Source organism: Talpa occidentalis, unplaced genomic scaffold (genome assembly GCF_014898055.3).
Source record: "Talpa occidentalis isolate TD23 unplaced genomic scaffold, MPIMG_talOcc4v2.1 talOcc4.17, whole genome shotgun sequence".
In the NCBI taxonomy this organism is placed as follows: domain Eukaryota; kingdom Metazoa; phylum Chordata; class Mammalia; order Eulipotyphla; family Talpidae; genus Talpa; species Talpa occidentalis.
Window position 1 is genome coordinate 47,893,504 of NW_023601754.1, and position 60,948 is coordinate 47,954,451.

The 60,948-nt window shown below is 61.1% G+C and overlaps 5 protein-coding genes across 6 annotated transcripts in view; all 5 read right to left on the minus strand.

Moving 5' to 3' along the window:
• Nucleotides 1-1,737, minus strand: part of LOC129146099 (sialic acid-binding Ig-like lectin 13) — a 7,175-nt gene extending 5,438 nt beyond the window's left edge. The window contains exons 1-4 of the mRNA XM_054697360.1: nucleotides 1,550-1,737; nucleotides 1,093-1,482; nucleotides 625-894; nucleotides 392-439 (exon numbers count right to left, since the gene is read on the minus strand). Of these exons, the coding sequence (XP_054553335.1) occupies nucleotides 392-439; nucleotides 625-894; nucleotides 1,093-1,482; nucleotides 1,550-1,613 (772 nt within the window). The 5' untranslated portion in view covers nucleotides 1,614-1,737. The remainder of the gene's footprint in view (nucleotides 1-391; nucleotides 440-624; nucleotides 895-1,092; nucleotides 1,483-1,549) is intronic.
• A 25,233-nt stretch (nucleotides 1,738-26,970) lies between these two features.
• Nucleotides 26,971-32,810, minus strand: LOC119249661 (sialic acid-binding Ig-like lectin 12). The gene is made up of 8 exons (XM_037517117.2): nucleotides 32,745-32,810; nucleotides 32,302-32,487; nucleotides 31,831-32,100; nucleotides 31,588-31,635; nucleotides 31,011-31,160; nucleotides 30,386-30,476; nucleotides 30,059-30,137; nucleotides 26,971-28,226 (listed from the first exon to the last, which is right to left on the minus strand). The coding sequence occupies exons 1-8, from the start codon at nucleotides 32,806-32,808 to the stop codon at nucleotides 28,044-28,046; spliced, it is 1,071 nt and encodes a 356-aa protein (XP_037373014.2). The 5' UTR covers nucleotides 32,809-32,810; the 3' UTR covers nucleotides 26,971-28,043.
• Nucleotides 32,811-35,048: 2,238 nt separating this feature from the next.
• On the minus strand, nucleotides 35,049-39,716 carry LOC119248692 (sialic acid-binding Ig-like lectin 13). The gene is made up of 8 exons (XM_054697358.1): nucleotides 39,670-39,716; nucleotides 39,220-39,609; nucleotides 38,757-39,026; nucleotides 38,513-38,560; nucleotides 37,765-38,058; nucleotides 37,014-37,104; nucleotides 36,756-36,838; nucleotides 35,049-35,621 (listed from the first exon to the last, which is right to left on the minus strand). Exons 1-8 carry the CDS (start codon nucleotides 39,710-39,712, stop codon nucleotides 35,596-35,598), a joined length of 1,245 nt encoding a protein of 414 aa, XP_054553333.1. The 5' UTR covers nucleotides 39,713-39,716; the 3' UTR covers nucleotides 35,049-35,595.
• A 4,945-nt stretch (nucleotides 39,717-44,661) lies between these two features.
• LOC119248693 (sialic acid-binding Ig-like lectin 13) lies at nucleotides 44,662-50,382 on the minus strand. Its single transcript, XM_054697525.1, has 9 exons — nucleotides 50,328-50,382; nucleotides 49,882-50,268; nucleotides 49,412-49,681; nucleotides 49,169-49,216; nucleotides 48,433-48,726; nucleotides 48,130-48,177; nucleotides 47,395-47,688; nucleotides 46,671-46,723; nucleotides 44,662-44,844 (listed from the first exon to the last, which is right to left on the minus strand). Exons 1-9 carry the CDS (start codon nucleotides 50,371-50,373, stop codon nucleotides 44,662-44,664), a joined length of 1,623 nt encoding a protein of 540 aa, XP_054553500.1. The 5' UTR covers nucleotides 50,374-50,382.
• A 1,947-nt stretch (nucleotides 50,383-52,329) lies between these two features.
• Nucleotides 52,330-58,936, minus strand: LOC119249694 (sialic acid-binding Ig-like lectin 13). Of its 2 annotated transcripts, none has more exons than XM_054697353.1 (8): nucleotides 58,826-58,936; nucleotides 58,398-58,766; nucleotides 57,928-58,197; nucleotides 57,684-57,731; nucleotides 56,952-57,242; nucleotides 56,469-56,559; nucleotides 56,142-56,220; nucleotides 52,330-54,338 (listed from the first exon to the last, which is right to left on the minus strand). In XM_054697353.1, exons 1-8 carry the CDS (start codon nucleotides 58,887-58,889, stop codon nucleotides 54,153-54,155), a joined length of 1,398 nt encoding a protein of 465 aa, XP_054553328.1. In that variant the 5' UTR covers nucleotides 58,890-58,936; the 3' UTR covers nucleotides 52,330-54,152. The 2 variants fall into 2 exon arrangements, with proteins under 2 accessions (XP_054553328.1, XP_054553327.1); XM_054697352.1 differs by having other exon boundaries at nucleotides 52,330-54,383.
• Between the last annotated feature and the right edge of the window lie 2,012 nt (nucleotides 58,937-60,948).

Sequence of the window (60,948 nt, forward strand, 5' to 3'; positions counted from 1 at the left end):
CCACGAGGGGACGGGTAACTCTGGATGCTTCATTTAGAAACTAGACTCTTTGCCTTACCTGTGTTGTGTCCTAGTTTTATTAAAGTTCCGTCCCATTAAAGTCTCCTATGTTTTGTGTTGATGCGGCGGATGGCAGAACCCATGTAGAATAGGCAGGTTTGCGGGGTTTGGGCTGCCCCTCTCCCTGTCCTATAACAATAGGACACACAGGGAGCTGGTCTTTGGCAGGGGAGTCTGGGTATGAACTGAAGAGCCCATGGGGGTTCCCATCTCTGCTGCCCCCAACTTAGCAAAGGCCTTCTCCCATGTGTGTTCTCAGATCCCAGCTGTTTTGAAGGGTCAGGACAGACCCCACTTCCCCGACACCTTTAGAGGTCAGCTTGCTCCCTACCTGAGCCTTCTTCCCTGGTCACCTGGATGGTCAGGTTCTGGGGCGCATCTGGACAGACAGAATTGTTCTCCGTCAGCTGGCCTTCCCCCAGGAACATGAGACGGGGAGGATATAGCCAGGGGCCTCTATTCCTCCTCTCGGCAGGATCTTTGGGGCCCAGACCCCGCGTCTCCCCTTCCTACATCAGCCGCCCTGGGGACCCCTCAGGATGGGCGTCCAAGCCCCACACTCACAGCCCACGCTGAGCCGGACGGTGGTCTCTGTGCTCACGTCCGCTTCGGGGAAGGTCACCCGGCAGGTGAGGTTGGAGCCGTGGTGCTGGGGCCCCGGGCTGAGGATGAGCACCGGGGAGTCGGTGCCCATGGTGCTGAGGCCGACCCCCGTCCAGGAGAAGGTGGGGGGCACACCCCTGCCACAGGCCCAGGGCACCGCACAGGTGATGTTCCTGGGCTGGCCGGACTGGAGGGGCCGCTGGAGGTGGATGTCCGGCCTGTGGGTCAGCGCTGGGGGCACAGACACGGCCTGGAGCAGGACCTGAGTGTCCCCAGGGGCAGCCTGTGTCAGGCCGCCCGCCCCGCCCACCAGGGTCCTTTCCCCGCGGATCTTAGGGTCCCTCATGAGGTGAAGACATGGGGACCCTCCTAGCCTTGCCCGAGGTTCTCAGGACCCTCTGGTGTGTCCCTCCTGCACCCAGCCCTTACCTGTCACCTGTACAGAGAGCTGCTGATTCATAAAATCATATAACACAGAACTCTGTGTCTCCACCCTGAAGTAGTAGGTCCCCGTGTCCTCTCTGCGCGCGTCTCTGATGTCCAGGGAGCAGCTGTAGTTCTGGGGGTCCCACAGCAGGTAGAATCGCCCCCGGGTCTCCTTCTCCACCTTGAGACCTGGGTGGTTTGTGGCCACCATAGCAAAACCTACACCTGAAGACGTTTCCCTTTTCTTGAACCAGGAGCCATAAACTGTGCGTCCCGCAGTGTAACGTGGCCCAGGGTAGGCGGCTTGGCAGGGCACGAGGACGCACTGGCCCTCCTGCACCGTCACCCGCTCCTGCAGGCGCAACCAGAATCTCCCATCCTGAGCCAGGGCCCCTGCGGGGAGACGAGGGTCAGTGCAGCCCCGGGCCCGGGCGTGGGTGTGGGCCCCCCTCTCACTCACCTGCCCACAGCAGGGGCAGCAGCAGCGGTGGCAGCATCGCAGGGAGAGTCAAGGATCTGGGCATCACAGACTGAGGAAGCCTCGACAGAAGCCTGATGGCGCGATCACAAGCTGGCTGAACACAGGGAGGAGCTTCGCCCCAGAGTCGGGAGGGGGGCAGGGCAGGACGGCTCCATGTCAGACGTTGGCCTCAGAGTGTTCGGAGGCCTCCTGGGCCGGAAAGGCCTTGGGGCTCACCTTGGGGAATGTGAGGGAGGCGTAATGCAGCTCCTGCTCCTCCTCTGAGAGGGACGTGCGGGGCCCTGGGGGTGCGGGGAGCTGTCAGCCCAGGGTCCACCCTGGTGCCCCGGAGAGGGACGAGATAAGGCTCAGGGTCAGCCTCAGGGTCCGGAGAAGGGACCTGGGCTCAGGGGTGTCTGTTCCCTTGTCCAGTCACACCCACGCCTGAGAGTCCTTCACTCACTCACTCACTCACAGTCTCACACACACACTCACACACTCACACCTTAACATATCTCCATGATCTCCTGTCCCTGGTCTGAACCCCCACCTCCCTTCTGGGGGACACTGATGGCGGCTCCTGGTGACACCCCGGGGAGGGTCCCAGGGGCAGGAGCACAGGCGGGAACGAGCTGCAGAGGGACGTGTGCGGAGGCGCAGCCCCGGGGGGACCCGGAGCCTGGGGTCACCGGACAGTCCCGGGCCCCTCAGATCTACCCAGGGAGCCCCAACATAGAAACCACCCCGAGGCCCGGCCCAGGGAGCACGGGAGGAGCAGGAGCTCATGCTGCTCACGGAGGAGCCCGAGGCCGAGGCCCTGGAGAGGCAGCGCCCGCCCGTCTCTGCGCCGCCGCCTCCGCCCTGGCCCTGTGATCTGATGCCCTGCCCTGTGGGGGTGCCCAGCCTCTCTGCCTGGGGGAACTCCCCGCAGCTGCTGAAAGGGGCGCTCTGGGGAGACTCTCCTCACAGGACCCGAGGACCCGGCTCTCTGACCCCACATCCGTGCGTCTGTCTGTCTGTCCTCCTGGGCAGTGTGCCCGCGGGACAGTGATAGCCCTGCAGGAGGCTCCGGGGATTTCTGCCCCACCCGGATGTGGGGGCGGCAGGGCTGGGGCTGAGTGACAGCTATCGGGGAGCTTCTTGCCAGAGCTTGTTTGGGGGAGGGGAGCTGGGGCGGCTGGGAGAGGCCAGGGACCCTGTGAGAGCCCGGGGCTCAGAGGGCTCAGAGGGCTGGGGGGGGGGGGGGAGGGGTGGGGACAAAAGCTTTGCCCTGAGGGGGCCTGACCTGGACTTGGTCAGTCCCGGGAGGGGATGAGGGGGGCTCAGTCTCTGGGTCAAGAGCTCAGGGAGGCCAGGGGAGGAACGGGGTGTGACCAGGGAACCCTTTTTGCCCTGGAGCAGAGCCCCAGGCACAGCCCCAGAGGTCAGGCTGACCTGAGCCTGCAGAAGACCCTGAGTCACTTAACCCGGGGGTCTCCCTGCGGCCTGGGGGCCTGGCCTGCTCCCTGCTGCCTCCTTCTGTGCTTTTCTTCCTGTTTCTCTTCACTCTGTGGAGGGAGACCAGGCCCTTCAGCCAGCTGCTCGCCCGGGCCTGGAGGGCTGTGGGAGGCGCGTGGGGACTGCTCTGGGCAGAGACTCCAGGGGTCAGACTTGCCCTGATCCCTGGGCTGGCAGCTTAGGAGTGTCCCCCCCCTTGCCCCCACCCCAGGCCCCTCACTGCCTTGAAGGGTTCAGGTGGACCCCGACTCACATGAGGAAGACGAGGCCCAGCAAGATGAAGGCTTTGGCGCCCAGTCCCACCAAGGGCCCCAGAAGCCCCCCTGTCCTCGCTCCCGCTGCGCCTGCAGACAGAGGCCTGGGTGACTCCTGCCCTGAGCAGACACCAGGGCTCCAGGCTGCTGCACTCCCAGGCCCGGGAGCACCCGCTTCTCTCCAGGGTCTGGGGGAGAATCGGGTCAGGCCAGAGGGACCTGGGTGAGGGAATTCACCAGAGACCAGGTGAGAGCAGAAAAGCTGGGCTCATGGAAATGCACTCGCTGAGAGAGGGGAGGAGAGACGGGGGTCCGGTCGGGATGCGGGGAGAGTCTTTGGGCAGAGAGAGAGGCCCCGAGGCTCTGTTGTGCTCCAGGCATCATGGCCAGTTGGGGTGACTGGTCCTGGGGTCCCCTTTGGGATGATGGGTCTAGAGGATCAGCCGCTCATTGTCCGGTTCCCAGGGCAGCCCCATCCACCCCCCTTTTCCATTCAGCTCCCAAACTTGCTGGGCAAGGAAGGGGGTTTGGGTTTTAAACTTAGCGATTGATACAGGACATCCAGGACTCCTCACTGTCCCCCAGCCCCTAAGTTGGCAGCCTCTGCCCTGCTGCACCCCCATAAGAATCCACGGAGGCCCTGAAGGGGCCATGAGGGCAGCCTCTCCCTCTCAGGGCAGCAGACCAGGGGTGATGACTCCCTCTCCACGGAGAGACTCAGGGAGGCCTCCTGGGATCCCAGGGGGTTCTGAGTACGGCAGGTACACCGTGGTCCTCCAGGTACACCCTGGCCAGCTCCAGCTCCAGGGTCTGGGGGTGCTTCCACGCTGCTTCCGCACCCACGGGGTTTAGGCTTGAAGAGGACTTCTCGGTCCGTCTTCCCTGGACCCAGCTCAGCCTGGCGGGAGGGCTGCCGTGGACCACACAGGCCAGGCGCAGGGTCTGGCTCTCCTGCAGAGGAGAGAGGAGCCATTGCCCAGGGCTTCAGGTCCTGGAGGGAGTCGATTTCAGGCCTTTAGTAGGGGTTCACCCTGTGAGGTTTGACCACCACATTTTTGGCATTGCGTTCTGCAGCCCTTGCTCACTAACGCCAATTTTATGGTCTTTATTTTATTTTTAAAGATTTATTTATTATTTATACAAGCGCTGGGTACAGTCACAAGTGTGGGAGGGTGAGAGAATTCACCAGAGCCAGAGTGGGGAGCAGAGCAGACAGACGGACGAAACACACTGCTGAGGGGAGCAGCAGGCACAGCAGGAGAGGTCTGTCGCACCATGTGGGACCCTCACTGGCGGCCGGGGAACGAACTGGTGCTGCAGAGGCTGCGGGCAGCTTCACAGACCAGCGCTCAACCACTGCGCCACCAGGGGAGGCCCTGGTTATTATTTTAAAGAGTAAGTTGTAGCAGGTGGGACATCCTAAGGAGTTGGATAGATCATAAGAAGCATGAGGGCAGAATTCGGGAGGAGGAGGTGAAACTGACATGGGAGACAAGCACATCATAAGAAAAGGGAGAGACCTTAGGACATCCCAGGGAGCAGGGTCAGTGGTGGGGTAGCTCGGGTGTGAGCTGAAGAGCCCGTGGGGCTTCCCAACTCTGCTGCCCCCCATCTGGCAAAGGCCTTTCTCCCATGTGTGTTCTCACCGTGGCCCTGCTTTGAAGGGCCGAGGCGGCCCCACTTCGCTCACACCTTTGGAGGCGACCTTGCTCCCTACCTGAACCTTCTTTCCTGATCAGCTGGATGTCCAGGTTTTGGGGCGCATCTGGGAAAACAGACATAATTGTTCTCCTTCAGTGGCCTTTCCCCCAGGAACGTGAGACACGGGAGGATATGGCCACAGGCCTCTTTCCCTCCTAACAGCACAATCAATGTTCCCAGACCCCAGACCCCACATCTCCCCTTCCTACATCTGCTGCCCCGGGGACCCCTTAGGGCGGACGTCCAGGCCCCACACTCACAGGCCACATTGAGCCGGACGATGGTCTGTGTGCTCACACCAGTAGCGGGGAAGGTCACCCGGCAGGTGAGGTTGGAGCCGTGGTGCTGGTGCCCCGGGCTGAGGGTGAGCACCGGGGAGTGGGTGCTCGTGGCGCTGAGGCCGACCCCCCTGTCCAGGAGAAGGTGGGGGGTGCGCCTCTGTCACAGGTCCAAGGCGCTGCACAGGTGATGTTCCTGGGCCAGCCAGACTGGGGGGGGGCCCTGGAGGTGGATGTCTGGCCTGTGGGTCAGCGCTGGGGGGACAGATATGGCCTAGAACGGGACCTGAGTGTCCCCAGGGGCAGCCTATGTCAGACTGGCTGCCCCTGCCCAGTTTTCCCTGCGGATCTCAGGGTCCCTCACAAGATGAAGACATGTGTCCCCTCCCAGCCTCGCCCAGGGTGCTCAGGGCCCTCAAATGTGGCCCTCCTGCGCCTGGCCCTCACCGGTCACATTTACAGAGAACTCGTGATTCAGGTAATTATGTTTCACATGACCTCTGCCCACCTTTAAGTAGTAGGTCCCCGTGTCCTCTCTGTGTGTCTCTGATGTCCAGGGAGCAGTTGTAGGTCCGGGGATCCCCCAGCAGGTAGAATAGGCCTTGTGTTTCCTTCTGCTCCTCATGACCTGGGCGGTTTGCGGTCACCAGAGGAAAGTCTGCACCCCAAGACCCTCCCCTGTTTCTGATCCAGGAGCCGTAGGCTGGGTTGCGCTCAGTGTAACCTTCCTTGGGTAGGAGATGTCACAGGACACGAGGACGCACTGGCCCTCCTGCACCGTCACCTGCTCCTGCAGGCGCAACCAGAATCTCTCCTCCTGAGCCAGGGCCCCTGTGGGGAGACGAGGGTCAGTGCTGCCCCCACCTGGGGTCCTCCCCTCCCCCACTCACTTGCCCACAGCAGGGGCAGCAGCAGAAGCGGTGGCAGCATCCCGGGGAGAGTCCCAAGTCTGAGAGGAAGCCCTTAAGAACCCATGTGGGCGGCTGCAGTTCTGACCACAGGAAAGAGCTTCCCGCACTGTGTGCCAGGCCAAGGCTGTGTAGACGCTTTTCCTCCCAGGTCACTGAGGGCATGTGGGGCAGGAGGACCCGCCTGCAGCTCTCAGCCCCCTGCACAGTGGGATGCAGGCTCTGCAGGGGTCCCTAGGGGTGACCCCCTGGTGTGGACTCAGGAAGGGGCACCTGCAGGCGTTAGAGATAGTTTTGTCTGAGAGAGGGAGGAGGTGGTGATGAATGATCCCGGCCTCGTGGGGCATCTGCTCCTTTCAGGAGAGGGGATAGCTTTGGGGCGGCTTCGCCTCTGTGCTTCAGAAGGTCCCTGATGCCCAAGGTGCATGGAGGCTGTTGCAGCTGCTGCGGCTTCAGGTGGTGGATGTTGTCCAGGCAGGGCCTGTAGGGACCCCACTGCTCTGTGAGCTCCAAGGTGGGGTTCCAGTAGGGACGGGCCAGTAAGGATGGGGCCTGAACTGTGAGGTGGACATGGTGGTCCCCGGGCCTCCTGACCTGGGTGCTCTGCCCAAGGTCCCACTGTGATGGTCAGTCTGGCATGGTTTGGAGCTGATGACGTCACAGCGTGACATTGGGGACACGGCTCTGAATCGGGTGGGCCAGGCCCTTGTCCCCGCCAGGTCTCAGCTTCCTCGGCCGTTAAGGGAGGATCCCAGTTCTCTCCAGCCTGGGGACAGTCCAAATTGAAGGTGGCATGTGTGCAGACTTGAGGTGTCCTCCTGGGTTCAGGTTCAGCCCTGCCTGTCTCTTTGGGCATCTGTGGGCTTTGACTGGTTGTGTGTCTGAGTTCAGGATGCTGGGCAACACCTGACAGGTCCTGTACAACTTGAGCCAGAGTTGCGGGGGTGAGAGTATTCACAGAGACAGAGTGGGGAGCAGAATAGGAGGATCCACTGAAATACACTGCTGAGGGGAGCAGCAGGGAGACAGGAGAGGTCCGCTGTGTCATATGGGTCAGCTCCCTGGCTAGGAATCGAAGTCAACCCTAGGGGTGGCAATAGCTTCACAGTGCTGAGACATAACCTGGCGCCACCAGGGAGGCTCTGCCATCTTTGGATTGTTCCCTATCTGGAAGACAGTTGACATGTCCCACGTTCAGGCCATAAATACTAAGTTCTAATGTTTGACAAACATATTTTAGGACATTTTTCTTTTCTTTTCTTTTTTTAAAAGATTTATTTATTTATTTATTTATTTATTTATTTATTTATACAAGAGCTGGGGTACAGACCAGATGTGCAGGAGGGTGAGAGGACTCACCAAAGACAGAGCGGGGAACAGAACAGGCAGACTGACGAAACACACTGCTGAGGGGAGCAGCGGGCACAGCAGGAGAAGCCTGCCGTGCCATGTGGGACCCTCTCCGCCTGGCCGGGATCGAAACAGCGCTGCAGAGGCTGCGGACAGCTTCACAGCGCTGCGCTCAACTGCCTGCGCCACCGGGGGAGGCCCTAGGGGATTTTTCTTTGTGTTAAAATAACATGTTTTAAAGAATCCGGAGGAGAAGGCACCGGCTGACTTGACGAGTGGAAACTTAGCCCTGGGGTCAGACAATAAACATGTCCTCCGTGTAAGGAGGGGGGACCCCGGGGCCTTCGCTTCTTGGTGAGGTCCAGTCCTGGTCACCTGTCTCCACGGGACTGCCCTGGTGACCACGGGTAAGGGTGGGGGTGTTAGTCCCCGGTCAGTGCCTGGTTCTCGGAGGAGCGATTGCCAAGTTGTAGAAATGCTCAGACTTCCCCACCCGCCCTCAGGGGGCCTGGACCCCCTGTGTCCACGTCCCTCCACCTTGTGTGTTTTAACAGGAGCTATCCCGGGGGGGCTGAGGTTGCATAAAAAGTGAGAATCACTCTCTCGAAATTTGCGGTAGATAAAAATATTATTTCAATATTTAGATTAAAACTACAGACTGATAACTACAGCTAAATTTTAAGTGAGTAGGAATATGTTAATACTTAAATAAAATATATAAATTAATGTTGTATATGTAATATATTGTAATTATGTAATTGTAGTTTAAATGTTAAAATAATATTTTTAGTTACTTTAAATTTACATACAGTAATATTCATTATTATCAGGTTCCAGAATCTTCCCAGCATCTCAGGAAAAGGCTTAAGCAGCTCAGGCTGGCTTTGGGCCCTGAGCATCCTGGTCATCAGCCTTGGGGTGTTGCACCTTGGCCAGGGGAGCTCCCAGCCCTGGGGGGTGGGAGGAGGAGCTGACTCCCTGATTCAGGAAGGGACCCCTCAGTCTTTGTGGAGGAGCAGCCAGAGACACGGGGCGGAGGGCTGAGACTGGGGTCCAGGCCAGGTCGGGGCCGTGTCCATGGCCGGGGTGTGAGGACACAGGCCAGACAGAGTGTGCGGCGGGGCCCGGGGCTGAGAGTCTGCAGGAAATGGATCTGATGGTCTGTGACAGACACACAAGTCACGTCGCGTGGGGAGTCTGAGCCTGAGCCTTGGGGTGCTCGTGGGGCCAGAAGACGTTCACCCCAACACCTCGTCCCTTCCCTCTTGTTGTCGTGCTCGAGGGCCGGGGAGCGTGACCGCTGGGCCTGGGGTAACTGTCTCCGCGTCCCCGCAGCCCCCACATGTTTCCACGCGGTTTGGCAGCTCCGCGAGCCGGTCCCCATCCGCACCCACACTTGCTCTTTTGCAGGAAACATTTTGGGGTGCTGAGGTGCATGCAGCCAGCACTGACATGTACCTGAGGCCCAGCACGTCTGGTCCCGCCGTCACACCTCCGCCGTCTCGAGACCTTCTCACCGTCCTCCCCTGGGTCTCTGCCCGGGACCTGTGACTCCCGCCCGGCGCCCGGCCCAGGCCTGGTCACCCCCAGCTGTTGCTTTGCTTAATTAGGGGGAAAATCTAACAACCTTTACCACCTTGGCATTTTCCATGTGTGGTTTGGGGGTATCTAGATGCCCACAGTTGCCCACCAGATTCCGGAAGGTTTTCATTTTGCAAAACTGAAAGGCTGAACCTCCCCAAGCAGCTTCCTGTCCCCTCCCGGGTCCTCTCTGGCCCCGGCTCTAAGGGCTGGTTCCTTCAGGGTCTCTTGTGGTGACTCATGGGGTTCTGGCCTGTCGGGGGGGACTCATCTCATTTAGCGACGTCCTCAACACTGACGCTTTTATGCCTACTTCTGTTCTTTTTTTTTTTAAATTAATTAATTGACTTATTTATTCATACAAGCACGGGGTACAGTCAGAAGCACGGGAGGGTGAGAGAATACACCAGAGCCAGAGCGGGGAGCAGAGCAGGCAGAAGGACCGAAGGACACTGCTGAGGGGAGCAGCGGGCGGCAGGAGAGGTCTGCGCGCCATGTGGGACCCTCCTCCGGTGGCCGGGGAGCAGCCGGGGATCGAACCGGCACTGCAGAGGCCGCGGGCAGCTTCGCAACCCAGCGCTCAACCGCTGCGCCACCGGGGAGGCCCTACTTCTGTTCTTTTAGACCCTGAGGTGGTCTCAGAGCCCAGCCTGGGGATTTATGTGCATGTTTAGCTGGATGAGAAAACTGATCTCCCCCAGAGAGTGACCCTGAGAAGTAGATTCACGGGGTCCTCCCCAGAGGCCTAAGGGTTAAAAGCCCAGTGCTACCACCAGGAAGGCCCACTACGTCGGCCTGGGCCTGAGTTCCATCCCCTGTCATGGTGGTGACCCACAGGGCGCAGCAGACCTCGCCTGTCTCCCCGCTGCTCCCCTCAGCAGTGTTATTTCAGTGGATCTGCCTGTTCAGCTCCCTGCTCTGTCTCTGGTGGAGAAGCAGCTGGAGAGGAGCCTGGAGGCAGGAGGAAGATGGGGAGCAGGAGGGACATGTGGAGCAGAGACAGTGAAGACAGTGCACTCGTCTTGGTCCTGGGCGGGGTGACACAGACGCGGGGGGGGGCCTGTGGGGAGGGGACACGGCAGCGCTGATCTCGATTTTGATGTTGCTCTTTTTCTCCCCGATCATGGGCCCTTCTGCCTCTTTCCTATGGGTCCCCCAGGAGGGGCCCTAGATGCGTGGCAGCCTCGGGCCTCAGTGCCCTGCTCTGGGCAGCGCCGTGTGTCTGGGCTTTTACCCCGCAGGGGACGGTGACTTTGGTGCTTGACTTTGAATCTTTTATTCTTTGTCTCGTCTGTGTCGGGTACTGACTTTGTTAGACTTCCTGTCCCTAACGGTCTGCCCTGCTAGAGTATGTTTTGCCTTCATATGGCGATGGCCGATCCGATGCAAGGCGGGCAGGGTTGGGGGAATCTGGCGCCCCCTCCCTGCCCGGTAATACAGCCATGTTTGCGAGTGAAGACAGGAAATGAGGCGGGTCAGACACGAGCTGCTGTGTCTGTGGCATCCACATGTTTTCACAGACTCACCACAGCAAAGGCTTACGATCGCGGGCAGAGTTGGGCTGTGAGCGGGTGGGGTGTGCGTGGGTGTGGGCGCTGCGGGGGGTGTGGGTGACTCAGACACACCAGGGGGGATGGTGGTGAGGGAGGCTGAGAGGGGACATGAGGCGGGGGCGGCGTAGACCAGAACCCGCAGGCGGGGACGCAGGACAGAGTGTTGAGGAAGGAGAAGCCCAGGGGCGCCGAGGCCCAGCAGGGGTCAGGCTGCTGTGAGGGGGTCTGGGGGCGCAGGATGAGGACCCCACTGCTCTGTGAGCTCCAAGGTGGAGTTTCACTAGGGACGGGCCGCAAAGGACAGGGCCTGGACTACGAGGGGGACATGGTGGTTCTGGGGCCTCCTGACTCGTCCCTACTCTGCCCCAGGCCCCGGTGTGACTGTCTGAAGTAGCTCATGGTGGACTTGGGCCCTGAGCATCCTGGTCATCGTCCTTGGGGTATGGTACTTTGGCCAGGGGAACTCCTAGCCGTGGGGGTAGAGTGGTGAAGGTGACTCCCCGATTCAGGAATGGCCTCCTCAGGGGAGTCTGTGGGAGAAGCAGCCAGAGAGACGGGGCTGAGGGCTGAGACTGGGGTCCAGGCCAGGTCGGGGCCGTGTCCATGGCCGGGGTGTGAGGACACAGGCCAGACAGAGTGTGCGGCGGGGCCCGGGGCTGAGAGTCTGCAGGAAATGGATCTGATGGTCTGTGACAGACACACAAGTCACGTCGCGTGGGGAGTCTGAGCCTGAGCCTTGGGGTGCTCGGGCCAGAAGACGTTCACCCCAACACCTCGTCCCTTCCCTCTTGTTGTCGTGCTCGAGGGCCGGCGAGCGTGACCGCTCGGCCTGGGGTAACTGTCTCCGCGTCCCCGCAGCCCCCACATGTTTCCACGCGGTTTGGCAGCTCCGCGAGCCGGTCCCCATCCGCACCCACACTGGCTCTCTCCCAGCAAACATTTTGGGGTGCGGAGGGGCGCGCAGCCAGCACTGACCTCGGTGACGTGTCCCTGCAGACCCAGCACGTCTGTCCCGCCGTCACACCTCCGCTGTCTCGGGACCTTCTCACCGTCCTGCCCTGGGTCTCTGCCCGGGAACTGTGACTCCCGCCCGGCGCCCGGCCCAGGCCTGGTCACCCCCAGCTCTTGCTTTGCTTAATTAGGGGGAAAATCTAACAACCGTTACCACCTCGGCATTTTGTGTTGTGTGGTTCTGTGGTAACCAGAGGCCCACAGTTGCCTGCAGATTCCGGATGGTTTTCATTTTGCAAAACTGAAAGGCTGAACCTCCCCGAGCAGCTTCCTGTCCCCTCCCGGGTCCTCTCTGGCCCCGGCTCCAAGAGCTGGTTCCTTCAGGGCCTCCTGTGGGGACTCACAGGGCGCTGGCCTGTCAGGGGGACTCATCTCACCTAGCGCCGTCCTCAGCACTGAGGCTCTCACCCCTACTTCTGTGCTTTACACACTGGGGAGGTCTCAGGGCCCAGCCCGGGGTTTATGTGCATGTTTAGCTGATGAGGAAACTGGTCTCCCCCAGAGAGTGACCCTGAGAAATAGATTCACGGGGTCCTCCCTGGGGGTCTAGGGCTTAAAGGCTCAGTGCTGCCACCGTGAAGGCCCACTGTGACAACCGGGGCCAGAGTTTCATCCCTGGACAGGCCACTGACCCACATGGCGCTGCAGACCTCTCCTGTCTCCCCGCTCAGCCCCTCAGCAATGGATTTCAGTCAGTCCACCTCTTCTGCTCCCCACTCTGTCTCTGGTGAATCCTCTCACCACCCCCAACTCTGACAATCACCCCACTTCTTCTAAATACCAATAGAAATACTTTTATACTGTGAAATAGTGCGTTCGTAAAACAGCCAAGCAGAAGGGACGTGGGGGGCGGGGAGCTGCCCAGTCAGCAACACGGGGTGCATTTCCCGCCTTGTGCACATGCGCCCACTTTACAGCGGAGGGAGCTGAGGCCGGAGAGTGACGGGGACGCGTGTCTAAGCGGCTGGGCTGGGCGTGACCCGGGAGCTCCGGCTCCATCTGTCCCAGGAGCCCCGAGCTCGCCTTTCTGACCTCGCTGAGGCGGCAGCTCTGCAGGGAGCGCAGGACCCGCTGTCCTCAGAGAGGCCTTTTTGGGGCTCCAGCATCGGGAGGGGGGCAGGGGACGGCGGCTCCATGTCAGACGTTGACCTCCGCGTACTCAGAGGCCTCCTGGACCAGAAAGGCCCTGGGGGTCGCCTTGGGCAGCCTGAGGTTGGCGTAGTGCAGCTCCTGCTCCTCCTCTGAGGGGGTCGCCGCCGGGCCCTGGGGGTGCAGGGGGCTGTCAGCCCAGGATCCGCCCTGGTGACCCTGAGAGGGACGAGATAAGGCTCAGGGTCAGCCTCGGGGTCTGGAGAAGGGATGTGGGCTCAGGGGTTTCTGTTCCCTTGTCCAGTCACACCCACGCCTGAGGGTCTTTCACACTCACACACACTCACACACTCACACACTCACACACTCACCTATTCTCACCTCTGCCAGGTTTGCATCATAACGGCTTGTTCTTATCACTAGTCTCCTGAACCCCTCACACCTGCCTGGGTGATGTCACCATTGCCCCATTTTACAGACATGCAGACACAGGGATGTCCCATGACCCCGGCACACAGACCCGACCTGGGGTGCCTGCAGGCCAAAGGGGGCATCCCCTGATCCCCACACCCCGCACAAGCTACTCTACTTGCAAGTTGGGGTGTGAGGGCAGCACAGGGGCCAAGGGTGGGCCTGGGGTGTGCAGTGGACGTGGCCTGTCTCAGGGCGGGCAGTGGGTGGGCACAGCCCTGTGACTGCTCCCCCGCCGGGCCCAGGGGGGTGAGTTGAAATGGGGCAAAAAAGACTTGAGGTCTCCAGCCCCCGCGTGGGGAGGATGGGACGGGACCCACAGGCGCACATCCCTTTAGGGCCGTGCCCAGCCACAGGCTCCGTTGTGGGGCGGGCAGGAGGGGCTGCAGCTGGGCATTGACCCCCCCCCAAGAGCCTGGATGGGGGACATCGACCCTGGGGGAGGCACAGAGCCGCCAGCTGTACCTGGGGGCCCCTCAGGGAAAGGGAGGTGCCAGGTTCCCCGCCCCACCCTAGGGGGCTGGAGCTGAGCAGGGAGGAGAAGCAGCTGGAGAGGAGCCTGGCAGAAGGAGGAAGATGGGGAGCAGCAGGGTGGGGGAGCACGTGAGCAGAGACAGTGAAGACTCGGTGCTTGTCTTGGCCCTGGGCAGGGCTGGGGGCTGAGTGGCAGCTGTTGGGGAGCTTTTTGCCAAAGCTTGTTTGGGGAGGGGAGCAGGGGTGGTGGGGTGAGGCCAGGGACCCTAGAAAACCAGATCTCAGAGGTCTTAGCGGGGACGGGAAGAGGGAGAAAAGCTTTGCTCAAGTGGTGCCTGCCCTGAACCTGGTGGGTCCTAGCCTTGGTGCTGGGGGCAGTGAGGGGAGGCTCAGGCCTCAGGGTTGAGAGCTAAGGGAAGCCAGGTAGGAAATAGGGTGTTGATGGGGAATCCTTTTTCCCTGTAGGCCCAGCACAGGCTCAGGTAGAGAGGGTCCAGCCCCACCTGCAGGAAGACACTCACCCCGGGGGTTCTCCCTGCGGCCTGGGGGCCCGGCCTGCTGGCTGCTGCCTCCGTCCCTTTCTTCCTGCAGCTCCTCACTCTGCGGAGGGAGACCAGGCCCCTCAGCCCCACTCTCGCCGGGGGCCTGGAGTAATGTGGGAGGCGGTGGGGGCTGCACTGGGCAGAGACCCCAGGGGACAGGCTCGCTGGGGCGTTTCAGCATCACAGACCCTGAGTCACCCACAGGCCACCAGCAGTGGGCGGGGAGTTCTGGCGTCTTCCTGCCCCTGTGGACCCCCCTCCCCAGTCTCCTCACAGACTGTGAGGTCTTCAAGGGGACCGTGACTCACAGGAGGAAGACCAGGCAGAGCACGAGCAGGGCTGAGACTCCTGCTCCCCCGACGGTCCCCACAAACACCGATGTGCTGACGGCTGGTGCACCTGCAAACAGGGGGACCTTTGTGACCTCCGTGCCCTGAGCAGGCAACAGGCACCCATGGGTCACCCACAACCCTGAAGGCCCACTTCTCTCCAGGACTTGTCCTCTCCAGCCCCCTAAGGGTGCAGCCTCTGTCCCCACTCAAAGCCCTCCCAGCCATCCACGGGGGACCCGGAAAGCTGGTGCCCCTTGGCCCAGATGAGGCCCCTCTCCCTCTCCTGTCCCCAGGAGCCAAGGTCCGGGTCACTTCCCAGAGTAGCCCCCCCCTCCCCAACGCAGGGAGGGGCAGCTGCAGAGCAGACCCTGGTGCTTCCAGGACCAGGAGGCTCCCCACAGCTGTGTGGGTGGGGTGCTGTGGGGGTGGTAGGGGCATCAGGGTAGCCTCTCCCCTTCCTGGGCAGCAGAAGCCCCAGGAGTGCTGACTCACTCTCCACAGACAGACTCAGGGAGGCCTCCTGGGAGCCCAGGGGGTTCTGAGCACAGCAGAGGAGTTTCCCGTGGTCCTCCAGGTGCACCTTGGCCAGCTCCAGCTCCAGGGTCTGGGGGTGCTCCCACGTGCCTCCCACACCTAAGGTGTTTAGGCTTGGAGAGGATTTCACGGTCAGGCTCCCCCCAACCCAGGTCATCCTGGCGGGAGGGCTGCTGCGGACCACACAGGCCAGGTGCAAGGACTGGCCCTCCCTTACTGGGAGAGAGGAGCTGTTGCCCAGCGCATCAGGTCCTGAGAGAGAGATTTCGGGTCTTTATTAGGGTTCACCCTGTGTGGTTTGATCACCCCCTGTGTGGCATTGTGTTCTGCAGCCCCTGCTGACTGAGGCCAATTTTATGGTCATTACTTTAAAGAATAAGTTGTAGCAGGAGGGAGATTGTAAGCAGGTGGATAGATCATAAGGAGCATGAGGGCAGAATTGGGGAGGAGGTGGTAGAAGTAGCCCTGGGGATAAGCACATCATAAGGAAAGGGAGAGACCATAGGACACCCCAGGGAGCAGGGTCAGCAACTGGGGGAGTCCATGTGTGAGCCGAGAGCCCGAGGGTGTTCCCAACTCTGCTGTCCCCCACCTGGCAAAGGCCTTTCTCCCACATATGTTCTCATGTGTTCTCTGCTCTGAAGTGTAAGGACAAACCCTACTTCCCTCCAAGCTTTATTGATGACCTCGCTCCGTACCTGAACCTTCTTTCCTGATCACCTGGATGGCCAGGTTCTGGGGCGCATCTGGACAGACAGACAATTGTTCTTCTCGGCTGGCCATTCCCCCAGGAACATGAGACATGGAGGATATGGCCAGGGACCTCTATCCTTCTGCCCGCCAGAATCTGTGGGGCCCAGACCCCAAGTCTCACCTTCCTACATCTGCCGCCCTGGGGACCCCTCAGGCCAGGTCTCCCGGCCCTAAACTCACAGGCCACACTGAGCCGGACGGTGGTCTCTGTGCTCACGTTCACTGCGGGGAAGGTCACCCGGCAGGTGAGGCTGGAGCCGTGGTGCTGGGGCCCCGGGCTGAGGGTGAGCACCGGGGAGTGCGTGCCCGTGGCGCTGAGGCCGACCCCGCTCCAGGAGAAGGCAGGGGGTGTCCCTCTCTCACAGGCCCAGGGTGCCGCACATGTGATGTTCCTGGGCTGGCCAGACTTGAGGGGGCCCTGGAGGTGGATGTCCGGCCTGTGGGTCAGCACTGGGGAGACAGATACGGGCTGGAGCAGGACCTGAGTGTCAGGCCACCCGCCCCCGCCCACCAGCTGATCTTAGGGTCCCTCAGAATAAAGACATGGGGCCCCTCCCAGCCTCACCCAGGGCGCTCAGGGCCCTCCCGTGTGTTCCTCCTGCACCCGGCCCTTACCTGTCACGTTTACAGAGAGCTGGTGATTCATGTAACTATATTTCACAGAACCCCCTCTCTCCACCCTGAAGTAGTAGGTCCCCGTGTCCTCTCTCCGCGCGTCTCTGATGTCCAGGGAGCAGCTGTAGTTCCGGGGGTCCCCCAGCAGGTGGAATCGCTGAGGGGTCTTGATCTGCACCTCATGACGTGGGTCGTTTGTGGCCACCAGATCACCCTTTGTACGCCGAGACCCTCCCCTGGCCCTGAACCAGTAGCCGTAGGCTGGGCTGTGCTCAGTGTAACCTTTTCTGGGGTAGGAGAAGTAGCAGGGCACGAGGACGCACTGGCCCTCCTGCACTATCACCCGCTCCTGCAGGCGCAACCAGAATCTCCGATCCTGGGCCAGGGCCCCTGTGGGGAGAGGATGGTCAGTGCAGCCCCCACCCGAGCCCCTCCCCTCCCCCACTCACCTGCCCACAGCAGGGGCAGCAGCAGCAACAGAGGTGGCAGCAGCATGGGGGAGAGTCCGGGTCTGAGAGGAAGCCCCAAAAGAGCCCCAAACTGGCGGCTACAGTGTCTGACTACAGGGAGGAGCTTCCCACACTGTGCGCCAGGCCAGGCTGCGTAGACACTTCTCCTGCCGGGTCACGTGAGGGCTCGTAGGGCAGGAGGACCCGCCTGCAGCTCTCGGCTCCCTGCACAGCAGGATGCAGGCCCTGCAGGGTTCCCCAGGGACTGACCCCTGGTGTGGGCTCAGGAGTGGGCACCTTCAGGCCTCAGAGATGGTGAGGTCCGGGTGAGGGAGGAAGGGGTGATGAATGACCCCGGCCGTGGGGGGCATCTGCTCCTTTCAGGAGATGGGGTAGCTCGGGGTGGGGGTGGCTTGGCCTCTGTGCTTGAGAAGCTCCCTAATGCTGGAGGGGCTTGGGGCCTGTTTCAGCTGCCATGGCTCCTGGTGAAGGAGGTTGTCCAGGCAGGGCATGGAGGGACCCTGACTCCTCTCTGATCTCCAAGGTGGGGTCCCAGGATGTACGGGGTGGAGAGAATGGGGCCTGGACTGTGAGGGGGACACGTTATTCCTGGAGCCTCCTGACCTGGGCGCTCTGCCCCGGACCCCACTATGACAGAGTGATCAGGCTGAGTCTCAGCCTGATCTGATGATGACATCACAGGTTGACGATGGAGACACCTGACTCTGGAGTCATGAGGGCCTGGCACTTGTCCTCACCAGGCCTTAGTGTCCTCGGCCGTCACAGGGAGGATACGAGTTCTCCCCTGGCCTGGGGACGGTACAACATGAGGGTGGGGTGGTGCTTCTTGAGCCTCGGGGTGTCCTCCTTGGTCAGGATCAGCCCTGCCTGTCTCTCTGGGTGCCTGTGTGCTTTGCTTGTGTGTGTCTAGGCGCAGGATGCCGGACAACTCCTGACAGGTCCTGTAACTACTTAGGCCAGAGGTGTGGGGGATTCACCAGAGACAGAGCGGGGAGCAGAACAGGCAGATCCACTGAAATCCACTGCTGAGGGGAGCAGCGCGGGGACGGGAGAGGCCTGCTGCGCCTTGTGGGCCAGCCACCCGGCCGAGACTTAACCCCTACACCACCAGGGAGGCTCCGCCATCTCTGAATTGTTCACCGTCTGGTAGACATTTACCATGTCCCAGATTTGGGCCATAAATTCTAATTTTTGGCTAACATTTTTAGGTGATTCTTCTTTTGCATTAAAACAATGTAGAGTTTCAAGAATCCCGAGGAGACGGTGCCGGCTGACCTGGTCAGCCCCGGGGACAGACAATAAACATGTCGTCCGTGTAGGGAGGGGGGACCCCAGGGCCTTCGCTGCTGGCGAGGTCCAGTCCCCGGTCACCTGTCTCCACGGGGCTGCTGGTCAGGTTGTCGCCTGGTGACCACGGGTGAGGGAGGGGGTGTTAGTCCCCGGTCAGCGCCTGTGTCTTGGAGGAGCGATTGCCAAGTTGTAGAAATGCTCAGACTTCCCCACCCGCCGTCAGGGGGCCCGGACCCCCGTGTCCACCTCTGCTTAACACCCGACCTGGTGTCTTTAAACAGGGACAATCCCGGGGGGGCTGAAGCTGCCTAAAAAGCAAGAATCACGCTGTGTAAATTTACACTAGATGAAAATGTTATTTTAATATTTAAATTAAATTACCAATTTAGTTGTATGTGCAGTTATATTGTAATTAATTTTATAGATGTAATTTAAATGTTAAAATAGTGTTTTTAGTTACTTTAAATTTATATACAATAATTTTCACTTTTATCAGGTTCTGCAATTCTCCCAGCATCCCGGGAAGGGCTGAAGCAGCTCACGCTGGCCTTGGGCCCTGAGCATCCTGGTTGTGGCCTTGGGGTGTTGCACCTTGGCCAGGGGAGCTCCCAGCCCTGGGGGGCGGGAGGAGAAGCTGACTCCCCAATTCAGGAAGTGGCCTCCTCAGTGGTTGTGGGAGGAGCAGCCAGAGAGGCGGGGCTGAGGGCTGAGACTGGGGTCCAGGCCAGGTCGGGGCCGTGTCCATGGCCGGGGTGTGAGGACACAGGCCAGACAGAGTGTGCGGCGGGGCCCGGGGCTGAGAGTCTGCAGGAAATGGATCTGATGGTCTGTGACAGACACACAAGTCCCGTCTCATGGGGAGTGTGAGCCTGAGTGTGCTCATGGGGCCGGAAGACGTTCACCCCAACACCTCGTCCCTTCCCTCTTGTCGTGCTCGAGGGCCGGGGAGCGTGACCGCTCGGCCTGGGGTAACTGTCTCTGTGTCCCCGCAGCCCCCACATGTTTCCACGCGGTTTGGCAGCTCCGCGAGCCGGTCCCCATCCGCACCCACACTGGCTCTCTCCCGGCAAACATTTTGGGGTGCTGAGGCGCGCAGCCGGCACTGAGCACGGTGACGTGTCCCCGCAGGCCCAGCACGTCTGGTCCCGCCGTCACCCCTCCGCCGTCTCGAGACCTTCTCACCGTCCTCCCCTGGGTCTCTGCCCGGGAACTGTGACTCCCGCCCGGCACCCGGCCCAGGCCTGGTCACCCCCAGCTGTTGCTTTGCTTATTTAGGCCAATAACTAACAATTTTAACACTTCAGCATTTTCCAGTGTGTGGTTCAGGGTAACTAGGGGCCCACGGTCACCCCCCAGATTTTAGAGGTTTTTATTTTGTTAAACTAAACGTTTAAACCTCCACGAGCTCTAAGGACTGGCTCTAAGGACTGGCTCCTTGGGGCCTCCTGTTGTAGATACTCTGGGCTTTGACCCAGTCAGAGCAGCGGCACCTCAGGATGGTGAGGTCAGGAGAAGCTTTGTTGCTCCTGCATGAGGTCCCAGACCTGGGTAGCCCCGTAGGGTCTGAGCTCTGGCTCAAGGCAAGGGTGCTTTCATACGCAAGCGTCTTCATACTTGATACGTCGAGAGCATCTTTTTCAGCAGGCAACCTAGTTGGCGGAAAGGTCTTGGAAGGGTGGGGGGACACGCAGGGGAGAGAAGCGGCATCAGAAGGGCCCTGAGGACAGACCAGCGTGGCCGCTGCCCCACCCTGTGGAAATGTCACTGTTAGTCATAAATCCTTCTCTGGACAGACGTGTTAAGGGAGCAGAGTTGTCATGACAGCGGCGTTGGCGTGTTACCGCACCAGGCCTGAGAGCCGGCAGCGGGGAGCTTTAGTGATTATTTGCTCAGCGGGACCTTTCACGGTCCCGGCTCACGGGGCGCTGGCCTGTCCGGGGACGCCTCTCCCTAGCGCCGTCCTCAGCACTGAGGGCCTCACCCCTACTCTGTCCTTGAGACACTGGGGAGGCCTCAGAGCCCAGCCGGGGTTTATGTGCATGTTTAGCTGGATGAGGAAACTGGTCTCCCCAGAGAGTGACCCTGAGGAACAGAGTCACACTGGGACCTCCACACGCTCCTGAACAGCCAAGCAGAAGGGCCGTGGGGAAGGGCGGAGCTGACCAGTCAGCAACTCGGGGTGCATTTCCCACCTTGTGCACATGCACCCACTTTACAGCGGAGGGAACTGAGGCCGGAGAGTGATGGGGACGCGTGTCTAAGCGGCTGGGCTGGGCGTGACCCGGGAGCTCCGGCTTCATCTGTCCCAGGAGCCCCGAGCTCGCCTTTCTGACGTCGCTGAGGCGGCAGCTCTGCAGGGAACGCAGGACCCGCTGTCCTCAGAGAGGCCTTTTTGGGGCTCCAGCATCGGGAGGGGGGCAGAGTAGGGCTGCGCCATTTGGGAATTTGACCTGGGCGTACTCGGAGGCCTCCTGGACCACAAGGGCCCTGGGGCTCGCCTTGGGGAGCCCGAGGTTGGTGTAATGCAGCTCCTGCTCTTTCTCTGAGGGGGACGCCGCCGGGCCCCTGGGTTGCGGGGGGCTGTCAGTCCATGGTCCACCCTGGTGACCCTGAGGGGGACGAGATAAGGCTCAGGGTCAGCTTCGGGGGTCTGGAGAAGGGACCTGGGCTCAGGGGTGTCTGTTCCCTTATTTATTCACACCCACACCTGAGGGTCCTTCACACTCACACACTCACTCACACTCACTCAATCACGTAGTCACTCACACACACCCCTTAACATATATCATGATCTCCTGTCCCTGGTTTGAAACCCCAACTCCCTTCTGGGGGACACTGATGGCGGCTCCTGGTGACACCCCGGGGAGGGTCCCAGGGGCAGGAGCACAGGCGGGAATGAGCTGGAGAGGGACGTGTGCGGAGGCGCAGCCCGGGGGGACACGGAACCTGGGGTCACTGTACAGTCCCGGGCCCCTCAGATCTACCCGGGCAGCCCCCACATAGAAACCACCCCGAGGTCCGGCCCAGGGAGCACGGGAGGAGCAGGAGCTCATGCTGCACACGGAGGAGCCCGAGGCCTAGGCCGCTGTGGGCCCCGGCCCTGGAGAGGCAGCGCCCGCCCGTCTCTGTGCTGTCTCTGTGCTGCCTCCGCCCTGGCCCTGTGAGCTGATGCCCTGCCCTGTGGGGGTGCCCAGCCTCTCTGCCTGGGGGAACTCCCCGCAGCTGCTGAAAGGGGCGCTCTGGGGAGACTCTCCTCACAGGACCCGAGGACCCGGCTCTCTGACCCGACATCCGTGCGTCTGTCTGTCTGTCCTCCTGGGCAGTGTGCCCGCGGGACAGTGATAGCCCTGCAGGAGGCTCCGGGTATTTCTGCCCCACCCGGATGCGGGGGCGCCAGGGCTGGGGCTGAGTGACAGCTGTTGGGAAGCTTCTTGCCAGAGCTTGTTGGGGGAGGGGGGCTGGGGCGACAGGGAGAGGCCAGGGACCCTGAGAGAACCCGGGGCTCTCGGGCTCATTGGGGAAGGGAGCGGAGCCCCAGGCACAGCCCCTGAGGTCAGGCTGACCTGAGCCTGCAGAAGACCCTGAGTCACTCACCCCAGAGGGTTCTCCATGCAGCCTGGGGGCCTGGCCTGCTCCCTGCTGCCTCCTTGGTCCCTTTCTTCCTGCAGCTCCTCACTCTGCGGGGGAGACCAGACCCTTCAGCCCTGCTGCTTGCCTGGGAGCCAAAGGGATGTCGGAGGCGGGTGGGGCTGCTCTGGGCAGAGACCTTGGGGGTGAGACTCGCCCTCATCCCTGGCAGGGAGCTTTGGAGTGTGCCCCTCCTCGCCCTCCCCAGCTCCCCCACTGCCTGTGAGGGCCTCAGGTGGACCCCGACTCACATGAGGAAGACGAGGCCGAGCAAGATGAAGGCTTTGGCGCCCAGTCCCACCAAGGGCCCCAGAAGCCCCCCTGTCCTCGCTCCCGCTGCGCCTGCAGATAGAGGCCTGGGTGACTCCTGCCCTGAGCAGACACCAGGCCCCCAGGCTGCTCCTCTCCCAGGTCCCGGAGCGCCCAGTTCTCTCCAGGGTCTGGGGGAGAATCGGGTCAGGCCAGAGGGGCCCGGGTGAGGGAATTCACCAGAGACCGGGTGAGAGCAGAAAAGCTGGGCTCATGGAAATGCACTCGCTGAGAGAGGTGAGGGGAGATGGGGGTGGGGGGTTGTCTTTTGGCAGAGAGAGGCCCCGAGGCTCTGTTGTGCTCCAGGCATCATGGCCAGTTGGGGTGACTGGTCCTGGGGTCCCTCTGGGGATGATGGGTCTAGAGGATCAGCCGCTCAGTGTCCGGGTGCCAGGGCAGCCCCATCCACTCCCCTTATCCATTCAGACAGGCTGGGCAAGGAGGTGAGTTCGGTTTTTAAATTGATTTACACTTCCAGGACTTCTCTGTCCCCTACCCGTAGAGGGCAGCCTCATCCCCACCTCAAAACCACAGAGGTCCTGTAGGCTGCTGCCCCCTAGGTCAGCAGCAGGCCCTAAGCCCTCTGTGAGCCCAGGTGCAGGAATCACAGGGATGGGGCAACTCCCAGTAGCTGGGGTGCTATGGGGGTGATAGGGACATCAGCGTAGCCTCTCCCCTCTCGGGGCAGCAGAACACCGGGGGGTGATGACTCACTCTCCACAGAGACTCAGGGAGGCCTCCTGGGAGCCCAGAGGGTTCTGAGCAAAGCAGAGGAGTTTCCCGTGGTCCTCCAGGGGCACCCCGGACAGCTCCAGCTCCAGGGTCTGCGGGTGCTCCCACGTGCCTCCTGCACCCACGGGGTTTAGACTTGGAGAGGACTTCACGGTCAGGCTCCTCTTGACCCACATCAGATTGTCGGGAGGGCGGCTGTGGACCACACAGGCCAGGTGCAGGGACTGGCCCTCCTGCACTGGGAGAGAGGAGCCGTTGCCCAGGGCTTCAGGTCCTGGAGAAAGAGAGTTTCATGCCTCTTTTAGGGGTTCACCCTGTGATATTTGATCACCCCCTCTGGGCATTTTGTTATGTAGCCCCTGCCTACCAAGGCCAATTTTGTGGTCATTATTTTAAACAGTAAGTTGTAGCAGGAGAGTGATCCTGAGGAGGTGGATAGATCATAAGGAGCATGAGGGCAGAACTGGGGAGGAGGGTGTAGGCCTAGAACTGGGGACAAGGTGTATTCGTTATATTGACTCACCATACACATCAGCAGGGTCAGGGTCATCTCTGAACAAGCAGGGTCATCGGTGGGGGAGCCCATATGGGTCCCACCACTGGTGCCTCCCACCTAGCATCCTTTCTCCTATCTGTGTTTTCAGACCCTGGCTCTACTCTGAAGAGCGGACACACCCCAGTCCCCTCACACTAGAGAGGGAACCTTGTTCCGTACCTGATCCTTCTACCCTGATCACCTGGATGGTCAGGTTCTGGGGCGCATCTGGACAGACAGAATTGTTCTCTGTCAGCTGGCCTTTCCCCAACAAACATGAGATATGGCCAGGGGCCTCTTTTTCTCCACCCACCAGGATGTGCAGGCCCAGCCCCCAGCCCCCGCATCTCCTCTTCCTAGATCGGCTGCCCCCTGGACCCTTCATGCCAGGAGTCCAGGCCCCACACTCACAGTACATGCTGAGTCGGACGGTGGTCCCTGTGCTCACGCCCTAGTGGGGAAGGTCACCCGGCAGGTGAGGTTGGAGCCGTGGTGCTGGGGCCCCGGGCTAAGGGTGAGCACCGGGGAGTCAGTGCCCATGGTGCTGAGGCCGACCCCCGTCCAGGAGAAGGCAGGGGGCGCGCTCCTGCCACAGGCCCAGGGCACCGCACAGGTGATATTCCTGGGCCGGCCGGACTGGAGGGGCCGCTGGAGGGGGATGTCCGGCGTGTGGGTCAGCGCTGGGGGAACAGACATGGGTGGAGGAGGACCTGAGTGTCCCCAGGGGCTGCCTCTGTCAGGCCTTCCACCCCCGCCCCGGGTGGTTTCCCCACGGATCTTAGGGTCCCTCCCAAGGTGAACACTTGGGGCCCCTCCTAGCCTTGCTGGGGGCGCTCAGGACCCTCCCATGTATCCCTCCTGCACCCGGCCCTTACCTGTAAGTTTACAGAGAACTGGTGATTCATGTAACTATATTTCACAGAACCCCCACTCTCCACCCTGAAGTAGTAGGTCCCCGTGTCCTCTCTCCGCGCGTCTCTGATGTCCAGGGAGCAGCTGTAGTTCCGGGGGTCCCCCAGCAGGTGGAATTGGCCCCAGGTCTCCTTCTGCACCTCATGACCTGGGCGGTTTGTGGCCACCAGAACACGCTGTGTACCCTGAGACCCTCCCCTGGCCCTGAACCAGTAGCCGTAGAATGGACTTTGCTCAATGTAACCTTCCTTGGGGTAGGCGACGTCGCAGGGCATGAGGACGCACTGGCCCTCCTGCACCGTCACCCGCTCCTCCTGCAGGCGCAACCAGAATCTCTCCTCCTGAGCCAGGGCCCCTGCGGGGAGACGAGGGTCAGTGCAGCCCCCACCCGGGCCCCTCCCCTCCCCCACTCACCTGCCCACAGCAGGGGCAGCAGCAGCGGTGGCAGCATCGCGGGGAGTGTCGGATCTGGGGGCACAGGCTGAGGAAGCCCCGATGGAGGCAAGATGGGGCGGTCAAAATGAGCTGACCACAGGGAGGAGCTTCCCACACTGTGCGCCAGGCCAGGCTGCGTAGACACTTCTCGTCCCGGGTCACTGAGGGTCGTGGGGCAGGAGGACCCGCCTGTAGCTCTCCGCTCCCTGCACAGCAAGACACAGGCCCTGCAGGGGCCCCCAGGGGCCGACCCCCTGGTGTGGGCTCAAGTGGGGGCACCTGCAGGCATTAGAAATGGTGGGGTGTCTGGGTGAGGGAGGAGGTGGTGGTAAATGCCCTTGGTCTTGGGGGGCATCTGCTTCTTTCAGAAGTCGGAGTAGCTTGGGGACGACCTCACCTCTGTGCTTGAGAAGGTCCATGACGCCGGAAGGGCTCAGAGACCTTTGCAGCTGCTGTGGCTTCAGGTGGGCAGAGGTTGTCCAGGCAGGGCCGTAGGAACCCAACTGCTCTGTGAGCCCCAAGGTGGGGCCCCACAAGAGATGGGCCGGAGAGGACGGGGCCTGGGCTCTGAGGGGACACGGTGGTCCTGGGGCCTCTGACCTGGGTGCTCTGCCCCAGGACCTCGGTGTGATGGGCCAATAAGGTCTGAGACTCAGTCGTCGTCATCATCATCATCTTCATCATCAGCAACAACATCACAGCATGATGATGGGGACGGGGCTCTGGAGTCAGGAAGGCCGGGCCCTTGTTCCCACCAGACCTCGGTGTCCTCGGCCGTCACAGGGAAGATCCCAGTTCTCCCCTGGCCTGGGGACAGGCGCACATGGCGTGGTGCTTCCCGCAGACTCGGGGTGTCCCCCTGGGGTCAAGGTCAATCCCACCCTTTGAACTCATGCTGAGGGAGGCTCTGTTTCCTCTGGGGACCCGCATCTCTCACACTTAGAGCCTCACAGCTGTGGGGTCTGGGGCTTAGAGTTCTCTGTGGCTTCTCCCGCGGGACGGGTGGAGGGGCGAGGCCAGGTGGGAAGACGCATCTCCTAAACAGGTGCCATGTGGGGAGCGACACGTGTTGACTGGTTTTCTGTGCAGGCCCAGAGCTCGGCCAGCCCAGGTCCCCAGAGTCACGCCCGCTGCGGGGAAGGTCACCCGGCACCCGAGGCTAGAGCCGTGGTGCTGGGGCCCCGAGCAGAGGGTCAGCGCTGGAGTCGGTGCCCCTGGTGCTGAGGCCGCCCCTGTTCAGGAGAAGCAGGGGTCCTGCCCTTGCCACAGACCCAGGGTGCTGCAGAGGTGATGTTGCTGGGCCGGCCAGGCTGCAGTGTCCCTGGAGGTGGATGTCCGGCTTGTGGGTCAGCGTGGGGGGACAGACTCAGTCTGGAGCAGAACCCAAGTGTCCCCAGGGGCAGCCTGTGTCAGGATGGGTGCCCTCCCTCTCCCACCCTGGTCTGTCCACTGCGTCCCTCCCATTGTGAAGCAGGGGATCCCCTCCAGTTTTGCCCTGGGGTCCCTTGGGACCCATCCTTTTACCCGTTCTGTACCTGTCACATGACAGGGAGCTGCAGGGTCTGAAACGATGACCCCATATACCTTCTCCCCCACGTTAGGCAGTAGGTCCCCAAGTCCACCCCGGGGCATCCCTGATGTCACTGAGGAGTCATGGTTCTGGGGCCTCCAATGAACGGAATCAGCCCTGGGTCTCCTCCTGCGCCTCCTGATCTGGATGTCGGGGCCTTCCCCACCGTGTCAGCCTGAGACCTTCTGCTTTCCCAGACCCTGTAGCCGCCGCTTCTTTAAGGCAGCCAGGGCTCAGGGCGTTTCCCACAGCTGGCGTGGAAGATGCTGGAACAGGTCAATTTTAGCTCCCGCTCTCAAGTGGCTCTGACGTCACCCCTGTTCTCCCCCTGCAGACTCTCAGGCCGGTGGCGCAAGAGAAAGTGTCCCCGTGTGCACGTGTTTCCAAACCAGAGTCAGTGGAGAACGTTCCTTCCGTCTTCCCAGCATAAAGAGTTTCATGTGGTCCTTGGGTCATGAGGACAGAGTCTCCTGCCAGTGAAACGTCACTGTGGCCTGGTGATTGGTGCCCCATGTGTGGGTTTCACCGGAGATTCATATCAGCTCCATTGGCTGGAGATTTCTGTGAGTTTTTGTGGTGTTTCTTTCATGAGCTTTACCTTTTTGTTTGAAGATTTATTTATTTATGCATACAAGAACTGGGGTACAGGCCAGAGGTGGGGGTGGTGAGAGGACTCACCAGAGAGAGAGTGGGGAGCAGAACAGGCAGACTGACTGAAATATGCTGCTGAGGGGAGCAGCAGGCAGTCAGGAGAGGTCTGCCCTGCCATGTGGGTAGCTCACTTCGGGGGTCTCCCTGCGGCCTGGGGGCCTGGCCTGCTCCCTGGTCACCGTCTGTGCTTTTCACCCTATTTCTCCTCACTCTGGAGGTAGACTAGGCCCTCCTATCCCAGCTCACGGGGCTCTGGCCTGTCTGAGGGACTCACTTCAGTTAGGGACACTGCATGTCTCACTCCTACTTCTGACCTTTTAGACAATGCGGTGGTCTCAGAGCCCAGCCTGGGAGTTTCTGTGCATGTTTAGTTGCATTAGGAAACATGATTCCCCCAGATAGTTACTATGAGAAACAGATTCACGGGGGCCTCCCTGGTATAGTAGGGGTTAAAGGCTCAGTGCTACCACTGGGAAGGCCCACTGTGTGGGCCTGGGCCTCAGATGGAACCCTGGCCACGGAGCTGACCCACATCACACAGCAGCCCTCTCCTGTCTCCCCGCTGCTCCCCTCAGCAGTGTATTTCAGTGGATCCGCCTGTTCTGCTCCCCACTCTGTCTCTGGTGAGTCCTCTGATGCCCGCATCTGTGGCCTACACCCAGTTCTTGTAAACACACACAAAAAACATGGAAATAGTTTCACATTGTGAAATAACGCGCTTCTAAAATAGCCAAGCAGAAGGGCCGCGGGGGAGGGGGGAGCTGACCAGTCGGCAACATGGGGTGCATTGCCCGCCTTGTGCACATGCGCCCACTTTACAGCGGAGGGAGCTGAGGCCGGAGAGTGACGGGGACGCGTGTCTAAGCGGCTGGGCTGGGCGTGACCCGGGAGCTCCGGCTCCATCGGTCCCAGGAGCCCCGAGCTCGCCTTTCTGACCTCGCTGAGGCGGCAGCTCTGCAGGGAACGCAGGACCCGCTGTCCTCAGAGAGGCCTTTTTGGGGCTCCAGCATCGGGAGAGGGTCAGGAGAGGGCGGCTCCTTTGATCTGGGCGTACTCGGAGGCCTCCTGGACCAGAAAGGCCCTGGGATTCGCCTTGGGGAGCCCGAGGTTGGCGTAATGCAGCTCCTGCTCCTCCTCTGAGGGGGTCGCCGCCGGGCCCCGGGTATGCAGGGGGCTGTCAGCCCAGGGTCTGCCCTTGTGACCCTGAGGAGGACAAGATAAGGCTCAGGGTCAGCCTTGGGGTCTGGAGAAGGGACCTGGGCTCAGGGGTGTCTGTTCCCTTGTCCAGTCACATCCAGTCCGAGGGTCCTTCACACACTCACTCACACACTCATTCTCTCTCTCTCTCTCTCACACACACACACACACACACTCACCATTCTCACCTCTAACAGGTTTTCATCATAACGGCTTGTTGTTATCATTACTCTCCTCAACCCCCACCCCTGTCTGAATGATGCCACCGTCACCCCATTTCACACACATGCAGACACAGGGGGCAGCCCGTGCCCCCAGCCCACAGACCCAACCTGGGGAGCTGCAAGCCAAGGGCGCATCCCCTGATCCCCACACCCCACAGAAGCTTCTCCTCTTGCGAAATGGGTTATGAGGCCAGTGCAGGGGCCTGGGTGGGCCTGGAGTGTGCAGTGGACGTGGCCTGTCTCAGGGCGGGCAGTGGGTGGGCACAGCCCTGTCACTACTGCCCCCCCAGGACCAGGGGGTGAGTTGAAATGGGGCAAAAAAGACTTGGAGGCTCCAGCCCCCGGGTGGGGAGGTCTGGAGAGGACACACAGCGCAGAGTCCCCTCAGGGCCCTGCCCGGCCACAGGCTCCGTTGTGGGAAGGACAGGAGGGGCTGCAGCTGGGCAGGGATGTCCCAGAGCCAGGGATGGGGACTTGGACCCTGGGGGAGGCGCGGAGCCCCAGCCGCGTGTGGGGAGTGAGGACAGGAAAAGCTGTGGTCAGAACCCAGAGGCTGCTGTGCGTGTGACATCAGCGCTGTCTTTCACAGGCTGACCTCAATGACAATGTCACCCGCCACCAAAAATCAAGTGATCGCGGGCAGAGTTGGGCTGCGAGCGGGTGGGGTGTGCGGGTGTGCGGGCACCGCGGGGGGTGTGGGTGAGTCAGTGACACACCAGGGGGGATGGTGGTGAGGGAGGCTGAGAGGGAACATGAGGCGGGGGCGGCGCAGACCAGGACCCGCAGGCGGGGACGCAGGACAGAGTGTTGAGGAAGGAGAAGCCCCGGGGGGGCGCCGAGGCCCAACAGGGCTCAGGATGCTGTGAGGGGGTCTGGGGCGCAGGCCAGACGGGGTTTGGATCGGGAGCCAGTGCAGAGAATCCCCGGTTCTTCCAGACCTGCTGGTCACCCCAGAAGGGGTTAGTTTAGCGACAGGTGCAATTCCACAAAGGATGGGCCCCCAGCAGGAGCCTGTGTCAGTGCGGTCTCTGCCCTGCCCGCGGCAGCTCCGGCCCCCACAGTGTCAGGTCCTTCCCGGGTGAGAGGATGCACCTGCCCCTGCGTGTCACTAGACCTGGCTGCCTGGTTGGACACTCCTCCGAGCCTCTGAAGGGGGAGCTCCTGGGAGACTCTCCTCCCAGAACCCGAGGACCCGGCTCTCTGACCCACCATCCGTGCGTCTGTCTGTCTGTCTGTCCTCCTGGGCAGTGTGCCCGCGGGACAGTGATAGCCCTGGAGGAGGCTCCGGGTATTTCTGCCCCACCCGGATGTGGGGGCGGCAGGGTTTGGGGGAGGGGAACGAAGTGGGGTGATGGGATGAGGCCAGAGACCCTGACAGAGACCCTGAGGGCTCAGAGGGCTCAGCAGGCAAGGGAGGGGGAGAAATCCTTTTCCCAGAGGGCGCCTCACCAGGACTTAGGGGTGGGGAGGGCGGGAGCTGCAGGTCTCCAGGCTTGTGCTGCAGAAAGCACGGGAGGAAATGGGGTGGGGGATGCCAGGGAAGCCTCCTTCCCTGTAGGCCCAGCGCAGGCTCAGGTAGAGAGGGACCAGCCCCACCTGCAGGAAGACACTCACCCCGGGGGTTCTCCCTGCGGCCTGGGGGCCCAGCCTGCTCGCTGCTGCCTCCATCCCTTTCTTCTTGCAGCTCCTCACTCTGCGGAGGGAGACCAGGCCCCTCAGCCCTGCTGCTCGCCCAGGAGCCAAAGGGCTGTGGGAGGCTGGTGGGGGCTGCACTGGGCAGAGGCCCCAGGGACAGACTTGCTGGGGTGTTTCAGCATCACAGCCCCTGACTCACCCCACAGGCCGCCAGCCCGGAACAGTAGCTCTGTTGTCTTCCTGCCCCCTCCTCCCCCCACCCCTGCGCCCTCCCAGCCTGCGAGGTCTTCAAGGGTCCCGACTCACATGAAGAAGACCAGGCAGAGCACGAGCAGGGCGGAGACTCCTGCTCCCCCAATGGCCCCCAGAACCACCCACGTCCTGGCTCCTTGTGGACCTAACACAAAGAGATCTGGGTGACCCCTGTCCCCTGAGCAGACACCAGACACCCAGGGGCTCACCCATGACCGGGAGAGCCCATTCTCTCCAGGACTTGTCCTCTGTGCCCCCATTGTCTGCGGATACAGCCTCCGTCCCCCCCACCCAAGAACCCTCAACACTCCACAGGGCCTCGCCCCTCTTGTCCCCAGGAGACAAGGTCAGTGTCCCTTCCTGGAGCAGCCCCCACCCGCCCCACCGCAGGGAGGGGCAGCTGCAGAGCAGACTCTGGTCCCCCAGGAGCAGGAGGGGCCACACTGATATGTGGATTGGGGTGCTGTGGGGGTGATGGGGGCATCAAGGCAGCCTCTCCCCTGTCATCACAGCAGAAGCCCTGGGGGTGCTGACTCACTCTCCACAGAGAGACTCAGGGAGGCCTCCTGGGAGCCCAGGGGGTTCTGAGCGCCGCAGAGGAGTTTCCCGTGGTCCTCCAGGTGCACCTTGGCCAGCTACAGCTCCAGGGTATGGGGGTGCTCCCACGTGCCTCCCGCACCGAGGTTGAGACTTGGAGAGGACTTGACGCTCAGGGTCCCCTGGAACCAGCTCAGCATGGCAGGAGGGCTGCTGTGGACCACACAGGCCAGGCGCAGGGACTGGCCCTCCTGCACCGGGAAAGAGGAGCCGTTGCCCAGGGCTTCAGGTTCTGCAGAGGGAGATTTCAGGCCTTTAATAGGGAGTCACCCTGTCAGTTTGATCACCCACTCTGTGTCATTGTGTTATGCAGACTCTGCTGACTGAGGCCAATTTTATGGTCAATATTTTAAAAAGTAAGTTGTCCCAGCAGTGAGATGCTTAGGAGGTGGATAGATCATAAGAAGCATGAGGGCAAATTGGGGAGGAGGAAGTAGACCTGGTACTGGGGATACATACAGATAAGGAAGACACAGTAGGACACCCCAAGGAGCTGGTCTTTGGCAGGAGAGTCTGGGTATGAGCTGATGAGCCCATGGGGGTTCCTATCTCTGCTGCCCCCCACTTAGCAAAGGCCTTTTCCCATGTGTGTTCTCAGACCCCAACTGTTTGGAAGGCTCGAGACAGACCCCACCTTTAGAGGTCAGCTTGCTCCCTACCTGAGCCTTCTTCCCTGATCACCTGGATGGTCAGGTTCTGGGGCGCATCTGGACAGACAGACGTAATTGTTCTCCGTCAGCTGGCCTTCCCCCAGGAACATGAGACATGGAGGATATGGCCAGGAGCCTCTTTCCCTCCTCCCGGCAGGATCTGTAGGGCCCACACCCCAGAACCTGCATCTCCCCTTCCTATATCCACTGCCCTGGGACCCCTCAGGCCAGACATCTGGGCCCCACACTCACAGGCCACGCTGCGCCGGACGGTGGTCTCTGTGCTCACGTTCACTGCGGGGAAGGTCACCCGGCAGGTGAGGTTGGAGCCGTGGTGCTGGGGCCCCGGGCTGAGGGTGAGCACCGGGGAGTTGGTGCCCGTGGCAGTTAAGCCAACCCCCATCCAGGAGAAGGTGGGTCGTGTTCCCCTCTTGCAGGCCCAGGGCACCACACAGGTGATTTTCCTGGGCCGGCCAGACTGGAGGGGCCCCTGGAGGTAGATGTCCGGCCTGTGGGTCAGCGCTGGGGGAACAGACACAGCCTGGAGCAGGACCTGAGTGTCCCCAGGGGCAGCCTGTGACAGGCCGCCCCCCCTCCCCCCACCAAGGGGCCTCTCCCGGTGGACCTCAGCGTCCCTCACAAGACGAAGACATGGGGCCCCTCCCAGCCTCACCCGGGGCGCTCAGGACCCTCCCTTGTGTCCCTTCAGCACCCAGTTCTTACCTGTCACCAGTACAGAGAGCTGGTGGTTCATAAACTCATATAACACATAACTCTGTGTCTCCACCCTGAAGTAGTAGGTCCCCGTGTCCTCTCTCCGCGCGTCTCTGATGTCCAGGGAGCAGCTGTAGGTCCCGGGGTCCCCCAGCAGGTGGAATCGCCCCCGGGTCTCCTTCTGCACCACATGAGCTGTGTGGTTTGTGGCCGCTGGAGCTGTATCCCAGGACATTCCCCTTTTCTTGAACCAGGAGCCATAAACTATGCTTCCCGCAGTGTAACGTGGCCCAGGGTAGCCGCCTACTCAGGGCACGAGGACGCACTGGCCCTCCTGCACCATCACCCGCTCCTGCAGGCACAGCCAATAACTCTCCTCCTGAGCCAGGGATCCCGCGGGGAGACGAGGGTCAGTGCGGCCCCCGGCCCCGCCCCTCCCGTCCCCCACTCACCTGCCCACAGCAGGGGCAGCAGCAGCTGGGGCAGCATCACAGGGAGAGTCAAGGATCTGGGCATCACAGGCTGACGAAGCCGCGACGGAAGCCCAGATGGGGCAGTCACGAGTTGGCTGACCACAAGGAGGAACTTTCCACACTCTGTGTGCCAGGCCAGGGCTGCGTAGACACTTCCCCTCGGTTACGTGTGGGCTCGTGGGGCAGGAGGACCCGCCTGCAGCTCTCAGCTCCCGGCACAGCCAGACGCAGTCCCTTCAGGGGCCCCCGGGAGGCCCACCCAAGTGTGAGATCAGGAGGCGGCACCTGCAGGCATTCGAGATGGTGGTGCCCGGGTGGGGAAGAGGGGGTGATGAACAACCCGGGCCTGAGTGCATCTGCTCTTTTCAGGAAGCGAGTATCTGGGGTGGGGTGGGGGCGACCTTGCGTCTGTGCTTGAGAAGGTCCCTGTTGCCCAAGGGGCTCAGAGGCTGATGGATCTGCTGTGGGTTCAGGTGGAAGAGGTTGTCCAGGCAGGGCTTGTAGGGACCCCACTGCTCTGTGAGCTCCAAGGTGGGGTCCCAGGAGGGACAGACTAAGGGGACCTGGAATCCGAGGAGCACATGGTGGTCCTGGGCCCTTGGGTCCTGTCCCTGCTCTGCCTCAGGACCCCGGCGTGACCGGGTGAAGCAGCTTAGGCCCTGAGCTTCCTCGTCCTGGCCTTGGGGTGTTGCGCCTTGGCCAGGGGAGCTGCCAGCCCTGGGGAACAGGAGGAAGAGCTGACTCCCCCATTCAAGAAGGGCCCCCCTCAGTAGTTGTGGAGGAGCAGCCAGAGACACGGAGCTGAGGGCTGAGACTGGGGTCCAGACCAGGTCAGGGCCGTGTCCATGGCCGGGGTGTGAGGACACAGGCCAGACAGAGTGTGCGGCGGGGCCCGGGGCTGAGAGTCTGCAGGAAATGGATCTGATGGTCTGTGACAGACACACAAGTCACGTCGTGTGGGGAGTGTGAGCCTGAGCCTTGGGGTGCTCAGGCGCCGTAAGACGTTCACCCCAACACCTCGTCCCTTCCCTCTTGTGCTCGAGGGCCGGGGAGCGTGACCGCTCAGCCTGGGGAACTGTCTCCATGTCCCCGCAGCCCCCACATGTTTCCACACAGTTTGGCAGCTCCGCGAGCCGGTCCCCATCCACACCCACAATTGCTCTCTCGCAGGAAGCATTTTGGGGTGCTGAGGCGCGAGCAGCCGGCACTGAGCACGCTGGCCTGTCCCCGCAGGCCCAGCACGTCTAGTCCCGCCGTCACACCTCCGCTGTCTCGAGACCCTTCTCACCGTCCTGCCCTGGGTCTCTGCCCGGGAACTGTGACTCCTGCCCGGCGCCCGGCCCAGGCCTGGTCACCCCCAGATGTTGCCTTGCTTAGTTAGGGTAAAACCTAACAACCTTTACCACCTTGGCATTTTCCAGTGTGTGGTTCGGGGGTAACTAGAGGCCCACAGTCGTCCCCCAGATTCCGGAAGGTTTTCATTTGGCAAAACTGAAAGGCTGAACCTCCCCGAGCAGCTTCCTGTCCCCTCCTGGGTCTGCTCCAACCTCGGCTCTAAGGGCTGGTTTCTTTGGGGTGGCGCTGGCGTGTCGGGGAGACTCATCTCACTTAGCCACATCCTCAACACTGGCGATCTCACCCCTGTCTGTCCTTTTATTTATTTTATTTATTCATTTTTTAAATATGTGTTTTGTTTTTTTTTTGTTTATTTATACAAGCACTGGGTACAGTCAGAAGCGCGGGAGGGTGAGAGAATTCACCAGAGCCAGAGCGGGGAGCAGAGCAGGCAGAAGGACCGAAGGACACTGCTGAGGGGAGCAGCGGGCGGCAGGAGAGGTCTGCGCGCCATGTGGGACCCTCCTCTGGTGGCCGGGGAGCAGCCGGGGATCGAACCGGCGCTGCAGAGGCTGCGTGCAGCTTCGCAGCCCAGCGCTCAACCGCTGCGCCCCCAGGGAGGCCCTACTTTTGTCCTTTTAGAACTGGGGTGATCTCAGCAGCCAGCCTGGGGGGTTATGTGCATGTTTAGCTGGATGAGGAAACGTGAGCCCCCAGAGAGTTACTTCTAGAAATAGATTCACGGGACCCCCCCCTGGTGGCCTAGGGGTTAAAGGCTCAGGGCTTCCACCGGGAAGGCCCACTGTGACAGCCAGGGCCTGAGTTTGATCCCCACATGACACAGACCTCGCCTGTCTCCCCGCTGCTCCCCTCAGCAGTGGATTTCAGTAGATCCGCCTGTTCTGCTCCCCACTCTGGTTCTGATCAGTCCACACCCACCCCCCCATCTCGGGCTTAGGGCCCACTTCTTCTAAACACGCAGACAAAAAAATAGAAATAGTTTCACATTGTGAAATCCCCCACATTCCTAGTATAGCCAAGCAGAAGTGCCGTGGGGAAGGGGGGAGCTGACCAGTCAGCAACACGGGGTGCATTTCCCGCCTTGTGCACATGCACCCACTTTACAGCGAGGGAGCTGAGGCCGGAGAGTGACGGGGACGCGTGTCTAAGCGGCTGGGCTGGGCGTGACCCGGGAGCTCCGGCTCCATCTGTCCCAGGAGCCCCGAGCTTGCCTTTGTGACCTTTGTGACCTCGCTGAGGCGTCAGCTCTGCAGGGAGCGCAGGACCCTCTGTCCTCAGAGAGGCCTTTTTTGGGGCTCCAGCGTCGGGAGGAGGGCAGGAGAGGGCGATCTGCGTTGGGGTTGACCTTAAAGTACTCGGAGGCCTGGACCAGAAAGGCCCTGGGGGTCGCCTTGGGGAGCCCGAGGTTGGCATAATGCAGCTCCTGCTCCTCCTTTAAGGGGACACCACCGGGCCCAGGGGGTGCAGGGGGTTGTCAGCCCAGGATCCGCCCTGGTGACCCTGAGAGGGACGAGATAAGGCTCAGGGTCCGCCTCAGGTTCCGGAGAAGAGTGGGCTCAGGGGTGTCTGTTCCCTTGTCCAGTTACACCCAGTCCGGAGGGTCCTTTACACTCACACACTCACTCCCACACACTCACACACTCACATACTTACACTCATTCACAAACTCACACCTTTAACATATCTCCATGATTTCCTGTCCCTGGTCTGAACCCCCACCTCCCTTCTGGGGGACACTGATGGCGGCTCCTGGTGACACCCCGGGGAGGGTCCCAGGGGCAGGAGCACAGGCGGGAACGAGCTGCACAGGGACGTGTGCGGAGGCGCAGCCATGGGGGACACGGAGCCTGAGGTCACCGTATAGTCCCGGGCCCCTCAGATCTACCCGGGCAGCCCCAACATAGAAACCACCCCGAGGCCGGCCCAGGGAGCACGGGAGGAGCAGGAGCTCATGCTGCACACGGAGGAGCCGGAGGCCGAGGCCGCTGTGGGCCCAGGCCCTGGAGAGGCAGAGCCCTCCTGTCTCTGCACTGCCTCCGCCCTGGCCCTGTGATCTGATGCCCTGCCCTGTGGGGGTGCCCAGCCTCTCTGCCTGGGGGAACTCCCCGCAGCTGCTGAAAGGGGAGCTCTGGGGAGACTCTCCTCACAGGACCCGAGGACCCGGCTCTCTGACCCCACATCCGTGCGTTTGTCTGTCTGTCCTCCTGGGCAGTGTGCTGGCGGGACAGTGATAGCCCTGCAGGAGGCTCCGGGGATTTCTGCCCCACCCGTTGTGGGGGCGGCAGGGCTGGGGCTGAGTGACAGCTGTTGGGGGGTTTCTTGCCAGAGCTTTTTTGGGGAGGGAAGCTGGGGGCATGGGGCGGGGAGAGCAGGGAACCTGAGAGAATCCTGGGCTCAGAGGGCTCACTGGGGAGGAGAGGAGGGGTGGGAAAAGCTTTGCAAAGAAGGGGCCTGGCCTGGACTTGGTGCCTTCCAGGAGGGGGTGAGGGGGGCTCAGGCTCTGGGTCAAGAGCTCAGGGAGGCCAGGGGAGGAACGGGATGTGACCAGGGAACCCTTTTTGACCTGGACAGAGCCCCAGGCACAGCCCCAGAGGTCAGGCTGACCTGAGCCTGCAGAGTCCCTGAGTCACTCACCCCGGGGGTTCTCCCTCAGGCCTGGGGGCCTGGCCTGCTCCCTGCTGCCTCCTTCTGTGCTTTTCTTCCTGTTTCTCTTCACTCTGTGGGGAAGACCAGGCCCTTCAGCCAGCTGCTCACAGGGGGGCACTAGGTAGGCTGCTCTGGGCAGAGACCCCAGGGGACAGACTCGCCTTCATCCCTGGACAGGGAGCTTTGGCTGAGCCCCCCCCCAACCCCCTTACTGCCTGTGAGGGCTTCAGGGGGACCCCGACTCACATGAGGAAGACGAGGCCGAGCAAGATGAAGGATTTGGCGCCCAGTCCCACCAAGGGCCCCAAAAGCCCCCCTGTCCTCGCTCCCGCTGCGCCTGCAGACAGAGGCCTGGGTGACTCCTGCCCTGAGCAGACACCAGGCCCCAAGGTTGCTCCTCTCCCAGGCCCGGGAGCACCCAGTTCTCTCCAGGGTCTGGGGGAGAATCAGGTCAGGCCAGAGGGGCCCGGGTGAGGGAATTCACCAGAGACCGGGTGGAAAACAGAAAAGCTGGGTTCATGGAAATGCGCTCACTGAGAGAGCAGAGGTGACATGGGGCAACTGCAGACAGAGAGTGACCCGAGGCTCTATCACGCTCCAGGCATCATGGCCTGTTGGGGTGACTGGTCCTGGGGTTCCCTTGGGGATGATGGGTCTAGAGGATCAGCCGCTCAGTGTCCGGGTGCCAGGGCAGCCCCATCCACTGCCCTTATCCTTTCAAACTTGCTGGGCAAGGAAGTGGGTGGGGTTTTAAATTGATAGAGACATCCAGGACTTGTCCTCTGTCCCCCATCCTAGGGGGCAGCCTATGCCCCACAGAGGCCCTGAAGGCTGGTGCCCCTGGTTCAGGCAGGCCCCTTCCCTCGGTGTGCCCAGGACTCAGGAAGTGCAGGGAAAGTACAGCTCCAGGGCATGGGGGTGCTGTGGGGAAGATGGGAGCATGAAGGCAGCCTCTCCCCTCTCTGGGCAGCAGACCCCCCCGGGGGTGCTGACTCACTCTCCACAGACAGACTCAGGGAAGCCTCCTGGGAGCCCAGGGGGTTCTGAGCACAGCAGAGGAGTTTCCCTTGTTCCTCCAGGGGCCCCTTGGACAGCTCCAGCTCCAGGGTCTGGGGGTGCTCCCACATGGCTCCCGCACCCACGGGGTTTAGGCTTGGAGAGGACTTCACGGTCAGGCTCCCCCGGACCCAGGTCAGCCTGGCGGGAGGGCTGCTGTGGACCACACAGGCCAGGCGCAGGGACTGGCCCTCCTGCACCGGGAGAGAGGAGCCGTTGCCCAGGACTTCAGGTCCTGCAGAGAGAGAAAGTAAGTCCAGGCTCTCATTCTGGGTCACGCTGTGAGGTTTGATCACCCCCTCTGTCGCATTTTTTTTGCAGCCCCTGTTGATTTAGGCCAACTCTATGGTCATTGTTTTAAAGAGTAAGTTGTAGCAGGAGGGAGATCCTAAGGAGGTGGATAGATCATTAGGAGCATAAGGGCAGAATTGGGGAGGAGAAAGTGGACCTGACACAGGGGACATGCTCTTCTTTAGACAAGGGACGGGCCATCGGACACCCCACCGGGCAGGATCAGTGGTGGGGGAGCCCTTGTGTGAGCTGAAGAGCCCGTAGGGATTCTCACCTCCGCTGTCCCCCAGTAGATTGAGGCCTTTCTCCCATGTGTGTTCTGAGACCCCAGCTCTGATTTGAAAGGTGGGACAAACCCCAGATCACCCACTCCCCAGAGAGGTGACCCCCCTCCCTACCTGAACCTTCTTTCCTGATCACCTGGATGGTCAGGTTCTGGGGCGCATCTGGACAGACAGACAGAATTGTTGTCCTTCACTAGGCCTTTCCCCGAGGAACATGAGACATGGAGGATACAGCCAGGGGCCTCTTTCCCTCCTCCCAGCAGGATCTGTGGGCCCACACCCCAGACCCTGCATCTCTTACTCCAACATCCGCCACCCCGGGGACCCCTCAGGCCGGGTGTCCGGGCCCAACACTCACAGCCCACGCTGAGCCGGATGGTGGTCTCTGTGCTCACACCCGCTGCAGGGAAGGTCACCCGGCAGGTGAGGCTGGAGCCGTGGTGCTGGGGCCCCGGGCTGAGGGTGAGCACCGGGGAGTCGGTGCTCGTGGTGCTGAGGCCGACCCCTGTCCAGGAGAAGGTGGGGGGTGTCCCCCTCTCACAGGCCCAGGGCGCCGCGCAGGTGATGTTCCTGGGCCGGCCAGACTGGAGGAGCCCCAGGTGGTGGATGTCTGGTGTGTGGGTCAGCGCTGGGGGGACAGACACAGCCTGGAGCAGGACCACAGTGTCCCCAGGGGCAGCCTGTGTCAGGCCGCCCGCCCACCAGGGTCCATTCCCCACAGATGAAAGGGTCCCTCACAAGATGAAGACATGGGGCCCCTCCCAGCCTCACCCGGGGCGCTCAGGACCCTCCTGTGCATCCCTCCTGCACTCGGCCCTTACCTGTCACGGTTACGGAGAGCTGCTGATTCACGTAACTATATTTTACATAATCCCCTCTCTCCACCCTGAAGTGGTAGGTCCCCGTGTCCTCTCTCCGCGCGTCTCTGATGTCCAGGGTGCAGTTGTATTTCTGGGGCTCCCCCAGCAGGTGGAAGCGGCCACGGGTCTCCCGATGCACATCATAACCTGGGTGGTTTGTGGCCACCAGTGCAAACTCTGTACCCAGAGACTCTCTCCTTTTTCTGTACCAGTGGCCGTAAGCGGGGCTTCCTGCAGTGTGACCTGACCAGGGGTAGGAGACTTCGCAGGGCACGAGGACGCACTGGCCCTCCTGCACCGTCACCCGCTCCTGCAGGCGCAACCAGAATCTCCGATCCTGAGCCAGGGCCCCTGGGGAGAGATGAGGGTCAGTGCAGCCCCGGACCCAGGCCCCACCCCCCCTCCACTCACCTGCCCACAGCAGGGGCAACAGCAGCAGCAGCGGCAGCAGCATCGAGGCGAAAGTTCCGGGTCTGAGTGTCACAGCTGAGGAAGCCCGGACAGAAGCCCAGATGGGGCAGATACAAATTAGCTGACCACAGGGAGGAACTTCGCACACCCTGTGTGTGCCAGGCCCGGCCCTGCATAGAGACCTTTCTCCTCCCTGGTCACGGAGGGCTGGTGGGGCAGGAGGACCCACCTGCGGCTCTCAGCTCCCTGCACAGGGGGATGCAGGCCCTGCAGAGTGTCCCCAGGGGTGACCCCCTGGTGTGGGCTCAGGAGAGGGCACCTGTAGTCGTTAGAGATGGGTGATGTCCCCCTCTGGCCTCGGGGGACATCTGCTTTCAGGGGAAGGGGTAACTGGGGGGCTGCCTTGGATCTGTGCTTGAGATGGTCCCTGATGACGGAGGGTCACAGAGGCCATTGCAGCTGCTGTGGCTTTAGGAGGAGAAGGTTGTCCAGGCAGGGCCTGTAGGGACCCCACTGCTCTGTGGCCTCAAAGGTGGGGCCCCAGGAGGGACAGGCTGGATAGTTTGGGGCCTGGATTCTGAGGGGACCTGGTGGTCATGGGGCCTCCTGACCTGGGTGCACTGCCCCAGGACCCCGGTGTGACTGGCTGGCCAGACCTGAGGCTCAGTCATCATCATCTCATCACAGTGTGACGTTGGGGATGGCCGGCTTTGGTGTCAGGTAGCCCGGGCCCTTGTCCCCGCCAGGCCTCAGTGTCCTCGGCTGTCACAGGGAGGATCCCAGTTCTCCCCTGGCCTGGGGAGAGTCCCACGTGAGGGTGGGGTGGTGCTTCCCACAGACTCGGGGTGTCTTCCTGGGGTCGGGGTCAGTCCCGCCCTTCCCCTGGCCCTGAGGCCTGTGGCTTGGTGTGTCTGGGCCTTGCAGCTTCTCTGGCACAATCAGACGCAGTAACAGCTCGTGCTCATGCTGAGGGAGCCTCTGTTTCCTCTGGGGACCCGCATCTCTCACAGTTAGAGCAGCACAGCCCCGGGGTCTGGGGCTTAGAGTTCTCTGTGGCTTCTCCCGCAGGGCAGGACGGGTGGAGGGGGCGAGGCCAGGTGAGAAGACGCATCTCCTAAACAGGTGCCATGTGGGGAGCGACACGTGTTGACTGGTTTTCTGTGCAGGCCCAGAGCTCGGCCAGCCCAGGTCCCCAGAGTCACGCCCGCTGTGGGGAAGGTCACCGACAGGTGATTCTAGAGCCGTGGTGCTGGGGCCCCGGGCTGAGGGTGAGCACCGGGGAGTTGGTGCCCGTGGCACTGAGGCCAACCCTGTCCAGGAGAAGCGGGGGTGCACCCCTGCCACAGGCCCAGGGCGCCGCACAGGTCATGTTCCCTGCCCGGCCAGACTGCAGGTCCCTGGAGGTGCACGTCTAGCCTGTGGGTCAGTGCTGGGGGGACAGACACAGCCTAGAGCAGGACCTGAGTGTTCCTCGGGGCAGCCTGTGTCAGGCCGTCGGCCCCACCCACCCAGCCCATGTATGTCCACTGCCTCCTCCCAGCTTTGAAGCAGGGGATCCCCTCCAGTTTTGCCCTGAGGTCCCTTAGGACCCCTCCTAGACCCCGTTCCGCACCTGTCTCTTAACAGGGAGCTGCAGGGTCTGAAACGACCCCATATACCTTCTCCCCCGCGAGAGGCAGTAGGTCCCCTAGTCCACCCCGGGGCGTCCCTGATGTCCATGGAGCGTCACGGTTCTCTGAACTCCAATGAGGGGACTCAGCCCTGGGTCTCATCCTGCACCCCCCGATCTGGATGTCGGGGCTTTCCCCACCATGTCAGCCTGAGACCTTCTGCTTTCCCAGACCCTGTAGCCGCCGCTTCTTTAAGGCAGCCAGGGCTCAGGGCGTTTCCCACAGCTGGCGTGGAAGATGCTGGAACAGGTCAATTTTAGCTCCCGCTCTCAAGTGGCTCTGACGTCACCCCTGTTCTCCCCCTGCAGACTCTCAGGCCGGTGGCGCAAGAGAAAGTGTCCCCGTGTGCACGTGTTTCCAAACCAGAGTCAGTGGAGAACGTTCCTTCCGTCTTCCCAGCATAAAGAGTTTCATGTGGTCCTTGGGTCATGAGGACAGAGTCTCCTGCCAGTGAAACGTCACTGTGGCCTGGTGATTGGTGCCCCATGTGTGGGTTTCACCGGAGATTCATATCAGCTCCATTGGCTGGAGATTTCTGTGAGTTTTTGTGGTGTTTCTTTCATGAGCTTTACCTTTTTGTTTGAAGATTTATTTATGCATACAAGAACTTGGGGTACAGGCTATAGGAGCAGGAGGGAGAGAGGATTCACAAGACACAGAGCAGGGAGCAGAACAGGCAGAAGGACCGAAATCCCCTGCCGAGGGGAGCAGCGGGGAGTCAGGAGAGGTCTGCTGCGCCTTGTGGGCAGCTCCCTGGCTGGGGATGGAAGTCGAGCTGCAGCGGCTGCAGACAGCCTCATAGGTTGCGCCTTCACCCCTGCGCCCCCAGGGAGGCCCCAGACCTTGTGTTGTTCAACAGGAACCATGCCCGTGGGGCTGAGGTTGCACAAAACGTCAGAATCACTCTATGGCCATTTACAGTAGATGAGCTCATTATTTTAATATTTATATTAATATTTCTATTAAAATATTATATAATTAAATATTATATTTTTAAATATTATTTTTAAATATTTTAAAATATTATATAATATTGTTAAATGTTATATATATTATATAAATTTTAAATATTATATATAGTATATAAATATTATATAATTATAATATATTATATAATTATATAATTATATATTATATAATTATTATATAATTATATTTTTAAATATTATATAATTATATTTTTATATATTATATATTATATATTTTGTATATTATATTTTTAAATATTATCATATTTAATATATTATTATATTAATATATTATTAATAATATATTATATTAATGTATTATTATATTATAAATATTATTATATATTATATATTATATTTTTAAATATTATATTTATATTATATTTATAAAATATTATATTTATATTAAAACATTGCTTACTAGCTCGAAATTTAATGTCAGTAAAATTATTAATTTAGTATTTAAATTAAATATACAAATTAATTATGTTGTATATGTAATTATATTGTAACAAATTTTAGAAATGTAATTTAAATGTTAAAATACTATTTTTAGTTACTTTAAATTTAGATGCAGTAATGTTCCTTTTACCATGTTCCGGAATCTTCCCAGCATCCCAGGAAGGGCTGAAGCAGCTCACGCTGGTTTGGGCCCTGAGCATCCTGGTTGTGGCCATGGGGTGTTCAGCTTTGGCCAGGGGAGCTCCCAGCCCTGGGGGATGGGAGGAGGAGCTGACTCCCCCATTCAGGAAGGGGCCCCCTCAGTGATCTGTGGGAGGAGCAGCCAGAGACATGGGGCTGAGGGCTGAGACTGGGGTCCAGGCCAGGTCGGGGCCGTGTCCATGGCCGGGGTGTGAGGACACAGGCCAGACAGAGTGTGCGGCGGGGCCCGGGGCTGAGAGTCTGCAGGAAATGGATCTGATGGTCTGTGACAGACACACAAGTCACGTCGCGTGGGGAGTCTGAGCCTGAGCCTTGGGGTGCTCGTGGCGCCGGAAGACGTTCACCCCAACACCTTGTCCCTTCCCTTTTGTGCTCGAGGGCCGGGGAGCGTGACCGCTCGGCCTGGGGTAACTGTCTCCGCGTCCCCGCAGCCCCCACATGTTTCCACGCGGTTTGGCAGCTCCGCGAGCCGGTCCCCATCTGCACCCACACTCGCTCTCTCGCAGCAAACATTTTGGGGTGCTGAGGCGCATGCAGCCAGCACTGAGCGCGCTGACGTGTCCCCGCAGACCCAGCACGTCTGGTCCCGCCGTCACACCTCCGCCGTCTCGGGACCTTCTCACCGTCCTCCCCTGGGTCTCTGCCCGGGAACTGTGACTGGCGCCCGGCCCAGGCCTGGTCACCCCCAGCTGTTGCTTTGCTTAATTAGGGTGAACCTAACAACCTTTACCACCTTGGCATTTTCCAGTGTGTGGTTCGGGGGTAGCCAGAGGCCCACAATCGTCCCCCAGATTCCGGAAGGTTTTCATTTTGCAAAACTGAAAGGCTGAACCTCCACGAGCAGCTTCCTGTCCCCTCCCGGGTCTGCTCCAGCCCCGGCTCTAAGGGCTGGTTTCTTTGGGGTGGCGCTGGCCTGTCTGGGAGACTCATCTCACTTAGCCACATCCTCAACACTGGCGATCTCACCCCTACTTCTGTCCTTTTAGACACTGGGGAGGCCTCAGAGCCCAGCCCAGGGTTTATGTGCAAGTTTAGCTGGATGAGGAAACTGGTCTCCCCCAGAGTGTTACATTGGGAAATAGATGTAGGGTGTCCTTCCTGGTGGCCTAGGGGTTAAAGGCTCAGTGCTACCTCCCGGAAGGCCCACTGACTGAGTTGGCCTGGGCCTGAGTTTGATCCCTGGCCAAGGAGCTGACCCACAAGGTGCAGCAGACCTCGCCTGTCTCCCCGCTGCTCCCCTCAGCAGCGCATTTTAGTCGACGCGCCTGTTCTGCTCCCAATCTGTCTCTGGTGAGTCCTCTCACCCCCTCCATCTGGCCTACACCCCACATCTACACACACACACACACAAAATAGAAATAGAACATATTGTGAAATAGCAAGTTACTCAAACAGCCAAGCGGAAGGGCCGCTGGGCGGAGGCGGGGGGGAGCTGCCCAGTCGGCAACACGGGGTGCATTTCCCGCCTTGTGCACATGCGCCCACTTTACAGCGGAGGGAGCTGAGGCCGGAGAGTGACGGGGACGCGTGTCTAAGCGGCTGGGCTGGGCGTGACCCGGGAGCTCCGGCTCCATCTGTCCCAGGAGCCCCGAGCTCGCCTTTCTGACCTCGCTGAGGCGGCAGCTCTGCAGGGAGCGCAGGACCCGCTGTCCTCAGAGAGGCCTTTTTGGGGCTCCAGCGTCGGGAGAGGGTCAGGAGAGGGCGGCTCCTTTGATCTGGGCGTACTCGGAGGCCTCCTGGACCAGAAAGGCCCTGGGGTTTGCCTTGGGGAGCCCGAGGGAGGCGTAATGCAGCTCCTGCTCCTCCTCTGAGGGGGTCACCGCCGGGCCCCAGGGGTGCGGGGGGCTGTCAGACCAGGATCCGCCCTGGTGACCCTGAGAGGGAAGAGATAAGGCTCAGGGTCGGGAGAAGGGACCTGGGCTCAGGGGTGTCTGTTCCCTTATCCGTTCACACCCACTCCTGAGGGTCGTTCTCACTCACTCACCCACTCTCTCCTCTAGCAGGTTTGCCTCATAGTGATAGTGTTCTTACCACTAGCCCCCTGAACCTCCACCCCCTGCCTGGGTGATGTCACATTGCCCCATTTTACAGACATGCAGACACAGTGGCGTCCTGTGCCCCCACCACACAGACCTGACCTGGGCGCCTGCAGACCAAGGGGGGCGTCCCCTGATCCCCACACTCCACACAATCTTCTCTACTTGCAAATCGGGGTGTGAGGGTGATGCGAGGGTTGTGGGGGGGGGTTCTGGGGTCTGCAGTGGACGTGGCCTGTCAGGGCGGGCAGTGGGTGGGCACAGCCCTGTGACTGCTCCCCTGCCGGGCCCAGGGGGGTGAGTTGAAATGGGGCTAAAAAGACTCCGAGGCTCCAGCCCCCACGTGGGGAGGACGGGTCAGGACGGGACCCACAGGCACAGAGAACCCTCAGGGCCCTGCCCGGCCACAGGCTCCATTGTGGGGAGGGAGGAGGGGCTGCAGCTGGGCAGGGAGTCCCAGAGCCAGGGGCGGGAGCGTGACCCTGGGGGAGGCGCCGAGCCCCCAACTGTACCCAGGATCTCCAGGATAAGGGTAGGTGCCAGGTTCCCCGCCCCACCCAAGGGGGCTGGAGCTGAGCAGGGAGAGCTGGAGAGGAGCCTGGGGAGAAAGGAGGAAGATGGGGAGCAGGAGGGGCGGGGGAGCACGTGGAGCAGAGACAGTGAAGACTCTGAGCTTGTCTTGGTCCTGGGCGGGGTGACACAGATAGGGGGAGGCCCGTGGGGAGGGGACAGGGCAGCTGATCTGAGCCTCTTCTGTCCCTTCCCTGTGGTCCCCCAGCAGGGGCCCTAGATGCATGGCAGCCTCTCAGTGCCCTGCTCTGGGCTTTTACCCGCAGGGCACGGGTGACTTTGGTGCTTGACTTTAACCCTTTACTCTCTGTCCGTCTGGGCGGGGACTGACGGCGTTGGACCTCCTGTCCCTGCCGCTCTCCCCGCTGGACTGTGTTTGCCTCGATAGGGCGATGGCAGAACCGATGCCAGGCGGGCAGGGTCGGGGGAATCTGGGCGCCCCCTCCCTGCCGGGTGACACAGCCCCGCGTGGCGAGAGAGGACAGGACCTGAGGCGGGTCAGACGCGAGCTGCTGTGTCCGTGGCATCCACATGTTCCCACAGACTCTCCCCAGCAGAGGCGCCATCGCGGGCGGAGTTGGGCTGTGAGCGGGTGTGCGCCGGTGTGGGCACCACGGGGTGGGGTGTGGGTGAGGTCAGGACATTTGGGGGCGCGGCACAGACCAGACCCACAGGCAGGGCTTGTTTGTGGAGGGGAGCTGGGGCGGGGGGGGAAAGGCCAGGGACCCCGAGAGAACCCCAGGGCTCGGAGGGCTCAGTGGGGAAGGGGGGGAAAGAAAAGCTTTGCCCAGAGGGGCCTGACCTGGCCTTGGCGGGTCCTATGACGGTGTGAGGGAGGCTCAGTGTCTAGGTTGAGAGATCCAGGGAGGCCAGGGGAGGGATGGGGTGTAGAGGAGGGAGTCCTTTTTGCCTTGGAGCAGAGCCCCAGGCACAGCCCAGGAGGGTCCAGCTGACCTGAGCCCGCAGAAGACCCTGAGTCACTCACCCCGGGGGTTCTCCCTGCGGCCTGGGGCCCTGGCCTGCTCCCTGCTGTCTGCTCTGTCCCTTTCTTCCTGCAGAGCCTCACTCTGTGGAGGAGACCAGGCCTTTCAGACCTGCACGATGCCCCGGGAGCCTGAAGGGCTGTGGGAGGTGGGTGGGGGCGGCTCTGGGCAGAGACCCCAGAGCACAGACTCGCTGGGGCGTTTCAGCATCACAGCCCCTGACTCACCCCACAGGCCTCCATCACGGGTGTGGAGATGTGGAGTCTTCTAGCCCGTTCCTCCCCCACCCGAGCCCACTTGCAGGTCTTCAAGGGGACCCGGACTCACATATAAAAGACCAGGCCGAGCGCCAGCAGCGCTGAGACTCCTGCTCCCCCGACGGCCCCCAGAAGCACCCAACTCCTGGCTCCTGCTGGGCCTGCAACAAGGGGACCTGAGTGACCTCTGTCCCCTGGCAGTCACCAGACACCCAGAGGCTCACGCACGACCACCCACTTCTCTCCAAGACTTGTGCTCTGGGCCAATCTGCTAAGTGTGCAACCTCTGTCACCCCAAAGCCCTCCCAGCCATCCTAGGAGACCCTGAAATCTGGTGCCCCTTGGCCCTGATGAGGCCCCTCCCCCTCTCCTGTCCCCAGGAGCCCAGGTCAGTGTCCCTTCCCAGAGTAGCCCCCACTGGCCCCAGCTCAGGGAGGGGCAGCTGCAGAGCAGACCCTGGTGGTCCCAGGGCAGCAGGCACCCCGCAGCTGTGTGGGTGGGGTGCTGTGGTGTGATGGGGCATCAAGGCAGCCTCTCCTCTCCCTGGGCAGCAGAAGCCTCCGGGGGTGCTGACTCACTCTCCACAAAGAGACTCAGGGAGGCCTCCTGGGAGCCCAGGGGGTTCTGAGCGTGGCAGAGGAGTTTCCCGTGGTCCTCCAGGCGCACCCCGGCCAGCTCCAGCTCCAGGGTCTGGGGGTGCTCCCACGCGCCTCCCACAATGACGGGGGTTAGGCTTAAAGAGGACTTCACGGTCAGGTTCCCCTGCACCCAGGTCAGATTGGCAGGAGGGCTGCTGTGGACCACACAGGCCAGGCGCAGGGACTGGCCCTCCTGCACCGGGAGAGAGGAGCCGTTGCCCAGGGCTTCAGGTTCTGGAGAGAAAGAGATTTCAGGCCTTTATTAGGGGTTCACCATGTGAAGTTTGATCACCCCTCTGTGGCATTGTGTTCTGTAGCCCCTGCTGACTGAGGCCAATTTTTTGGTCATTATTTTAAAGAGTAAATTGTTGCAAGAGGGAGATCCTAAGGAGGTGGATAGATCTTAAGGAGCGTGTGGGCAGAATTGGGGAGGAGGAAGTCAAACTGGCATTGGGGATAAGCACATCATAAGGAAAGGGAGAGACCACAGGACACCCCAGGGAGCAGGGTCATCGGCAGGGGAGTCCTGGTGTGAGCTGAACCCTGTGGGTTCCCAACTTGCTGTCCTCCACCTTGCAAAGGCCTTTCTCCCATGTGTTCTCACCCCGGCTCTGCTCTGAAAGATCAAGACAGACCCCAAATCCCGCACAGATTAGAGATCAGCTTGCTCCCTACCTGAGCCTTCTTTCCTGATCACCCGGATAGTGAGGTTCTGGGGCGCATCTGGACAGACAGACAGAATTATTCTCCTTTATCTGGCCTTCCCCCAGGAACATGAGACATGGGAGGTATAGTCAGGGCCCATGAAGGCTGGTGCTCCTGACTCAGTGCCAGGCCCCAACCCACAGTGTGCCCAGGACACAAGAAGCACTGGGAGGGGTCAGCTCCCAGGAGCTGGGGTACTGTGGGGAGTGTTGGGGGCATCAGGGCAGCCTCTCCCCTCCCTGGGAAGCAGAAGCCCCGGGGGTGCTGACTCACACTCCACAGAGAGACTCAGGGAGGCCTCCTGGGAGCCCAGGGGGTTCTGAGCGTGGCAGAGGAGTTTCCCGTGGTCCTCCAGGTGCACCCTGGCCAGCTCCAGCTCCAGGGTCTGGGGGTGCTCCCACGTGCCAACCGCACCCACGGGGTTTAGGCTTGGAGAGGACTTCACGGTCAGGTTCCCCCTGAGCCAGGTCAGCCTGGCGGGAGGGCTGCTGTGGACCACACAGGCCAGGCGTAGGGACTGGCCCTCCCTCACTGGGAGAGAGGAGCCGTTGCCCAGGGCTTCAGGTCCTGAGAGAGATTTCAAGCCTTTATTAGGGTTCACCCTGTGAGGTTTGATCACTCCTGTGTGGCATTTTGTTCTGCAGCCCCTGCTGACTGAGGCCAATTTTATGGTCATTATTTTACATAAGTTGTAGCAGGAGGGAGATGCTGAGGAGGTGCATAGAGCATAAGGAACATGAGGACAGAATTGGGGAGGAGGAGGTAGAACTAGTCCTGGGGATAAGCACATCATAAGGAAAGGGAGAGACCATAGGACACCCCAGGGAGCAGGGTCACGGATTGGGGGAGTCCATGTGTGAGCTGAGAGCCCGTGGGGTTTCCCAACTCTGCTGCCCCCCCCCCACCGGCAAACGCCTTTCTCCCACGTGTGTTCTCCCCCCAGCTCTTCTTTGAGGGTAAGGACAAACCCCACTTCCCTCACACCTTTAGAGGTGACCTCGCTCCCTACCTGAGCCTTCTTCCCTGATCACCTGGATGGCCAGGTTCTGGGGCGCATCTGGACAGACAGACAGAATTGTTCTCCGTCAGCTGGCCTTCCCCCAGGAACATGAGACAGGGAGGATGCAGCCAGGGCCCTCTTCCCTCCTTCCAACAGGATTTGTGAGGCCCACACCCCAGACCCCACGTCTCCCTTTCCTACATCTGCTGCCCTGGGGACCCCTCGGGCCAGGCATCCGGGCCCCACACTCACAGGTCACGGTGAGCCGGACGGTGGTCTCTGTGCTCACACCCGCTGCAGGGAAGGTCACCCGGCAGGTGAGGCTGGAGCCGTGGTGCTGGGGCCCCGGGCTGAGGGTGAGCACCGGGGAGTCGGTGCCCGTGGCGCTGAGGCCGACCCCCCTCCAGGAGAAGGTGGGGAGTGTTCCCCTCTCACAGGCCCAGGGCGCCGCACAGGTGATGTTGCTGGGCCGGCCAGCCTGGAGGGGCCCCTGGAGGTGGATGTCCGGCCTGTGGGTCAGCGCTGGGGGGACAGAGAGGGCCTGGAGCAGGACCTGAGTGTCCCCAGGGGCAGCCTGTGTCAGGCCGCCCGCCCCCGCGCCCCCCGGGTCTTTTTCCCGCAGACCTTAGGGTCCCACACAAGGTGAAGACATTGGGCCCCTCCCAGCCTCTCCCGGGGCGCTCAGGACCCTCCTGTGAGTCCTTCCTCCACCCGGCCCTTACCTGTCACGGTTACAGAGAGTGGCTGATTCCCGTAACTATAACTCACAGGACCTCTCTCCACCATGAAGTAGTAGGTCCCCGTGTCCTCTCTCCGCGCGTCTCTGATGTCCAGGGAGCAGCTGTAGGTCTGGGGGTCCCCCAGCAGGTGGAAGCGACCCTGGGTTTTCGTCTGCATCTTACTAAGTGGGTGGTTTGTGGTCACTAGAATAAAGTGTGGACCCCAAGACCCTACCTCTTCTCTGTACCAGTAGCCGTAGGCTGGGCTGTGCTCACTGTAACCTCCTCTGGGGTAGGAGAAGTCGCAGGGCACGAGGGCGCACTGGCCCTCCTGCACCGTCACCCGCTCCTGCAGGCGCAACCAGGTTCTCAGATCCTGGGCCAGGGCCACTGCGGGGAGAGGATGGTCAGTGCAGCCCCCGCCCTGGGCCCTCCCCTCCCCCACTCACCTGCCCACAGCAGGGGCAGCAGCAGCAACAGAGGTGGCAGCAGCATGGGGGAGAGTCTGGGTCTGAGAGGAAGCCCCAAAAGAGCCCCAAGCTGGTGACTATGGTGTCTGACCACAGGGAGGAGCTTCCCACACTGTGCGCCAGGCCAGGCTGTGTGGACACTTCTCCTCCCGGGTCATGTGAGGGCTCGTGGGCAGGAGGACCTGCCTGCAGCTCTCGGCTCCCTGCGCAGCGGGATGCAGGCCCTGCAGGGGTCCCGAGGGGCCAACCCCCTGGTGTGGGCTCAGGAGGGGGCACCTGCAGGCCTTAGAGATGGTGGGGTCCAGGTGAGGGAGGAGGGGTTGATGAACAACCCCGGTCTTGGGGGCATCTGCTCCTTTCAGGAGGGGGGTTCTGGGGGTGGGGGTGGCTTTGCCTCTGTGCTTGAGAAACTCCCTGGTGCCGGAGGGGCTCGGGCTTGTTTCAGCTGCCGTGGCTCCTGGTGAAGGAGGTTGTCCAGGCAGGGCATGGAGGGACCCTGACTCCTCTCTGATCTCCAAGGTGGGGTCCCAGGATGTACGGGGTGGAGAGAATGGGGCCTGGACTATGAGGGGGACACGTTATTCCTGGAGCCTCCTGACCTGGGTGCTCTGCCCCGGACCCCACTATGACAGAGTGATCAGGCTGAGTCTCAGCCTGATCTGATGATGACATCACAGGTTGACGATGGAGACACCTGACTCTGGAGTCATGAGGGCCTGGCACTTGTCCTCACCAGGCCTTAGTGTCCTCGGCCGTCACAGGGAGGATACGAGTTCTCCCCTGGCCTGGGGACGGTACAACATGAGGGTGGGGTGGTGCTTCCTGAGCCTCGGGGTGTCCTCCTTGGTCAGGATCAGCCCTGCCTGTCTCTGGGCGCCTGTGTGCTTTGCTTGTGTGTGTCTAGGCGCAGGATGCCGGACAACTCCTGACAGGTCCTGTAACTACTTAGGCCAGAGGTGTGGGGGATTCACCAGAGACAGAGCGGGGAGCAGAACAGGCAGATCCACTGAAATCCACTGCTGAGGGGAGCAGCGCGGGGACGGGAGAGGTCTGCTGCGCCTTGTGGGCCAGCTACCCGGCCGAGACTTAACCCCTACACCACCAGGGAGGCTCCGCCATCTCTGAATTGTTCACCGTCTTGTAGACATTTTTTAACAAAGATTTATTTATGCATACAAGAACTGGGGTACCGCCCAGAGGTGCAGGGGGTCCAGACAATTCACCAGAGAAAGGGTAAGGAGCAGAATAGGCGGATCCCCTGAAATCCACTGCTGAGGGGAGCAGCGGGGAGACAGGAGAGTCTGCTGCGCCCTGTGGGTAGCCTCCTGGCTGGGGGTGGACCGCGCTGCAGAGGCTGCAGATGGCCTCACAGTGCTGTGCTGAACCCCTGGAGCCACCAGGGAGGCTCCGCCATCTCTGAATTGTTCACCGTCTGGTAGACATTTACCATGTCCCAGATTTGGGCCGTAAATTCTAATTTTTGGCCAACATTTTTAGGTGATTCTTCTTTTGCGTTAAAACAATGTAGAGTTTCAAGAATCCGGAGGAGACGGTGCCGGCTGACCTGGTCAGCCCCGGAGACAGACAATAAACATGTCGTCCGTGTAAGGAGGGGGGACCCCAGGGCCTTCGCTGCTGGCGAGGTCCAGTCCCCGGTCACCTGTCTCCACGGGGCTGCTGGTCAGGTTGTCGCCTGGTGACCACGGGTAAGGGGGGGGGTGTTAGTCCCCGGTCAGCGCCTGGTTCTCGGAGGAGCAATTGCCAAGTTGTAGAAATGCTCAGACTTCCCCACCCGCCGTCAGGGGGCCCGGACCCCCGTGTCCACCTCTGCTTAACACCCGACCTGGTGTCTTTAAACAGGGACAATCCCGGGGGTGCTGAAGCTGCCTAAAAAGTAAGAATCACGCTGTGTAAATTTACACTAGATGAAAATGTTATTTTAATATTTAAATTAAATTACCAATTTAGTTGTATGTGCAGTTATATTGTAATTAATTTTATAGATGTAATTTAAATGTTAAAATAGTGTTTTTAGTTACTTTAAATTTATATACAATAATTTTCGCTTTTATCAGGTTCTGCAATTCTCCCAGCATCCCGGGAAGGGCTGAAGCAGCTCACGCTGGCCTTGGGTCCTGAGCATCCTATCCTGGCCATGGGGTGTTGCACCTTGGCCAGGGGAGCTCCCAGCCCTGGGGGATGGGAGGAGGAGCTGACTCCCCCATTCAGGAATGGCCCCCTCAGTGGTTGTGGAGGAGCAGCCAGAGACACGGGGCTGAGGGCTGAGACTGGGGTCCAGGCCAGGTCGGGGCCGTGTCCATGGCCGGGGTGTGAGGACACAGGCCAGACAGAGTGTCCGGCGGAGCCCGGGGCTGAGAGTCTGCAGGAAATGGATCTGATGGTCTGTGACAGACACACAAGGCACGTCGCGTGGGGAGTGTGAGCCTGAGCCTTGGGGTGCGCGTGGGGCCGGAAGACGTTCACCCCAACACCTTGTCCCTTCCCTCTTGTCGTGCTCAAGGGCCGGGGAGCGTGACCGCTCGGCCTGGGGTAACTGTCTCCGCGTCCCCGCAGCCCCCACATGTTTCCACGCGGTTTGGCAGCTCCGCGAGCCGGTCCCCATCCGCACGCACACTTGCTCTCTCGCAGGAAACATTTTGGGGTGCTGAGACGCGAGCAGCCGGCACTGAGCACGCTGACGTGTCCCTGCAGACCCAGCACGTCTGGTCCCGCCGTCACCCCTCCGCCGTCTCGAGACCTTCTCAACGTCCTCCCCTGGGTCTCTGCCCGGGAACTGTGACTCCCGCCCGGCGCCCGGCCCAGCCCTGGTCACCCCCAGCTGTTGCTTTGCTTAATTAGGGGGGAAATCTAACAACCTTTACCACCTCGGCATTTTCCAGTATGTGTTTTTGGGGTAACCAGAGGCCCACGGTCACCCCCCTGATTCCGGAAGTTTTTCATTTTGCAAAACTGAAAGGCTGAACCTCCCCGAGCAGCTTCCTGTCCCCTCCCGGGTCCGCTCTGGCCCCGGCTCTAAGGGCTGATTTCTTTGTGGCCTCCTGTGGTGCCCCATGGGGCGCTGGCCTGCCTGGGAGACTCACCTCACTTAATGACATCCTCAACACTGGTGATCTCACCCCTACTTCTGTCCTTTAGATACTGGGGTGCTCTCAGAGCCGAGCCAGGGGCTTTATGGGCGTGTTTCCATGGATGAGGAAGGAAACTGTTCTCCCGCAGAGCGTTCCATTGAGAAAGAGATGGCTTCTGGGTGAAAGGCTCAGTGCTACCCCAGGAAGGCCCACCGAGTCGGCCTGGGCCTGCGTTTGATCCCCAGCCAAGCAGCTGACCCACATGGCTCAGCAGACCTCTCCTGTGTCTCTGCTGCTCCCCTCAGCAGCGTATTTCAGTGGATCCGCCTGTTCTGCTCCAAATTCTGTCTCTGGTCAGTTCTCTCACCGCCGCTCCCCCCACCTCTGGCCTACACCCCACATCTAAGCGCACACACACAAAATAGAAATAGAACATATTGTGAAATAGCAAGTTCCTCAAATAGCCAAGCAGAAGGGCTGCGGGGGAGGGGGGAGCTGCCCAGTCAGCAACACGGGGTGCATTTCCCGCCTTGTGCACATGCACCCACTTCACAGCGGAGGGAGCTGAGGCCGGAGAGTGACGGGGACGCGTGTCTAAGCGGCTGGGCTGGGCGTGACCCGGGAGCTCCGGCTCCATCTGTCCCAGGAGCCCCGAGCTCGCCTTTCTGACCTCGCTGAGGCGGCAGCTCTGCAGGGAGCGCAGGACCCACTGTCCTCAGAGAGGCCTTTTTGGGCCTCCAGCATCAGGAGGGGAACAGGGGAGGGTGGCTCCACGTTTGACATTGACCTGGGCGTACTCGGAGGCCTCCTGGACCAGAAAGGCCCTGGGGTTCGCCTTGGGGAGCCCGAGGTTGGCATAATGCAGCTCCTGCTCCTCCTCTGAGGGAGACACCGCCAGGCCCTGGAGGTGAGGGGGACTGTCAGCCCAGGATCCGCCCTGGTGACCCTGACAGGGACGAAATAAGGCTCCAGGTCAGTCTCAGTCTGGAGAAAGGAGCTGTGCTCAGGGTTGTTTGTTCCTGTGTCTGTTCACACCCAAGCCTGAGGGTCCTTCACTCACTCACACACTCACTCACACACTCACTCACACACTCACCCATTCTCACCTCTAACAGGTTTTCTTCATAACAGCTTGTTATCACTAGTCTCCTGAACCCCTCACACCTGCCTGGGTGATGTCACCATCGCCCCGTTTTACAGACATGCAGACACGGGCACGTCCAGTGCCCCCAGTACACTGACCCAACCTGGGGTGCCTGCAGGTCAAGGGGGGCGTCCCCTGATCCCCACACCCCACACAAGCTTCTCTACTTGCAAATTGGGGTGTGAGGGCAGCGCAGGGGCCTGGGTGGGCCTGGGGTGTGCAGTGGATGTGGCCTGACTCAGGGCGGGCAGTGGGTGGGCACAGGCCTGTGACTGCTCCCCTGCCGGGCCCAGGGGTGTGAGTTGAAATGGGGCAAAAAAGACTTGGGGCTCCAGCCCCCGCATGGGGAGGACAGGATGGGACCCACAGGCACAGAGTCCCCTCAGGGCCCTGCCCGGCCACAGGCTCCGTTGTGGGGAGGGCAGGAGGGGCTGCAGCTGGGCAGGGAGTCCCAGAGCCCCAGCACGTGTGGGGAGTGAGGACAGGAAATGGGGTGGTCAGAACCCGGAGGCTGCTGTGCGTGTAACATCAGCGCTGTTTTTCACAGACTGACCGCAAAGACGTCACGTACCTCCAAAAAGCAAGTGATCGCGGGCAGAGTTGGGCTGTGAGCGGGTGTGCGCGGGTGTGGGCACCGCGGTGGGTGTGGGTGAATGAGTCACACGCCAGGGGGGCTGGTGGTGAGGGAGGCTGAGAGGGGACATGAGGCGGGGGCGGCGCAGACCAGGACCCGCAGGTGGGGATGTGGACAGAGTGTTGAGGAAGGAGAAGCCCGGGGGCGCCGAGGCCCAGCAGGGGTCAGGCTGCTGTGAGGGGGTCTGGGGGTGCAGGCCAGAGGGGGTTTGCAGGGGGAGCCAGTGCAGAGAATCCCCGGTTCTTCCAGACCTGCTGGTCACCCCAGAAGGAGTTAGTTTAGCGACAGGTGCAATTCCACAAAGGATGGGCCCCCAGCAGGAGCCTGTGTCAGTGCGGTCTCTGCCCTGCCCGCGGCAGCTCCTGCCCCCGCGGTGTCGTGTCCTTCCCCGGTGAGAGGATGCACCTGCCCCTGCGTGTCACTAGACCTGGCTGCCTGGTTGGACACTCCTCCGAGCCTCTGAAGGGGGAGCTCTGGGGAGACTCTCCTCCCAGAACCCGAGGACCCGGCTCTCTGACCCACCACCCGTGCGCCTGTCTGTCTGTCTGTCCTCCTGGGCAATGTGCCCGCGGGACAGTGATAGCTGTGGAGGAGGCTCTGGGTATTTCTGCCCCACCCGGATGTGGGGGCGGCAGGGTTTGGGGGAGGGGAATGAAGTGGGGTGATGGGATGAGGCCAGAGACCCTGGAGAGACCCTGAGGGCTCAGAGGGCTCAGCAGGGAAGGGAGGGGGAGAAATCCTTTTCCCAGAGGGCGCCTCACCAGGACTTAGGGGTGGGGAGGGCGGGAGCTGCAGGTCTCCAGGCTTGTGCTGCGGAAAGCACGGGAGGAAATGGGGTGGGGGATGCCAGGGAAGCCTCCTTCCCTGTAGGCCCAGCGCAGGCTCAGGTAGAGAGGGACCAGCCCCACCTGCAGGAAGACACTCACCCCGGGGGTTCTCCCTGCGGCCTGGGGGCCCGGCCTGCTCTCTGCTGCCTCCATCCCTTTCTTCCTGCAGCTCCTCACTCTGCGGAGGGAGACCAGGCCCCTCAGCCCCGCTGCTCGCCCAGGAGCCAAAGGGCTGTGGGGGGCAGGTGGGGTTGGCTCTGGGCAGAAACCCCAGGGACAGACTCGCTGGGGTGTTTCAGCATCACAGCCCCTGACTCACCCCACAGGCAGCCAGCCCTGGGCAGGAGATCTGGCCTCTTCCTGTCTCCTCCTCCCCCCACCCCTGCGCCCTCCCAGCCTTTGAGGTCTTCAAGGGTCCCGACTCACATGAAGAAGACCAGGCAGAGCACAAGCAGGGCGGAGACTCCTGCTCCCCCAATGGCCCCCAGAACCACCCATGTCCTGGCTCCTTGTGGACCTAACGCAAAGGGATCTGGGTGACCCCTGTTCCCTGAGCAGACACCAGACACCCAGGGGCTCACCCATGACCGGGAGAGCCCATTCTCTCCAGGACTTGTCCTCTGTGCCCCCATTGTCTGCGGATACAGCCTCCGTCCCCCCCCCCAAGAACCCTCAACAATCCACAGGGCCTCCCCCCTCTTGTCCCCAGGAGACAAGGTCAGTGTCCCTTCCTGGAGCAGCCCCCACCCGCCCCAGGGCAGGGAGGGCCAGCTGCAGAGCAGACTCCGGTCCCCCAGGAGCAGGAGGGGTGCCACTGCTATGTGGAGGGGGGTGCTGTGGGGGTGATGGGGGCATCAAGGCAGCCTCTCCCCTCTCTTCACAGCAGAAGCCCTAGGGGTGCTGACTCACTCTCCACAAAGAGACTCAGGGAGGCCTCCTGGGAGCCCAGGGGGTTCTGAGCGTCGCAGAGGAGTTTCCCGTGGTCCTCCAGGTGCACCTTGGCCAGCTCCAGCTCCAGGGTCTGGGGGTGCTCCCACGTTCCTCCCACACCGAGGTTGAGACTTGGAGAGGACTTAACGCTCAGGGTCCCCCGGAACCAGCTCAGCCTGGCGGGAGGGCTGCTGTGGACCACACAGGCCAGGCGCAGAGACTGGCCCTCCTGCACCGGGAGAGAGGAGCCGTTGCCCAGGGCTTCAGGTCCTGGAGAGAGATTTCAGGCCTTTAATAGGGTGCACCCGGTGAGGTTTGATCACCCACTCTATGTCATTGTGTTATACAGACTCTGCTGACTGAGGCCAATTTTATGGTCAATATTTTAAAAAGTAAGTTGTCCCAGAAGTGAGATGCTAAGGAGGTGGATAGATCATAAGGAGCATGAGGGCAAATTGGGGTGGAGGAAGTAGACCTGGTACTGGGGACACGTACAGCATCAGATAAGGAAGACACAGTAGGACACCCCAAGGAGCTGGTCTTTGGCAGGGGAGTCTGGGTATGAGCTGAAGAGCCCATGGGGGTTCCCATCTCTGCTGCCCCCACTTAGCAAAGTCCTTCTCCCATGTGTGTTCTCAGACCCCAGCTGTTTTGAAGGCTCGAGACAGACCCCACATCCTTCCCACCTTTACAGGTCAGCTTGCTCCCTACCTGAGCCTTCTTCCCTGATCACCTGGATGGTCAGGTTCTGGGGCGCATCTGGACAGACAGACGTAATTGTTCTCCGTCAGCTGGCCTTCCCCCAGGAGCATGAGACATGGAGGATATGGCCAGGGGCCTCTTTCCCTCCTCCTGGCAGGATCTGTAGGGCCCACATCCCAGACCCCGTGTCTCCCCTTCCTATATCCACTGCCCTGGGGACCCCTCAGGCCAGGCGTCCGGGCCCCACACTCACAGGCCACGCTGAGCCGGACGGTGGTCTCTGTGCTCACGCCCGCTGCAGGGAAGGTCACCCGGCAGGTGAGGTTGGAGCCGTGGTGCTGGGGCCCCGGGCTGAGGGTGAGCACCGGGGAGTCGGTGCTTGTGGCGCTGAGGCCGACCCCCGTCCAGGAGAAGGTGGGGGGTGTCCCCCTCTCACAGGCCCAGGGCGCCGCACAGGTGATGTTGCTGGGCCGGCCAGACTGGAGGGGCTGCTGGAGGTGGATGTCCGGCCTGTGGGTCAGCGCTGGGGGAACAGACACGGCCTGGAGCAGGACCTGAGTGTCCCCAGGGGCAGCCTGTGTCAGGCCGCCCGCCCCCGCCCAGCCAGGGTCCTCTCCCCACGGATCTCAGGGTCCCTCACAAAAAGAAGACATGGGTCCCCTCCCAGCCTCGCCCAGGGTGCTCAGGACACTCCCTTGTGTCCCTTCAGCACCCAGCTCTTACCTGTCACCAGTACAGAGAGCTGGTGGTTCATAAAATCATATAACACAGAACTCTGTGTCTCCACCCTGAAGTAGTAGGTCCCCGTGTCCTCTCTGCGCGCGTCTCTGATGTCCAGGGAGCAGTTGTAGGTCCGGGGGTCCCACAGCAGGTGGAATCGCCCCCGGGTCACCTTCTGACCCAGGCGGTTTGTGGCCACTGTATTCCAGGACATTCCCCTTTTCTTGAACCAGGAGCCATAGACTGTGCTTCCCGCAGTGTAACGTGGCCCAGGGTAGCCGCCTACGCAGGGCAGGAGGACGCACTGGCCCTCCTGCACCGTCACTCGCTCCTGCAGGCGCAACCAATAACTCTCCTCCTGAGCCAGGGATCCTGCGGGGAGACGAGGGTCAGTGCGGCCCCCAGCCCCGCCCCTCCCGTCCCCCACTCACCTGCCCACAGCAGGGGCAGCAGCAGCTGGGGCAGCATCACGGGGAGAGTCAAGGATCTGGGCATCACAGGCTGACGAAGCCGCGACGGAAGCCCAGATGGGGCGGTCACGAGTTGGCTGACCACAAGGAGGAACTTTCCACACTCTGTGCGCCAGGCCAGGGCTGCGTAGACACTTACTTCCCCTCGGTTACGTGTGGGCTCGTGGGGCAGGAGGACCCACCTGCAGCTCTCAGCTCCCGGCACAGCCAGACAGAGTCCCTGCAGGGACCCCCGGGAGGCCGACCCAAGTGTGGGATCAGGAGGCGGCACCTGCAGGCGTTCGAGATGGTTGAGTCCGGGTGGGGAAGAGGGGGTGATGAAGGACCCCGGCCTCTGAGTGCATCTGCTCTTTTCAGGGAGGGAGTATCTGGGGTGAGGCCGGGGCGACCTTGCGTCTGTGCTTGAGAAGGTCCCTGTTGCCCTAGGGGCTCAGAGGCTGATTTTGCTGCTGTGGCTTCAGGTGGAAGAAGTTGTCCAGCAGGGCTTGTAGGGACCCCACTGCTCTGTGAGCTCCAAGGTGGGGTCCAAGGAGGGACAGGCTTAGGAGACCTGGTCTGAGGAGGACATGGTGGTCCTGGGGCCTCCTGACCTGTCCCTGCTCTGCCTCAGGACCCCAGCGTGACTGGGTGAAGCAGCTCACGCCGGCCTTGGGCCCTGAGCATCCTGGTCATCAGCCTTGGGGTGTTGCACCTTGGCCAGGGGCCCTCCCAGCCCTGGGGTGCGGGAGGAGGAGCTGACTCCCCCATTCAGGAATGGCCCCCTCAGTGGTTGTGGAGGAGCAGCCAGAGACACGGAGCTGAGGGCTGAGACGGGTCCAGGCCAGGTCAGGGCCGTGTCCATGGCCGGGGTGTGAGGACACAGGCCAGACAGAGTGTGCGGCGGGGCCCGGGGCTGAGAGTCTGCAGGAAATGGATCTTACGGTCTGTGACAGACACACAAGTCATGTCGCGTGGGGAGTGTGAGCCTGAGCCTTGGGGTGCTCGTGGGGCCCGAAGACGTTCACCCCAACACCTCGTCTCTTCCCTCTTGTTGTCGTGCTCGAGGGCCGGGGAGCGTGACCGCTCGGCCTGGGGTAACTGTCTCCGCGTCCCCGCAGCCCCCACGTTTCCACGCGGTTTGGCAGCTCCGCGAGCCGGTCCCCATCCGCACCCACACTCGCTCTCTCGCAGCAAACATTTTGGGGTGCTGAGGCGCGCAGCCAGCACTGAGCGCAGTGACATGTCCCCGCAGGCCCAGCACGTCTGGTCCCGCCGTCACACCTCCGCCATCTCGGGACCTTCTCACCGTCCTCCCCTGGGTCTCTGCCCGGGAACTGTGACTCCCGCCCGGCGCCCGGCCCAGGCCTGGTCACCCCCAGGTGTTGCTTTGCTTAATAAGGAGAAAAACTGGGCCTCCCTGGTAGTACAGTGGATTCAGCCTGGTGCTGTGAAGCTGTCTGCAGCCTCTGCAGTACAGGTTCAAGTCCCGGCCCCCCGGGGAGATTCCCATATAGCACAGCAGACCTCTCCTGCCTCCCCGCTGCTCCCCTCAGCAGTGCATTTCGTCAGTCTGCCTGTTCTGCTCCCTGCTCTGTCTCTGGGGAATTCTCTTACCGTCCCATGCCTCTGGCCTGTACCCCGGTTCTTGAATAAATAAATCTTTAAAAACAAAATTAGGAGAAAAACTAACCACCTTTACCACCTCAGCATTTTCATGTGTGGTTCGGGGTTAACTAGAGGGCCAGGGTCGCCCACCGGATTCCGGAAGGTTTTCATTTTGCTAAACTGAAAGAATGAATCTCCATGAGCTGCTTCCTGTCCCCTCCCGGGTCCGTTCTGGCCCTGGCTCTAAGGGCTGGTTCCTTCGGGCGGTGATGGGTGTCTGGGGGATGCGTCTCATTTAGCAATGTGCTCCACACTGACGCTGTCACCCCTACTTCTGACCTTTTAGAACTGGGGTGATCTCAGCAGCCAGCCTGGGGGGTTATGTGCATGTTTAGCTGGATGAGGAAACGTGAGCCCCCAGAGAGTTACTTCTAGAAATAGATTCACGGGACCCCCCCTGGTGGCCTAGGGGTTAAAGGCTCAGGGCTTCCACCGGGAAG

Coding starts and splice junctions, on each gene's coding strand:
- LOC119249661 (XM_037517117.2), bottom strand. CDS start 32,808: ATGCCCAGATCCTTGACTCTCCCTGTGATGCTGCCCCAGCTGCTGCTG. Junction 31,636..31,830: donor CGTCCGGCGCAGCGTGGCCT/GTGAGTGTGGGG, acceptor CTGTCTGTCCAG/ATGCGCCCCAGAACCTGACC. Junction 28,227..30,058: donor CCGCAGGGAGAACCCCCGGG/GTGAGTGTCTTC, acceptor TGTCCTCCTCAG/GGTCACAAGGGCAGACCCTG.
- LOC119248692 (XM_054697358.1), bottom strand. CDS start 39,712: ATGCTGCTGCCGCTGCTGCTGCTGTTGCCCCTGCTGTGGGCAG. Junction 39,610..39,669: donor GTTGCCCCTGCTGTGGGCAG/GTGAGTGGAGGG, acceptor ATCTCTCCCCAG/GGGCCCTGGCTCAGGATCGG. Junction 36,839..37,013: donor CTCGGCCTCGTCTTCCTCAT/GTGAGTCGGGGT, acceptor TCTTCCCCACAG/AGTGAAGAGAAACAGGAAGA.
- LOC119248693 (XM_054697525.1), bottom strand. CDS start 50,373: ATGCTGCTGCCACCTCTGTTGCTGCTGCTGCCCCTGCTGTGGGCAG. Junction 46,724..47,394: donor CCTGAGTCTCTTTGTGGAGA/GTGAGTCAGCAC, acceptor GTCTCTGCCCAG/AGCCGCCCCCACCCACCTCC. Junction 44,845..46,670: donor GCTCCCGGGGCATCGTGCAG/GTCTGAAAGGCC, acceptor CTTCCCTCTCAG/GGTCACCAGGGCGGATCCTG.
- LOC119249694 (XM_054697352.1), bottom strand. CDS start 58,889: ATGCCCAGATCCTTGACTCTCCCCGTGATGCTGCCCCAGCTGCTGCTG. Junction 57,732..57,927: donor CGTCCGGCTCAGCGTGGCCT/GTGAGTGTGGGG, acceptor CTGTCTGTCCAG/ATGCGCCCCAGAACCTGACC. Junction 56,560..56,951: donor CCTGAGTCTCTTTGTGGAGA/GTGAGTCAGCAC, acceptor CCTTTGCGTTAG/GTCCACAAGGAGCCAGGACA.